General features: G+C 40.9%; 1 protein-coding gene across 1 annotated transcript; it reads right to left on the bottom strand.

The window, feature by feature from the left end:
* Positions 1 to 303: 303 nt before the first annotated feature.
* RGMB (repulsive guidance molecule BMP co-receptor b) lies at positions 304 to 26,218 on the bottom strand. The gene is made up of 4 exons (XM_021697490.2): positions 26,154 to 26,218; positions 25,007 to 25,272; positions 19,047 to 19,555; positions 304 to 3,700 (listed from the first exon to the last, which is right to left on the bottom strand). The coding sequence occupies exons 2-4, from the start codon at positions 25,152 to 25,154 to the stop codon at positions 3,032 to 3,034; spliced, it is 1,326 nt and encodes a 441-aa protein (XP_021553165.2). The 5' UTR covers positions 25,155 to 25,272; positions 26,154 to 26,218; the 3' UTR covers positions 304 to 3,031.
* Positions 26,219 to 60,948: the final 34,730 nt, after the last annotated feature.

Here is a 60,948-nt window from a genome sequence, read left to right as displayed (position 1 = left end):
CCACAGTGCAGTTCCCATGTCTACAAGTCACCAAAACTATTACTGGAGACAGACCTTTGGGATGATACCAGTGGACCAGTTTCACAGCCACTGACTTATTTGAAATTGCTTTAAACTTAAAAATGAAAAACTACAAGAAAGATGTAGTTTAGAAAATAAGTGAGTTTATGGGCAGGTTGTACAATGTGGTGTTAGTAATCGCCAAGGATTTGGCACAAACACACCCTCGCTCGCTTTCTTCGGCTCCTGTCTTCTGCAGTTCTTCCAGCAGGTGTCACTATAATCACAGAACAAACATTCCACAGCATGGTATGTAACTTTATTTTTCTAGCATAATAATTTAAAGTATTTACACACCGCACACTCACTGTTTTACACAGATACTTATTCATATACCTATGAACCACATCTAAAGGTTTCTTTGCAAAGACTCGACACACTGGGAATTTCCAAGCATAACAAAGAGAAGAAAAGGACAAAAAAAAAATGTTCTGAGTCTTTTAAAGACAGCCATGTGGAGCATCTGTGAAAACCAGTGTTTTCCCCCAAGTTTAAAGCTCCCCCAGGAGACCTTTGAATAGCTACAGCCTATCCACATGTTGGTATAACCCGAAACTCTGTGGGCTAAGGAGGATTTAAAGAACCAAAATGTACAAGTAGTATTCTCTCTACAAGTCCTAGAAAAGAAACAGAAAAACCACCTGGTCCTTCTCTAGAGAAGCATCTGTATTTGACGGTTATCTGTGGGGACTGTAAATGTGGTACAGGGACACTGATTGTAAAGGGACAATAGCCAAATACACTGGTACACATACTAGTGATACAGAACGCTTTTAAGTGGCCTTCCCACCTCTATGATGCGGCCACACAGCCTAGTGTCTTTCCCCAACTATTAGTCGAGGTGGTGGTTTTGCTTTCGCTGAAAAGGACAAAGGTTCTATTAACCATATACACTCTAAAGCCAGATACTGTAGAAATTTCTACTGCTTTTACTTCACTTTTATACTGTTTACACAAGAATAGTGGTTATAAGTACTCTATTTTTCCTCCTTTGTTCTACTCAATTACATAACGAAGTTACTAGCTAACTCTAGCTTCTGAACCTGGCACATGGTTCCATAGGTGAACAAAAACAGCCTCAGTTCAGAGCCAATGGCAGGTAGGCTCCAGTCCAGTTTTTATAAAAGGTTAACCGGTTTAGGTTTCAATTCTCTGGTGTTGCATCTTTATCAATTAAGCAGCAGGATGCCTTTGTGATCTTCCCAGACTTGCCAAGATGATTCTGTCACACACCAGAAAACGAGAGGAGGGTTGCCACCTATAGACGAACCCACAACTCCATCCTGTGATCGGATGATGGCTCAGTTCACTAAGAAATAGAATTTCACAAAACGAAATCCTTTTTTCCTGCCAGTCGGGGCCTCTGGCAGTGAGCCTAATCAATGGGACTTGGCAAAAGGCAGAAATGACCTGGCCGTCTAAAACTGAGCACAGTCTGGATCCAAATTGCTGTGGTATTTAAAGTTCATTGACTTTTCCTTGCACTTAGGTGAGGTACAAATTGTATCCTTTCTCCTTGGTACCAAACATTTACATAGATACAAGAGAAATTTACCTACCCTAGAACTCACTTCCTCATGGTGCTTGCATTTTGTTGGTGGTGCTTTCCTTTTGCAAGGGGATGCCAACAGTGAAAGGGACGAGGCAAGGAGAGACTTTATAGAAATTTTACCACGTGACATGAGCAACTGACAAAATAATACTCCAGATGTTACAAGGGAGAGTGTCTGATGAGAGAGAGAGAGAGCGCCTGGGGAGCAACACTGCTTAGTGAGAATGTCTGGATTAACCAGCACCCAATTAGTCGCATACTGGGTCAGGCCAGGAAAGCGTTCCTGTCGAGGCCAGGAAAGCGTTCCTGTCGTCTAACACCCTGTTCATTCCATCATGCATACAGATACATCAGCGACTGTGAGGAATACCATGGTGTGGAGGGCAAGGAAGAGCAGCAAACTTTGTGACGGGAACTGGGCCTTGATATGAAGCAAGAATCCAACAAACCCTAATCTCTGGGATCATAAGGTGAGATTAAGGCGGGTTTACTGGGGGGTAGAGACAGGGAACAGTGTGTTTCTGAGTGCCAGCAGCCAAGGACCAGAAGGCTAAGAACTTGGGCTTGCACAATTAGAAGAGCAACGTGTGACAGTTTCAACAGGGACATGGGATGAGGGAAAGTCTGAGAGCTCCTCGGGTCTAGCAACACGCCTGGTATTTATCCGTGAAATTGCCACCTCTAGACCCTTCTGACCTATCGAAACAGCAGTTTTGTCTGGCTCAACCCCACATACGGTAAGTGCTCAGCTAAAACGATCCTAGTTTATAAAACCGTGGTAATAGTCTCCCTGCCCTCTGACAAAGTGACAGCTGTGGAGGAGGAGGGCGAGGGTGCCGTCGAGCTGCATTGTTTCACAAGAGCCCAAGCGCCTGTCGGCGGGGGAGCTCGCGGTCTGTCCACCTTGAGTGAGGGCAGGAGGCCGCTAAGGACAGCCCCTGGCTCATAGGAAGGACGCAGCTGCCCCCGGGGTGGCAGATCCGTAGCCAGGGGCCAAGGCAGGATCGAGCGGCCAGGAACAGCTCCACACACCGTCCCTGGTCCTCGTCGAAGGGAGCGCTGTGTCTGGTGTCTGGGTATATGTACTATACGTACTGACCAGGTACACACATAAATATTTAATATATAAAAAATAAAGTGCTTTCTAACAGGTCCCCAGGCAGGGACGTTATAAAATATTTCACAAAACGGCAAAACAAAATCAATACAATCAAAGAACACTACATCCAACATCCACGAAGACAGTCAAACACAATATGTACACTCTGGTGGGGGCCCCCGGACACACACCCTGTCATATACATGGTATATACATATATATATATATATATATACTCTCTTACTCAATATATTATGACAATATATATTTTAAAATTCTGTTATAGACAAGAAATAAAAAAAAAAGAACACAAGACGCCCCTACAAAAACACAATGAGGATCAAGCATGGGAGTCCGAGAGTGACAGCCCCGGGGCCGCCTCCGTGGGGCGCCCCCTGGCTGCCGCTGGGGAAAATGTGCCAGCGCTCGCGGCGCGGGTGCAGAGCCTCCACGTCCCCCAAGGCACTGTGCGCAGCGGCCGTGAAGTTGGTGTCCCCAGTGGTGAGCAGGTCGAAGACGCAGGACTGGAAATAGATATCCTTCACGGGCATCCTCTCGTGGCACTGAGCACTGGCAGTCTCCAGGGTGTAGCCCGGCCAGGCCGGTGCCAGAGACGTGCGAGGCGCGCTGGGCCCCAGGATGGCAGACACCTGGCCCTGCCCATCATCGATGCGCTCGCTCAGGGGGCAGCCGTTGACACACAGCTGCAGGTCCTGGCTTTCCTCGTAGGACATGGCCAGGGCCTCGGGCATGCGGATGGCGAGCGTCAGGTAGCGGCCCAGCTGCCGCACGAACACCGTGGTCCCGATGTAGCGGGCGTGCATCTCCACGGAGCGGCCACTCTCCCTCTCCACGATCAGCAGGCTCCTGGGGTCGCCAGCCCCGCCGCTGGTGCTGCCATCCACAAAGGCCGCCGGCAGGTCATCGGTCACAGCTTGGTACACTTTCTGCTCTGTACACTCCTGGTGAGCTTTGAAGATGATGGTTATCTGTGGGCAGGAACACATGCAAATTTAAGCAGGCGGGCAGGGACACAGCCGGTGCTCCCCTCCAGTCTGGAGCCCATCACTAACCGCAGCCCACGGGCTTGGCCTCACCAATGAAAAGTGTCCCTGTTAAGGAAAAAGAAAAAGTCCTCTAGGTTTAGAATAAAAATTTGCTGCAAATCTAGGGAATGTCCATCAAGAAACATTCTCTTTCCTAAAACAGAACTATGTATGCCGTTGGGGTACAGATAACTTTTACCGATAAGCTGGTGTCTTGTCTTCTTCCCCAGACAGATGAGTGGTGGTCAAGCTCCGAGAGAAAAAGACTCCAAGTCCTGTAGAAACGTTGGGGCGTAATTAATAATACACCCATCGGAACTTTGATTTCTAAGAAGATTCTTCACCTACAAACATTGCTTCACTCCCCGGCGTTTGTAAGAGAGTCGAGGAGGGGGCCATCCCACCCACAGCCACCAATCACATGCCTCAGCCAAGATTTCTCTAAGTCTCTTCATCAAATGTCTCACATGACTGGCTAATCCCTGCAACTGGGAAATCACTTGGCAAATACAGCTCCCAGGCACTGGCAGAGAATAAATACCCTCAACCTAGTTACAGCAAATGTTTTCCCCAAACAGCACCACGGCCCTTGAACTTCTCAAGTTTTTTTTTTTCCTCGAGCCAACTCTCAATTCTCCAAATTAAGCAGCAAAAACGGATACTACAGAAGCTTTCCTTGACTAAACCCATTTTCCTTCCTTATTTAGAACAATTAGAAGACACTGAACCTTCATCTCCAACATACTCCACATCCTCCGGTACGCGTGGTACAAGGGAAGAGGACTATGAAGACAGACGGGGCCTTCTGGGTCACACAAGGTGGGAAGAAAGACAACATTTTGAGATTGGTGTTACTGTCAGGAACTGAAGTGATGGCTTATTTTTCTTTCTTTCTTAAAGAAAAAAAAAATTATCAGTCAAGAAGGTAGGCAGGCCACTCTACAAACTTCCCTGGAAGTTTTCCTCCTACCTCCTGCAAGGGAACTGATCCAGACAATAGACCCTTGTTACAAAGGCCAGAAAATGCCCTGCCTGTCCCCTCCCCAGCCCTCTCTACAAGTCCTCACCACCACCCTCAAGTTTGTGTCTGTAGTTTTTTTTCCTCAACCGGGCCAGCATTTACTCACACTATTTAACTCCACATGTTCCCACTGGTGTTACTTGACTGGAATTTTCCAGCCATTTCATTTTACTTCAGCCAGTTTATAAAGCTAGATCTGAACCAGCTGCACGGGAGCAACTGGTTTAGTTCATATCCGTTGTTTGCAGCTTCAACTAAAAGCCAGACAATGTACCATGAAAATGCTGGGTTTTCGCCATTCCTAATTACCCTGACCCACAATTTCATTTCACTACCAGCCGTCTCACATTTCAACACCTTCTTAACAACCCAAAGGAGGTGGACCAGAGATGACTGCAGGAAATTTGTTGTGCATCCAACCATAGGACCTTCCAGAGTGGATTTTGAGCGAGATATCTAATGGGACTATAAAATAGATTTATTTGGTGGCTCTAAAGACAGTTTGACACGTGCTTTTTTTTAGGGCAAGCTAGGATCCCTTGGAGGTGAAAAGATTAATTCAAGTACATTCTGCACCTGAAAGACTTGAAAGCGAACACAGATGGCTCCAATAAGGGTGAGTAAGACTTCTCATACAATCGTCTTCCTTTTCAACTGGAGCATTCACACTCAAAGACTGTCTTTCTATCCTAACAAACCTCAAATTAAAATAAATTCACATTACTTGCAAGAATTAAGTACTTTTTTGTTCATCTTAGGAAAAAGAGACAACAGATGATTCCAAACAAGTTCCCAAACGGGCAAGCGAGGGTCGATATGAACACGAGTAGAATAGCTCCACGTGCCTTACCAAGCCTAGTGCTTTCATGAAGCACACCAGTTCCAACCCCGGAGTCATTCCAATGCCCCCTGCATTACTGTCCTCTGCCAGACCGTGCTGCTAAACTAACTCCCATCCCTCTAGAAGACCAAATAACACTCCCAGCTTGACTTTGGCAGCAGGGTCTACACCGACCCAAGATCCCAGTTTGCTTAACAGATTTTTGTCCAGCTTAACAGATTTTTGTCCAGCTTTCTAGGAGTCATTTTCTCTCTGAGACAGTGAAGCTGGCATTTCTTTTTGTCTCTCTTCTGGGTGAAAATTCTCACGCAGAGCAAATAAATGTACAGAATTAGCCCTTGCATCAAAATACTGAGGGTGAGGATGAATCAATCTCAAACCACAGAGAGGGGTTTCCTGAGTGGTCCTCTGTAGTTGGAGTATGTAGTGAAGAGGTATCTAGGGATACAATGTAGGTACGGAAAACACTAGGCAACAGTTGTACCTGACTTAACATTCTGTAATGTTAATTTCATTCCTCATACAATTACAACTCAAGCTCTTAAAAAAGGCATTCAGCCAGGTACGTCCAGAAATTCATTTTCAGAAAAACAGAATTTGTTCATTCTTAAGTCTTAAAAAAATCAAAACTTAGAATTTTTGGAAATTCTAAATGTTTTCTCTTTATGCTCTGATAGCAAAAGAGGATATTCAAAACTATATTCTAATGCTTTCAAACAGATAATTTAAAAACACCAGCCATGCTGTTTACTTTCCCCTTCTGTGAACTGATCCGTATGCTGTAATAACTCAATTTGGCACATCTATTCTAAGCCACACCATTTATTATTGATGGACGGCATTTCTGTGCATTTAAAACATCAATGCCTTTTGTTAAACCTTTCCCACCAAGTCCCTCTCAACCCCTACCTCAGACAAACTAGTTCTCCTCATTCATTTTTAATGTTTCACTCCCTGAGATATTTACCATCCACAAGGTCTATTCGGAAGACAGAGCAGCTACAAATCAATCTTTCTACATGTGATATAAGGATTTAAAGTTTGCTGTGAAAAATCAAAGTTTTTAGACGCACCTGCCTCTCCTTTCCACCATGCAAAGAAAATGCATTAAAAAAGAAAACGAGGTAGCCAAGGAAGGAAAACCAAGGCACTGCTTTGCCAAGAGACAGACACAGCTTCCCTAGGCTCGACAGCTTTGCAAAGTGCTGGGCATAGGTTTTCAAACAGCAGAATTCCCTGAAGGCTGTACGCTTAACTACTTGTGCTTCTTGTATTTTGGAAGAAACAATTATCAGGGTTTAGTCAGGCTATTTGGCGCTGCAGGTGCAGGACCTCCCCAGGGTCGATAGGAACCTGAGGAATCACCAGAATCCTCAAATTCCAGAACTGGACTCCCAGATCAAGGGACTCTTAGCTCTTGGATTAAAATGGGCCAACAAAAGCAAGCTAAAATAGTCACAGGAATTAGGCTGGAACAGAGAGAAACACAATTTTGATAAGTACCTGGTTAAAATTCTGCTTGTGGTAAAGGAAGCTAAAATTAATTCTATTTCATATAATTAGCTGACATGTCTACTGCATCAGATCCTCTGGGTGCAGTTATAGGTTGGAAAAAAAAAAACAGGCACCTCTGGGAGGCTGAGAGAATACTGCTCACAGACCCTTTTACTCTTACACAGGTCAGTGGCATCCAGCCTCTACAGTAAGTCCCAAAGTGTGAGCAAAAATCAACCACTCCAGTAAGGGTACATGCTTCAAAGGAAAAAATTCACATGCTCTATCGCTAGGTCTAGAACATCTCGTCTTTACTTCTGATGGTCAATTTTCTCTCATATCAGGAATAAAATAAAGATGTCTACTTTTGCCACAGCAATCAGACAAGAAAAAGGAATCATTCTAAATTGGTAACGAATAGGTACAACCCTCACTATTTGCAGATGACACTGATAAGACCTCACCAAAAACCCTATTAGAATAAATCAATCCACTAAAGTTACAGGATACAAAATTAATATACAGAGATCTGTTGCCTTTTTATACACTAAGAAGCTATTAAAGAGTAATTAAGAAAACCATCCCATTTATAATTGCACCAAAATGAATAAAATACCTAGGGATACCTTTAACCGACCAGGTGACACACCTCTACTCTGAAAACTATAAAACAATGACGAAAGAAATTTAAGACAAATAAATAAGTAGACGTACAAATATTGAAGATATACCATGCTCATGGCCTGGAAGAATACTGTTAAAATGTCCACACTACCCAAAGCAATCTACAAATTAAACGCAATCTCCATCAAAATACCAACAGCATTTTTCACAGAACTGCAACAAATAATCCTAAAGTTTGTATGAAATCACCAAAGACCCTGGATAGCTAAAGCAATCTTAAGAAGAACAAAGCTGAAGGCATCACGATCCCTGATTTCAAGCTATAGTACAAAGGTGAAGTAATCAAAACAGTACAGTAGTGGTACAAAAAGAGACACACAGATAAAGAGAACAGAAGAGACAGCCCGGAAAGAAACTCATGCTTATATGGTCCATTAATCTATGACAAAAGAGAACAAGAACATACAGTGGAGAAAAGAGTCTCTCCAATAAATGGTGTTGGGAAAAGTAGACCACTTTCTTACACCATAAATATAAAATCAAAATGGATTAAAGACCTAAATGTGAGACTGGAAACCATAAAACTCTTAGAAGAAAACGTAGGCAGGAATCTCTTGAATATTGGACTTAACATTTTTCTCCATATGTCTCCTCAGGCAAGGAAAACAAAAGCAAAAATAAACTACTGGGACTACATCAAACTAAAAAGGTTTTGTATAGTGAAGGAAACCAACAAACAAAAAGGCAATCTACTGAATGGGAGAAGATATTTGCAAATGATGTACCTGGTAATAGAATTATTTTAAAAATATATAAAAGACCCCAAAATAAATCCAATTTAAAATGGGCAGAGGAAAGTTTTTAAAAATACAGATTCAAAAGGGGTATGTGCACCCCGATGTTTACAGCAGCATTATCAACAACAGCCAAACTATAGAACTAGCCCAAGTGTCCACCGACCAATGAATGGATAAAGACGATGTGCTATGTATGTATACATTGGATTATTACTCAGCCAACAAAAAGAATGAAATCTTGCCATCTGCAGCAATGTGGATGGAGCTGGAATGTGTTATGCTAAGCAAAATCAGTCAGTCAGGGGAAGACAAATATCCTATGATTTCACTCATTCGTGGAATTTAAGAAAAACAGATGAACGTCTGGGAAGGGGGAGAAAAGAGAAGAGGCAAACCCTAAGAGACTCTTAACAATAGGGGACCTGAATGAGGGTTGAGGGAGGGAGGTGGGGGTGGGGGATGGGTTAAATGGGTGATGGGTATTAAGGGCACTTGTGATGAGCACTGGGTATTATATGTAAGTGATGAATCACTGAATTCTACTCCTTAAACCAGTATTACACTCTATGTTAACTAACTAGAATTTAAATAAGAATTGGAAAAAAAAAATGGGCAGAGGACCTGAATAGGCATTTTTCCAGAGAAGACCTACAGATGGCCAACAGACACGTGAAAAGATGTTCAATATCACTAATCATCTGGTAAATGCAAATGAAAACCACAATGAGAGATTACCTCACACCAGTCAGAATGGCTAGTATCAAAAAGACAAGAAATAACAAGTACTGGTGAGGATGTAGAGAAAAGGAAGCCCTGGTGCACTGCTGGTGGGAATGTGAACTGGTGCAGCCACTTTCCAGAGCCGCTGTGGAAAAGAGCATGGAAGTTCCTCAAAAAATTAAAAATAGAAATATCATACAACCCAGTAATTCCAGTGCTGAGTCTTTATCCAAAGAAAATAAAAATTAATTTGAAGAGATACATGCATCCCTACGTTTATTGCAGCATTATTTACAATCAACAAAATATGGAAGCAACCTAAGTGTCTATTGAAAGTAGAATGGATAAAGATGTGTATACACACACACACACACACACACACACACACACACACAAGGTGTTGCCATTTGCAAGAACATGGATGGATGTAGAAGGTGTTGGACTAAGTAAGTCAGAGAGAGAGATACCATATGATTTCACTTGTATGTGGAATCTAGACAAACAAACTCAAAATACAGAGGCCAAACTGGTGGCTGGGGGATGGGGGCCGGGGGGTGGGAGGATGGGGGAAGAGATAAAGGGGATTAAGAGGTACAAACTTCCAGTTATAAAGTAACTCCTGGAGATGAAAAGTACAACAAAGGGGATATAGTCAGTAAGACTGTAATAACATTGTATGGTTACAGATAGTGACTACACTTAACTGTGGTGAGCATTTTATAACATATGCAATTGTTGAATCACTATGTTGTACACCTGAAACTAATATAACACTGACAGAGGATACTTGAATTGAAAAACAAAACAAAACAAAACCATATTTATATATACAGTATTTAGGGCAAAGGCTGAGATGGTTACTAACTGAAGTATAATTTTACAATTACGACATAACCTATACATCAAGTATCCACCTACAGGAAGGCTGAACTTCAGACCTAGAAAAGTGTATTTTGTTAGACGCTAACAGAAAGATAGTACACGTATTAAAGGGAGGGCAGCAGATGAAAAATCTTACCCTAGACTCCTCTTAGGGCTGTAATGAGTGCTTAAGGGCCTGATACTTTCAAAAGAGGTCTCAAAATAGGTTTCTCTACCCTCAGAATCTCTTTGCACAGAGCTCTGTTCTAGGAGCACTTCCAGGATTCCAGAGAAATGGAATGGATCAGCTTTATTTAGTCTTCAGTGTTGCCCCAGGTAATACATGCAGGAACAAGGGCTGCCTTGGCTGCTGGAGGGCTTCTTGGCAACAGACACAGAAAGAAGAAACCAAAGCAGAGGCGAAGGACACCCACGGCTGAGGCTCCTAGGGTGGTCCAGAGGAGAAGCATGAAGCTCAGTGGCTGGAAAGAATATGCAAGAGTGAAAGGGAAGCAGGCCCCGGATGATACATGAAAGAGGCACAAAAATATCGACTTCCAAAGAGTAATTTCTGTAGACAGAAGACAAGAAAGGCTGGAAGTATAAATAGGCTCCGAGACAGTGAAACTTGCCAGCTTCCTTGTACAGACCAGAGCCATGCTTGCGCTGGGCATGCGGAGGAAAGGCCTCGAGTCCTCGAGTCTTAGCCACTCAGAGGACTCAACATGGAACATGTCTGTTTGCTCTGTTCAGACTTCGCATTATAAGGAGGCCAGCACGTGTAGGGACTCACGATGCTTCTAGATGGGAAGTTAGGTATGTGTGGACAGTATTACAGGCCTCAGCTGCCACTGGGCTTCTGACCAGAGGCCAGAAGTATTTTGAAAGGTGAGAGCCAGGGCTGGAGGCAGTAACCCTAGGGGCCGGAATCTGCCCCAACAGGTCTTGCCTTCAGGGATCCCCTGTGGGGGAGGGGGCAGGGCCACAGATCCTGAGGCCCTAGAGCAGGACCTCTGGCAAACAGCTCTAGGCCTTGGGTCAGCATAGCTGTTGCCCGAAGCAATGGGGATTAGGAAATCACAGCCTCCGGTCACTTTCAATCGCCTCTCAAAACTGAAAAAAGTAAAAGGGCTTGAAGGTCTTTACAGTACACTCACACCCTACCACTTCTAGGTTCAATTTCAAGTTCCCAGGGCTATTAAAAAAAAAAAAAGCCCATTCAGGAAAGAGGAGGTTAGAGGCAACAACCCTCTACTTCAAGCCAGTTAGCTGAAATGCTACAAAACAATATCCTCGGTCTTCATCGGCCTCAGGCAGCGAGAGAGGAAGAGAGCAGGGGCACACAAGCGCAGAGGGCAACGCATGGACGCACTCTCACACGCCTTTCGGTGTAGACATTAAACCCGGACCCCCTATATTTCAGGAGCCGATGCAGAGCAGGGGAGAATTTAGTGTTTAAATGTTGTCCTACCAATCTACCCACAGTACACAGACTGTTCTAACACTCAAACAACCCCACCAGAATTAGCCAAACATTCTTTTGGCTTCCACTCTTAAAATAACCAGCTAACATGGACACAAAGAACTCCTCTCGCCACAGACCCAGTTTCGCCGAAAGCTCTTCCTACAAGCAACAGTGCCGTGTTTTCACAGTTCAAGTCTGTACCTTAGATGCGTGTTGCTGTTCTTGTTAGTTATCACTGACAAGTTGAGCAGTTTAAAAAGTCCTTCCGTTACCCCACCCACGAGAACACAAAATTCAAAACAGTGGAAGAGCAAGTTCTACTGCAGTGCGAACAAATCTGGACAGAATGGGGAAGGTAGATTCTGCATTGTTCACTACTGTAGGTAACTTCCTGGGGCCACATGCCGCGCTGGCAGAAACTGTTTGGTTAGCATTAACTGAAGCCAACAGAAAAGTACCAACCATCCAATGTTTCCTTCTCGCCCCTTCCTCTCAGAATGTTAACTCAAAGAAAATTTAACAGGGCACAGACAGACACTGGGAAACGTGACAGTAAAAGAAGCTGTAACACTCAGCTGTGCATCAGACTTGGCCTGTGCCGCTCGGTTCAACCATGCAGGAGCCTGGCTCTGTTTTAAAGAACCCCCCCCCTGGCAGGCGCCGCGATGGAAACCTGCCTGGCTTGGGCAGGAGATGGGTTATGTTCATTTACAAATGCGGGATATTCTCAAAGTCTCCTCCTCCTTCTAAACCACAGCTGGGACAGAGGGAGTGGCACAGTGAAGGACGATTCAAAATACAGGACTTAGGAGATATGCGGATATAAACTTTACACAATTTTAGATGGTTTCTACTAACATCTTTAAGTCTCTTCATTCTAGAGAATTAAGATGGTACAAGACTCATTACCCAGGGTATTTAAATGCACACGGACAATACGATGACGTAGCCTGTACAGAAAGTACAGCATAGCGGCGTCTGGGTGGTTCAGCTGGTTAAGCATCTGCCTGAGGCTCGGCTCAGGTCACGGTCCCAGGGTCCTGGGATCGAGCTCCACGTTGGGCTCCTTGCTCAGTAGGGGGTCTGCTCTCTCTCTGCCCCCGCCCCTGCACCCCGCTCATGCACGCACGCTCACTGCCCCCCCCTCAAGTAAATAAAATCTTAAAAAAAAAAAAAGTACAGCATGAACAATAACCAAGGTAGGCCCATTTATCTTACAAAATGATCTTTCATGCTTCGGGATATACCATACAGGCAAATAATTTCTCCTCCATTTTCTGCCCGCCCCCCAATTACTTGGAAATCCTTTTACCTCCACAGAAAATTTGCTGAACCTGTATGAAACAAAGTTAGGTAGTTCCTGAGCCTAAAATCTTATACCCAATACAAACATGGAAATGGAAAAGGATAAAATAAGAACATTACCACCTAGATTTATAGCTGACTTCTGCTCTTCTAAAAACTATTCTTTACTGTTTCAATATTGTTTCTACAATAAGTAAATTCAGGGAGGAGAAGGTCATTGATGACATGCTTTCATGGTTTTTAAAAATGAGATAGGACCCAGAAAAATGAATTTAAGAATTGGAGACTCTGACAGTCAAATTCTAGAAAGCTTTTGGTATTAAAGACCAACAACCTTTTAAAAGTGGCAGCCAGGGTTCCAGACCCTGCTGGAAATAAGGAAATCTAGGTGTAAGCCAGGGTTCTAGACCCTATGGGAATAAGGAGATCCAGGTGTAAGTGAGGGGCCACCATGACTGTCGTAGGTGGAAAGGGAGACCATGCCAAATCCCAGGAGTAAAAACAGTGACCTGTGACAGCGACCAGGTGGAGAGATAATGCCCAGGGTACATCAGCCCATCTCTCTGGCCCCTTCTTGACCCCTGTGACAACTTGCTAAGTAGAAACACCCGAACCAGCTTACAAATGTTCTAGAAACACCTAGAACCAGCCTACCAATGTTCTAGAAAGAAACCTCGAATGGCTAGTTTTACACACAAGCCCCACAATGCTCCACCGACTGCTGCAGGTTTGTTATGTGCTTAGATTGAGACAGAGACTGAAATCACCTCTGCATCTCCCTCACCGCCCCCCCACCCCCAAAGGAGGCCATATGATGTGTGGCAGTGCTGCGTTAATCATACGTTTTTATCAGAGAAATGATTACACTGAGCAGGAAGCTACAACTGCAAACTTCTTCCCCATCTGTTCCCCAATATGCCTCAATCAGTATTTTTTTTGGTAAACATTTTTGCAAAAAATGAGGACCAAGACAAGGAACAATTATAAAGAGATGGCAAGAATTTCCTGCGTAACAGGTAATCCCAACAAAAGAAAGAGCAATTTTAGCCTTTAAAAGTTAGTTACAGGGGCGCCTGGGTGGCTCAGTTGATTAAGCGACTGCCTTCGGCTCAGGTCATGATCCTGGAGTCCCTGGATCGAGTCCTGCATCGGGCTCCCTGCTCGGCGGGGAGTCTGCTTTGCCCTCTGACCCTATCCCCTCTCATGTGTTCTCTCTCATTCTCTCTCTCTCAAATAAATAAATAAAGTCTTAAAAAAAAAAAAGTTAGTTACAATATATCCGCCAGAAAGTTTGTGATCTCTGGAAAGAAAGGGCTCTATATTCTCAAAGAAAATGTCACTGTCCCCTCCTAACAATGCAACATGCAAGAACAGTGTCCATATATTCAAAATACAATCCTGCCATCAAAGTACGAGGCATCTTCTTGAGTCGATAAAAATAAGAACGATCACCATTGTGTAGCTCAGATGATCTCCACAAAGATACTAAAAACATAATAGGGGACAAAAACTTGGCCACAAAGAAAATGCGCTAGGCCTGGGGTCCAAAAAGGGTGGTTTCTCCAACCTTGATCCAGAGATTGCTTAAAATGACAGTGAACAATCTTTGAAATGCAGGCACGTCAGGCTCTGCTTTTGTAACCAACAGAGAAAGGGTCCAGAACACTGGTTTACCTGCCCATATACTATATGGAATAACATCTACATGCAAAAGGGCATCAGAAGAGAGGAGAGGACCCAAGTCAGGTTCTAGGACCCCATAAGGGAGTACGATGTATCACGAGGAAACACCTTGGGTTACACAGTTTGAAGGAGACAGAAAGCAAGAATGAACCGAACAATCTAAAGTCTTCCTACATCTCTAGTATCATCAACCAGTCCAAGTTTTCAGGCATTTCCCAGAAAGTAGCTGGAATCTGGATTTTAGGGATAATTACGGACTTCAAAAAATAGATAACTGCTGGGCCTGCCCTCTTCCCATGCTTTGGAGAGGCGCTGGTGCTCCTGCCCATGGGATTACCAGGAGCTGGAAGCCCAGAGCCATAGCAGAGCGCACAAGGCACGTCAGAGCGCTCACCCACCTGGCCTGCAGTCACCTGGCTTGGGCAAGACAAACAACACACCTCTTTCCCAAATGCAAACACTTTAAGGTAAACCACCTTTTCTCACTGAAGGAGGAAGCATGGAAAATTCTGTAGCCGATCTATAAAGGAACCTGCTGTCAACCCCCATCTCCCCTCCTACTCATAATTTTGTTTTACTGAGATTGAAGGACAGGATGACAAAGCTGGAGTGATGGAAAAGGACATGATTACATTAAAACAAATAGAAAAATAAACCAAAGGTATCCAAAGTACTTGTAAAAAAAATAAGTTTAAAAAATATTCCCATTGTTTAGGTGTACAATAAATGCATTCCTGAAATTTTTTGGAAAAGGAATCACTTTAAATGTACCCGAGAGACTGGCAATCTTAATACAGGCTGCTAGGAATATATGAATATATCTGTAAAGTACAGAATCTTCCCAGAAAATTCACTCCAGAATCACTTTCTGTAATCATGGCATATAAGTCCACTTAAAGAGAAATACACAGATACACAGAGTGAAGTCAAGAGGAGATGAAGGGGCTGGCAAACAGAATGTGCAAGAGGTGGTACAGAAGATAATTATCTGCACAGGTGATCTAGCCTATTTACCTGAGGCCCAGGGGAGCTAGGTACACGTGTCCTCTTTGGAACCTAAATAGCTTCCTCCTCCCCTAAAAACAAAACCTGCTTCTCTTTCCTATTTAGCCAACTCTGCCAGTTCTAAGCTTGTCCCTCTCATCTCTCTTCTCCAGAGCCTGTAGGCCTGAAGCCGCTGCTCACAACCAAAGGTGGGGAAGATGGCCCAGAGCTGGTGTGGATCTCAGCCGAGGCATGGAGGTGTGCCAGAAAGCCCCGCAGCCCCTGGGGTGGAAATAAAAAGCTAGCCCTGGCCTCCCCTTTAGGAACACACCTACCTGGCGAAGTAGCAACCGCACAAGACTCCTCTGAAGAGAGGGAGCCAAACAGGCTGGTGGAGAGCCTAACAGCACGAGTGGCCTTGAGGAAGCATACCTGTATGCACTGTGACCAACTGGAAAACCACACTAAGTTCCCCAGGGAAGGGGGGACAGAAAGCAGACGGGCGGGAGCTAAGGCCACATTGCTGAGTGCTGCAGGTCTAGCCGCCCTGAACTCACTGCTTGCTATGTGGACAAAGGAAAAGGCTTAGCTGAGAAATGGCCCCTTGAATACAGACGACTTCACTTTCTTTCATTCCGTTTAGACTCCCCCCCCCCCCCCCAACACCTTTTGTCTTTTTGTGATGAGAGAAAGGTACTCAGGGGCAGCTAGGGATCACAAAGAGGACCTTGAAGAGGGCTCACTCAAGAAGCCACGTTCCCAGGACTGAGGAACTGTCTTAAGGACCTCACTGCTCCTGCCAACCAGGACCAGTGATTTAGTTCGGCGCTGAAGGTAGTGAAATGAATGAGTGCTCTCAGACAATTTTAGCAGCACAGTTGGCCAACCTCTACCACAGCACTGGTCAGCTTTTCAATCTAGTGACACTGAGCACATGGGTCATTAAAAATGCTTGGCCCCAAGGATGATACAGTATCTGCCGAGTGCAATGCTAAGTTACCAAGTAGCTGGTCTATGTATGTGTTTGAGGGCTCAGTCAAGCGGAGGCTCATACAAAAAAAACCTTCTCAAAGATTTTTTTAAAAAGTACTGCAGTACACTTAAAAATTCTAAGCAATGAAAAAACGATGGTAATAAAAATAAAAATGCTCTGAGGCAAAAGTACATATTAAATAAGTTCCCAAAAAATCTGATTTTTTTTTTTTTTTTTTGTAAGGTTTCATTTTGGCCCTGGGTAGGTAAAAGGAAATTACACTGCAAAATTTTAGGCCTTTAGTTATGTTTCACCAGCATAGGTCATACCAGCACTGAGATAAGTCTTCAGCAGTAACCTTCCAGATGCTTTTGGCAGCTTTGGAGAGAGTTGCAAAAAAAAAAAAAAAAAGGACAAAAACCTCACAACTACCAGAGGTCATGAAGCCACAGAGTCATCTGCTCCTGAACAGCGTGGTCACCAGATGTGGGAACTACTTTCCAACAGTGCACTTCAAGACCGAGTATTCTCACTGTCTGCTGGAATTTAAGTCAGAGGACAACTTGCCTCCCATATCCGTTTTGCAAAGGGTGAAACTTTTGATCCTTATCAAACTTGTAGGGGAGGGGCGGAAACAAAGCTGCACTTCTTACTCATTTGCTAAAAACGATGAATGATGATAGACCTGATCACAACCCAGATGGACTGACCTAAAGTATTTCAGTGTCAATTGTTCCATTCATATAATATCTATACTCAAAAGGTAACTGGTGGTCCCCAAATAATTCCACCATGATCAGTAAAAAGTACAGAATTTTGAAAAGCTGATTAACAAGCAGAAGTGACACGTGACTGGATGGAAGGCATGGAAAATTAAATTTGGGGCTTGTGAAAAGAACCAATATTTTCCCATGCACAAAGCACCTGCTAATCTCCAGAGTACTGCTGACAGCCATCCAAGCCCTCAGTTATCTACACCGTCAATTATGACTTTCTCCATTCCCAATGGAACTGCCTTCTTGAATTTTCAGTCTCACGTTTTCCCGAAGACTATTCCCAGGTTTTATGCCCTAGGACGTTGCAGTAATGACGGATTTTTGGCCATCGTTTGTCTTGTAACTTCATAATTGTGTAACTTTCTACCATAACTTACAGCCAACACATATTTTAATATACAGATAGGAAAAATTATTTAAATACTTATAAAAACCAGAGGAGGGAAGGTTTATTTGAGATGTAGGATTTGGAAAGGCAAGCCTGGGCTTTTATTGGGAGTTGAAGTGTAAACATTTTTGAGTTCCCCTAAGATGTCTGGACTAATGTAACAGACTTCTTTGTTCAGAGCAATGACTTCTAATCTTAGATTTGTGACACCCCTGGGTGTCTCCAGATATCTCCGGAGGCGCTGTAAAATTACCTCCTCAAAATGCCAAGTAAAATAATTTAAATTCACTTAAAAAATAGGCCATACATGTTTGGAAGCAAGGGAGGGTGTCTTGGAATCAAAAGAACATCATAAATATTACAAAAGTTTGATCCTTTTCAATTACATTTTAGTCTAAAGCACCTGATGAATAAAGGAAATGGAGCAAGATGAGACAATCTGTGTGATTTTTGTGATTAGGGGAGACTGGGAAAGAGCTAGTTACTTGGGACAGTCTTTTTTCTGACCTCTACATTTACTTACTAATGCCTGAATTAGGACTCACTGGCAAATGGGAACCTCGTTCCTAGCCCTTCACCTACTTGCACTGACATCAGTGCCTTAAAGTTGGTTTAAGTGATCTCTATTAAGTATGTGTTTCTTTAAAACAACAAACAAACAAGAACACAGACAGGCGGGCAGCTAGGCAGGGTAAGCTTAACTTAATTTTGTCAGTTTTCCCCTCAGCGTCTTCATTCAGTTGTTATCCTGAGATTACATACATCACTGCTCTACAATATCCAATTCTAAAATGGCTTAGTCACAACAAGGTTAAGAACGAAAACACAATTGTGGGTTTGCAACTAGGAAGCTGGCTTACAGCCATTATATTTTACTACAGTTTCCAAATTTCCAATAAATTACGTTTCCTGATGGGCTGTTGCCCCAGGTTTCAGAACTTTCTTTACTCCGAACACTCACTTGAGTTATCCAAAAAATCGGAGTATCTATTTAGAAATCAAGGTGACAAGTCACCCTCAAAAAAGACATCAGAGATTAAAAAAAAGTATACATAAGTATACATTTTTCCATTAAACGGGCCTGTCTTTTCATAAAACCTCAGCTTGTGTTTTAATTTTTCATATCACTGCTTAAACTTAGACCTACATTTTACATAAGCCCTAGGATTCCAGTGAGAAATTCTTTACTAAATAATTTTCATTTACTCCTCCATTCACCCTGTTAATTGCTTGTCAAGAACAAGAAAAAGTTCCTTTTAAACTAGGTCTTTTGTATCATACTTCAGAAATCATCTGAAGAAAAAAATTGCCTGCAGAATCCAACAGTTCTCAGTCAGAAGGAAAAAAGTGTACTTGCCTTATTTGTAGCGGTAGCACTGGATCCAGGGACCACAGGCACATTCGTCACTTGAACCGAAAGATAGTTATTATCTATGAGCGGCCAGGCTCCTTCCACTTTGCACGTCTGAAAGTGATCCTTGAAAGTTCTGAGGTGAGGATCTCCGAACAAGCCACAAAAAAGGTAACTGGGAGGGTTCAGATCCCCGCCCCTGTGTTCTCTGGCTCCTGCGTGGCTGTGATAGTTACAAGGGTCGTGGGTCACTTCAGGGTTGGTCGAGGATGTGGGTCCATCCTTAGAACAGTTCCTCTGGCTCATGAGGTCACTGATCCCCAACACAGCAGAATGGTACACCAGGTTCCCGCGGCAGGCTTTCGAAGTCCGCTGAGTGCAGCCAGCATAAGCGCGCAGGGCCTTGCAAAACTCCGAGTCAAAGCCGTCGACGGCAGAGTTCAGGTGTGAAGTCAGAGACACAAAGTCCGTGGTGCACTTCTGGATTCGACACTGGGCCGGCTGCTGGCAGTCACCTGTGAGCAAGAAGAGAAGACCCAACGTTTTCTGAATGCTCCGTAACTGCCTGAGCCACCATGAGAAAAGGACATTCCCCTTTGGGAACTGTTTGTTTGATTTCACATCCTCGATTTTCAGAAGGCTTTCAGAAATAGGGTTGCATTGGGCACCTGGGTGGCTCAGATGGTTAAGCGTCTGCCTTCGGCTCAGGTCATGATCCCAGGGTCCTGGGATCGAGTCCCGCATCGGGCTCCCTGCTAGGTGGGGAGCCTGCTTCTCCCTCTGCCTCTCTCTCTCTGTCTCTAATGAATAAATAAATAAAATCTTTAAAAAAAAAAAAAAAAGAAATAGGGTTGCATTGTGCTTCTGTGTCTCTCACAAATTAAGCCACTGGGAGAAAAACTGCCCGCAATTAGTTACCTTAAAACTTGAAATCATGAAAATCATGAGCCGCTGTGAGTGCACATGAGTCTAGCCCAGTATTCTTATGTTAAAATTACCAGGGAATGGCTAAATGGAGTATCTTATCAACTTTGCTATTGTTTAGATTCTGAGAAAGATTCCTTTGCTCCGACTCCAAGGCCAAGCCAAAGATGGGAACTTTGTTTTGATTTTGAAAAGGGCGTTAAGTCATTTGCTTTGGAAAGCATGGGGTCGGTGCAGAAAACCGCGATTAAGGTTCCACACCTTAGGTAGGGACCCCTAAATTACAGCATGGTTAGCTAAAACACCTTTACCTGATTCTGGTACAGCTACAGGATAATAAAAAATCCAGGTGCTAAGTTATTCTGCATTTCTTTAGGGGTGTTTATTAACTGTATATAAATTGACAATCTCCTGGATGCTACAAAATGTAACTGTTCTCTTAAAAAAATAAAGTGACTCATTTATTTGATCAAGCTGTGTATTTACTTCTCCCTTAATATCCACTACCACTGGATCCCAGATCCCAAGCAGCCCATCAGGAAAGGTACAATGAATCAAAAAAGGACCCCAAATTGAAATCATGCTACACGGACAGAGGATTCCATCGACTGTTTTATCAGAAAGAGAACCGGGGAACTACAGCACACAGAATTCTTAGAGTATATACAAATGACTTTGTTCCTTAAGTCGACAGTTCAGATACACCTAATGATTTAAGCAAAGCTAAAATGAAAAAACAAAAAACAAAAAACAACTATTACTGCCTCACTTTTTAAAGTCAATTTTCAAATGATGTTTTGCCACTAGCTTCTCATATAAAAAAATTAAGGGGTGCCTGGGTGGCTCAGTTGGTTGAGCACCCAACTCTTGATTTGGGCTCAGGTCATGGTCTCATCATCTTGGGATTGAGCCTCATGCTGGGCTCAGTGTGGAGTCTGCTAGTCCCTCTTCCTCTGCTCCTCCTGCACAACCCCCGCCCCCCCCCGCTGGCCCCCGCATGTGCAGTCTCTCTCTCAAATAAAAAAATAAATAAAGTCTTTTTTTTTAATTAAAAACCTCTCAAAGCATAAAAAGATGCAAGAATGGCCAATACTAGGTCAGCTGTGTGTGCCAATCAGTTTTATATTCTGGTCCATAAAGTGGGAATGCTGGAATTACTGGAAAAGAAAATACTTTTCCTAATCATCCACCTCAGGTTTTATAGAAACTTACTTTAACACATACTTTGTGTTATTTAAACATTCTTTTTAGGTCTCTACACTGGAGAACGTTTCAAAACTTTCAAGTCTTAGATTCCTCAGCTGAGAAATGAGGTTGTTTCTGTGATCTTTTCCAGGCATAAAAGATTTTATAATTCCTATTCTAGGTGAGGGGGGAAAAAAATCAGAGTATTATTAAATACATAATTATTTTAAGATGTGGACATAAACTTCAGAATAATATCAAGATTTAGGACTTCATCTGAAGAAGACTTAAAACTTTAGAAAAATACTTTAATCTTTTCAGTATTAAAATGCTTTTAAACCTTAATGGAATAACCCATAATCTCTGTTTCTGGCTTGAGTTCAGCAGAAAAGACCGGAGGATGACAACCTCTCAAGCCACCTCCCCCACTATTTTTACATTTCAAAGACCAAGAAGAGAAAAATGTAGTCTAGATTGGGTACTCTGACCTGGGGGGAGGAATACACACACACACACTCTCAACATTTTGGGGCTATGGACTTAGAGCTATCACTAAATCACACTTAAAAAAAAAAATAATCACAAAAACACCTTCGTGTGTTTGGCCTACCTCACGTTGGCTCATTCTAGAGTTGACAAAAGCAGCTCCTATATTTACAGAATTCCTCTCTCCAAATTAGATCAAGTCATTTTCGACTGTTTCACTCAAAAAACCAAAAGCCAACCAACAACCTCAAAGGCATTAAAGCCATTTTACAGATGGGAAAAATCAAGACAAAGGGCTACTAAAGGCCTTGTTGTGGCTGGATCATAAACAGCTAGAACGAAGCCCAGGATAAAGTGCCTTTCTTCAAATCTCCTTTTCCTTCCTCAGCTCAAATCTCTAAATTCCTGATTCTCACAATAGCTGATAGCTTAAAAGAAGACTTAACTATTGTATCAATTATTTTCTTTTTAAATGAAATTCACAGCAAGCAGAAAGCAAGGAAATGAAAACTGGGCCAAGATCAGTCAGTAATGAACAGCTCCTAGACTACGAATAAATGACAGCACAAGAACTTTCCGCTGAACCTGCAATGCCTATTTGTTCTTTTTATGGTCTATAAAATCTATCCGAGCATACATTTACTTATAATTATTTTAAATAGTCATAAAATATCCAAAGTAAGAAGAGCATGAGATGCAGAAGAGAATCAGAATATAGATTCCCATCTCCTTTTTCCTTGTCCTCCCCCGCCCTTTTTCCTAGCAGGCAGGTGCTGATTCTTTTGATAAATGTCACATCAAAAAGAACTCCTTGGGTTCTTTTGTGTGGGATGAGGTTTCTAACAGCCTTTTCAAAGAGAGACGATGGGAAAAGAGGAGGGCTAACTAGAGAGTGCATCTGGGTCAGCAGTTTCAGCCCCATCACAGGCTCCTGTATAATGACTAATTTGCAGCATACAGAATACACCCAGAAATATCCAGGCTTCATGAATTTATAATGCCAGTGCACACTTTGCCTGTTACAGGCGGTAAAGTAAGCTTCCTGTCAAGATGCCAAGACAATGCAGAGCAGAAACAATCTCAAGGATGTAGCCAACAAAGCCATGAAGAGTATGAGTAAGCAAGTAACTCCCATATTCCATCTCCATTCAGGAATTGTACAGGTTTGCTTGGCGGGGGGGAGGGGGGGCGAGGGGGAGTATGAAAGGACTTTTTTCATTTCCTAGGGCAGAAAACAAAATCTGCAGTTACAGATGTCTCCATTTTTCAAGTCAGATGATCCACGATTGGTGTGATAGTGTTTTCATTCCAGTTAATGAAAGTGCTAAAGGATTTGTGGGTCTACAGCCTTCGTTAATGATTCAAAGACCTCACCATTCAAGACCATTTCCTTGATGCCAGGACTGCATGTGTGAATTTGCAGCACAATCACCAGTTTATAATAAAAGAAATAAGATATGCTGAAGCTGAATTAAGTGAAATGCAGGGCCATATGGGGTGCTGAGGCAAATTATATGGATCCAGGCATAAAACATATGGTAGCCCATCTGCAAAGAGCACCACGCTAGGCTCTGAGGACAAACAATCCTTGCATTTCAATAGCAACACTCTTCAAAGAAATCTTTCAAAAGGAGCCCTTTTTTTCTGTAACCAAATTAATCATTCCACCCCAACAAGCTGTTCACAGATACCACTCACCATGGAAACTCTAGGTAGAATCCAATGGTGACTTTAGTGAAGACACAGGAAGATATGGAGAAGAGTTTCACATCCCAAGTTCTTGAAATAAGGCACCTTACATTAAACATTAAAACAACTTTTTCATAACTGGCCAGAAAAGAAATCTTCAAGGACCACATTCCAATCTTGTCTTAGTACCCTCTGACAACGAAGGGAAACAATATCCAAGCAGTCATGAGTGGCACACAGTCCTACCTAATACTTCAATTTCCCTTTCAAGAAACATACACTTTGACATTATGAAGACAAATTCTTCACACAAAACACTCCTGAATGTATCTTTTGACACATCATTAAAAATTTCCATGTGACCATAAGCAGGTTACCATTACTTTCTAAGATTCTAAAGTCACTCATTTAAAGCCTTAATCACTGTAAAACTTAATGTTACACCCTGTTTCCCCAAGTGTTAAAACGCAGCTGTTCCATCACAATGCAAAGTTACGAAAAGTAAATTAAGTCTCCTCAAATGCCACATTTTTTCCCCATTACTTAAAAACCTCCCACATTTTTAGCAAGGCTGGTATGACTTAATAAATAAATACTACTCCACACAGGAGGGTGGCATTACAGTTCAGGATTCTCCAGATCAGAGAGCGTTGAGACTGCTGTCATAAAATACAGGAAAAAAAGGTCTCTAAGAAAAATTTATCTAATGCTCTAGCTGTTCTCAAATAAGAGTTTATCTTTCAATCTGGCATTAAATAAATTCTTTAGGCAAACTCCTAGACGTGGTACTTACTTAGAAAGACCGTCCTAGAAATTCCCCCTCCCCGCGCTTTGAGATGCAACTGACATAGATCATTGTATTAATGCAACTTATTTCACAAGAAAAATAAGTATCACCTGCTAGAAGGCTCATCTGCAGGCCTACTTCGCTAAGAACAGATAACTCACTCCTGCTTCCATAGAGGAAGCGCCGGCCTCCGGAAAGCCTTGTGAGATGTCAACCCCTCCTGGAACCCGCAAACACGCGGCGAGCCACAAAGCACCGGTTTCAAGCTGAATTAAAAGCAGCTTTCGCAAATACGAAAGAAATCCCTGTTTAGAGACGTTTAAGTTACTTCGAGATTAACCCCCAGGTTTTCAAATTCCGGTGAAAATCTTTACATCTGGGGCGATTTCTTCCCCTCATCGCCACCCCAACTCTAGAGAAGCAGCACAAGGCTCCTTGTCTCCCCTCGAAGGGGGCAGCGGCGGCGGAAACCTGATCCCAGCCTGACTTTCAGAAAACACCAATGCAGTGAGCAATAAAGCACCCGGAACATTTGTCTCGGGGGCGCAGGCCCCGTCGCCCCCGCCCTCTAAATCTTTGATAAGCGGCTGCCGGGAAGGAGATTTATCAACGGTCCCAGCCGAAGGCGGGGAAACTGGAGTGGGGCGGAGGAAGGAGAAAGAGGGAGGGGAAGAGGCCGCTCCACTGCGCCGTGGGCGCTCCGCACCACCCGCGGGTGTGTTCTGCCGCTGCGCCGCGAGCCCGGCAAAGGTGCAGGTCTGGAGCCCGTGAGGCCTCTCCTGTCTCACCACGCCACGCCGCCCTGCTGCCCCAGCGTGTGCCTTCGGGACCGGGGGTGTTTGGGAACAAAGCACTCGGCCCTGGGGCTGGCTCCCCTCGCGCGCGCGCCTCATACCTGCGTGGAGCAGCCCGAGGCTGAGCAGCAGCAGCAGCAGCAACGCCAGGGGCGGCGGGCAGAGCTGGGGGCGGCGGCGCTGCTCAGCCCCGGCGGCAGCAGCGGAGGCGGCGGCAGCGGCGCAGGAAGGTGCTGCTCTCAAGCCCATGCCCGTCCATGCAGGTCTCGTGGGCTCCGGCGAGGGCGGCGGCGCGGGCGCCGTGTCGGGTTCGTGGCTGTGGCTGCGGCATGGACCGTGGGACGCACCTCGCTTCCTCTTCTTCCTCCTTCAGGCCCGCGTCGGATACGGGCCGCCGCCACCGCCGCAGCGAAAAGCGCGCCGCGGGCGGAGCGAGGCGGCGGCGGCGGCGGCAAAGGGGCGCAGCGGCATCGCGGCGGCCGGAGGCGGCGGGCGGGGCAGAGCGGGCGGGAGAGAAGACACAAAGACGGTGAGCTTAGTGCCGAGCCTGGCCCCAAAAGCGCGGGCGCCCCGGTCCCAGCCAGCGTGGGCTCAGCGGGCGTGGACCCACTGGAGGCGCGCCCAGCCCTAGCAAGCAGCCGCCGGCAGCCCGGATATCTCTGTGCCGCAGCCCCGCGGTCAATCAATCTCAGCCCCGCACTGCCGCTCCGCCCTCCCTGCGTGCGCCAATCCACGTCGTCCCCACCCACGGCCGAACCCCTCCCTCCCACCCCATTGGCCGTAAACGCGGGTCCTCTGGGCCCAGCCCGCCACTCGCAGGCCCAAAGCGCCCGCCCCCGGCACCTCCTCCCGCCCTCGGCACCTCCTCCCGCCCTCGGCTTGCTCATTGTAATTCGAGTTCCGCGTCCGCCGGCTGCGAGTCCTGTCCGCGGTGCCCAGGCCCAGCCTCCCTCCTGCTCCCTCCTGCTCCCTCCTCTTCTCTCCCCTCACCCCTTTCCGCGATCTGTTTCCTTGTGCCCTACAGAAACTGGTGACGGCAACTCTCTTTTGCCGGCGTTACAAAAGAACCGGCTTTTTTCTCTTTACTTAATGTTGATTGGGTTCAACTTCCCCCTAAGGTTTTTTGGTGTGTGTGTGTGTGTGTTAAATCACCCCCACTCTGTTCCTCCCGCGTGTGTGTTTTAAATCACCCCCACTCTGTCCCTCCCGCTCCAGCTCCGGCTCCTGAGAGGAAGTGGGCGCTTTTACCGAACGCCGTGCGGCAGGTCCCTTCGCAGCCAATCACATCTGCGGAACCGCGTTCCGAGCCTTTTCCGGACGTTTGGTAAAGCTAGCACCCAGCGGCGTTGGAAGTCCGAATGTGACCTGCGGTCCGGAACAGATCCGATGGGCTGGGAAGGTACCCACCAGCTCCCGGCGGAATTCGCTGGCAGCTGTTAGAGGCTCTGGCATTATTGTTCCTCTGACATTTCCCTTCCTGAAAGGAGCGGGGAGGAGTCTGAGAGTGGGCGAACTTCAACGTGTTCGGTTACAATGTAATTAGATTAATGGGGATAGTGAGTTTTTAAAGCAGTGTAGAGTAATTATGCCATCATTTCTTGTTGCTCGGTGGCTTTTCCACAAATTTTCGTAGTCTATTAGTATATTAATTCAATGGCAGGTCACTTTCTACTTTTGTCACTTGGATGGATCCAAAGATGAGGGGAAAAAACCCAATTGTGTGCCAGAAAAGAGGTTGCCAGGTGTTGTTATAGGAAAGCATGCTGTGAGGTTGATGATAGGTTCCAATTTGTTATCAGTAGGTGTGAAGTGGTATCTAATCTCAAGAATGGCTTCAAAGGCTAGGAGCTACTTTGACTACTCTTGCCTTTGCCATTCCTCCAAGGGGCTCAGGGCTGCCTTTTTAAATTCACTTATAGCCAAATTGCAGTTTGCAGCTGTACCCGTTCACTACTCATAATCTCTAATTAGTAATTTCGTATCAACCGCGGACACGTTAATACTCCACACGTTACAATGTGCTAATCAATGGACCAGGATAATTGAGGGCAAACCTTCGATCACTCCAGCTTACTCATTAGACACATTATGAACTGTACAAACCACTAGGTCCCTAATGAAGGATGCCTATCTATTTTTACTGTAACTTTTCATTACTCATCTATTACATACTATGATGACTCAAGTGGTAAACACACCTTTCCCTGCCCAAGATATAATCCAAACCTTGTGTATATCCATAATATGCTTAATAATAGCTTCAGAGTTGCCTGGAGAAAGGACTTTTTGCAGGCGGAGTTATCTGATACGATTTTTAGATAGTATTGTGGAGTAAATACTATGAGACCAAAAATTTACTCTCTTGAAATGGCTACATAAATCAATGAACTAAAGTTAGTGAAATACTGGTAAACATCTTTTAAAAGTAACCAACTCTGAGTCAAAGTATTTTGCTAACAAAGACTAACAGTAAGATGTTTTTCCTTAACCCAAGATTTAATTCGACCCCTATGAAAGAAGCATGCCACTTTATTGATCATACTTCAAACACATAACCAAAAGTTAAGGATCAAATTCAGTTTAGTTGGGGTCTTTTCGCTGTCATTACTTTCTCTGATTTCTCCCCCTGCCACTTCTCCCCGACCTCTGTATCCTGTTTCTTAAACACACAGTGCTCTAAATTATTTTATCAATAGAGGGCGTCCTTGAGTCACTGCAAATTCTGGTATCGAAATGCAACGGTTCTTTAGAGGGAAAACTTCATTTTTTTCTAAGGTGCTTTATTGCTCATCTGTTGTAAAATTTGACAAGCTCAAGATTTATAAGGCTAACAATTCATTTTTTATTACCACATAAGTGTTCAGTTCAGCCGGCTAGAGTAAAATGTTAATTTTCACAATTAAACCGCAAGGTGGTTCCTGTTTTCAAGTCTTTAGGTCAGTTGACAGACTCGCAGGGTAAATTTGGACTGTTAGCAAGATCCCGAATGGGCTTGGAAAGCAAGAGCTTGGAATGGTTGCCTGTAGCGCATCCATTCCTCCAGCTCCAATGCTGCAAGTTGAGGAGGATTTTAAGATTCTATAAAGAAAAATCTAGGGATTTCCCCCCATAAAATCAATGACTTATAAAAGTTTTACATCTTAATCTGAAAAAAAAAATCATGGACAGCTCACGAACCCACCCTACTTCTTGCCACTTGTACTCTTTCTCTTCATCTTTGTTTTCAGGAAGGAAAGATGAGACCAGAACAGCACAATTAGAGGACACGGCAAAGCATCCCATGGTATGAACGTGCAAGTGAATAGAATTAAAACACATGCCAGCAACATGAATGGATTCTAAATAAGAATTAGAGGTTTCTTTTCCTGAACCTATACATGCGGTCTTAACCATTCACCTCTTGATTTATCTCCATTTCCAGAAATCTAACACGAGGGTCTCACCTAGGACAGAGGAGCTAGGAAGCAGACCGCGGTAGGGATTTGTGCAACCCGTTCTAGAGTAAGGGCCCCCCTCCCTGCTCCCCAGTCCAGGGTGTCCGCAAAGCGGGGGCTGAAATAGCCCGGAGTCCGACAGCCCAGCAGCAAGCAGCTAGTGGATTGTACTTACATCATTCTTAACCCTTCCGATCCTGAAGGGGGCTTGACGGGATCAGGGGGCCCCCGAGTTCTGGAGCACGCAGGACCTGGGTGTGAGAGAAGACCCCAGAGCCTGGCGTGAGCGCTGCGCCCCCGGAAGGAGGGGTTCCGGGGCGTGAGTGGGGCTCATCACCCGAGCGTACACAGCCGGCCCCCACGATCCCTGCGGGCTCTGCAGCGGATCACACCGCTCAAAGCGGCAGGTGCAAAAAGCATTTGGGAGCCGCTTGCCAGCGCGCGGAGGTAATGCGCTTCCTGTCCATTTATCTCAGGAAACCAGCGCAGCCTTCTCTTCCAAACAAAATTAACCTCTCATTAGCCAGCCACTCACTCCCGAGAAGGCCTTAAAAGCTTTACCAGCTCGCTAATGTATTTAGACTTTTCTTCCAGGCCAAGCAGCCGCGGTGGTGACTGTCATCAGCCCTGGGGGTTCCTCTGGGTTCCCCTGGGAGCCAACCGCTTACCGCACCCCCCCTCCCCCAGCCTCAAGTCTGGGAAACTCTGACCAATCTGGATCCCAGTTTGGGGTACTCTGCAGACCCGATACGCCCGAAGGGACTTCATGCCACAAGTAGCCAAAACAAGTTCCCACTAGTTTCAAGAGCGCCACTCATATCAAATACTCAGCTCTCCTACCCTCAACAAATGGGGAAGGGTACCCTGGAGGTACTTCTGTGGCCAGCTGTCCCTGGGTCATAGGCGCTGACTGTCCTTTACAGCGCCAGCCCTGTACGAAACGGGTGCGGGAAGCAATGATCAGGGGTATGGGGAGTAGTGGAAGCTAGGATCTAGCCATTCCAGGAGTGGAGAATCAAATGTGGTTCTAGGTCTGCTAGAGTGGCCTTTTGGAGAATTGGGGTTTTCTCACCCTGGCCCCCCGCCGCCCTGAGGCTGGCAGATTTATACCACACAGGTGGACCAAGACCTAAACAAAATAGTCCGGGCCTCTGCCTGCCGCTCGCCCCCCACGTCCCCCTGGCCCACCGCAAACTTCGACAAAATAAACAACTCACCACAGGCATTCCCTTGTCTGCAGCGCGACGCTTGCCAGCTGGGAAAATAAGCCGCAAGCCACGCGGCGGGGGCGCAGAGGGAGGGCAGCGCGGCGCCCGCCTCTCTCCCCCAGATGGGGGCAGCGATACCCGGCGGCAGGACGGAGGCTCCGCCTTGGGGGCCGCGCTCTCGCCTCCCTGCCTGCTGAGTGAGCGCCGGGCGAGGGGCTGCGCCCTTTCAGCCAGCGCGATCTCTCGGCCACCTAGGGAAGGGGGCGGGAGGCAAATCCTTCAATTCCCTCCCGTTTTCTCGAAGTGTCTTTCTCTCGCGTCAGGTCTCAAAGAAGGCCAAACCTAGGGGCCTTCACCCCACCCCTCCAGCGCCACGCCGCCTCCTGTCGGCACTACCCGGACCTTTGCAGCGCCGCGGAGGAGTGGCTGGTAGCTGCGCCCCAGAATCCCAGCCTCCAAGTCCCGGCTCAGCTCTCTCCATTCTCACCGCCTCCTCACCCCCAAGTTCCGCACAAAGACGCCTTTCATGCGCCAGCGCCACCCTCCGCGCCGCCCTCCACCCCGCCGTGTTGCCTTTGCCCACCGTGGCACCAACCAGCGGTCTTGGGGCAGGCCGGCAGCGGACACGTGCAGGCTGTTCCCACTCCGCGCCTCGGCACAGGCACGGATGCAGTCCCCCGCCCTCCTTTCCACGATTTTCACCAACTGTGCACCAGCAGCCACAAAATGCACCCCTTCTTCTACAGAAATGATATGTGAGGGTCTTCCGAGTGTGTATAAATGGTGGGTGTTTGTGGCGGGGCCAGGGCGGGGGGTGGCGTAGTGGCGGGCATGGTCTCTGGACTTTCGCTGAAATAAGGAGTCCAGCGATCTTTCCTGTCCACCCAAGGTGCCAATGTGGATGTTTACAGCTTACAAAAGCCCAGGATAACGATTTGCGAATTGTGAGGGGGGAGAGAATTGAAAAAGACGTCTAAGATTCAGGTGAGGAAATGTGTTCTAAAGAGCAAGCCCACGAAATGTTCGAGGAACGACAGTCACTTGAATCAGAGTGGAAGGTGTGGAGAGCAAGAGGGAAGGGATTAACTTTCTTTGCCTAGGCTGATCTTCCAAAGTTGAAAGTAAGCATCATAGGTATTCAGCGGGAGCTGTTTTGTGCGTTCAGTGCCTGGGACGAGCAGGGTGCTTTATTTTTTATTTTATTTTATTTTTTGTCCGGGGAAAGGTTCCAACATCTTGATTTAGGTATTCCACTTTTTTTTTTTTTTTTGGCCTCCTTAGAAATATCTTTGACCCTCTCCAGCTTTTCTCCTATTCTCCTGTCCCCACTCTTTCTTATAATTTCCTGATCTAACGCTAGAGGCCGCATAGGGCAGCGTAAGGAGGACAAAGTGGAAATCCGGAGAGGACGATCTTGACCTGACTTTCTGAGTGGGACTCTTGGGCAACTGATTTAATGTCTTTGAACCTAGGGGTCACTATCAAGAAAGAGTATGTTAGGGGCAGTGGTCTGGTTCCTTCTGGTTCTGAAATTAGGTGACAAGGGAAGCCTCCTCACACCTTCTATAGATTCCCTTTTAAGGTGTTTTCTCACTTTGCTTTATCCTCTCCAAGGGCCAAATTGGAAAAAATAAATATTAGGGATATTTTAAGGTAAATGTAAGATACATTGAAAAATCCTCTTCTTGATACTTAGAATTAAAAAAAAAAACAAAAACGCAAACCAAAACAAAAGCCCCTCAGCTCCTGGTTTGTAGAAACAAGGAATTTCAATGTCCCTACTTGCTTCGCCTTTGACAAGCCACACCAGCAATCAGCAGGGCAGAGCTTTGATTTAGAATCTAAAGGCCAGTCTTATGTTTTTCTTTTTCTTCTTCCTTCTACCAACACAAAGACAAGCTGACACATAAAGTAGTGGTGAACAAGAGTTCAAAGCAAGCTTAGTGATCTATTTCCTAACACAGACCCTGTCCTTCCCCTCTCTCCTGCTAAAGTGGCCCTGGGCAGCACAGAAATAGTAGGCACAAGCTGCCAGAATCCCCTTACCCTCCCCTTCCCAGAAATATTGGGCAGTGGAACCTGGATGCTAACTTGTCAATCATCATGTAAATGCATTCATTAAATCAATACATTTACCTTTTCCTTAGCCTCATGATATTTCCAGGATTTTTGATTCACTATTCACTTTGGAACCCTGAGCCTTAGTTTTCCCTCTGGGCAACCTTGGCTGTTTTCTGTGGAATCTTTTCTGAAACCAAGACAAAAAAGGGTGAATTTTCATAATGAATTCTTAAACTATAAATCTCTTGCTTCTTCAATTTCAACAAGAATTTCAGAATTGCTTAGCTTTCATAGCAATGCACACTTTAAAAAATTATCCATCAGAGAGAACTCTTGAGTATACTTTCATTGGGGAAAAAAAGATTCTTTAAACAGTAGTGGTGGAAAAATATTTTGAGATTATCTAATTTGGTTGCTTTGATTTGTATTAGTCACCCCCCCTCCCCAGTCCCATTCATACATGCTAAAAACTGTTAAGTTTCTAATTGGGCCTTGGATGTTCCATTAGTAAAAGGACATAGCTTATTTTTTCTCCCCAAATTCTTTATCTTGCTCAATGCTCTACTACTTTTTTTCTCTTATCTCACTTTAATCTTTCTTTTTTTTCCTCATACCAACCAATATAAACCAAAGATGGGAATAGAAAAGGGACAAGAAATCACTTTTCAGTAAAATCGACTTAGCATTTGTCTGTTGACTTAAGAAACCTGATGATGCAATGTGTATTTGCACCATCTTCTGAATTTCCACTTAAGTGTGATAGAACTTCAGCTTTTAAAATATTCAGCTAATGTATACATCCAACTCTCCAGTTGTTAAGATCATACATAGTTTGCTTACTTTTGATGTTTCTAAATTTTTCCTTTTGCAATTTGGGGGAGTCATCTCAATTATCTAGTAACATATGAATCTGTTTTCTAGTATTTCTTGTTTTGGTTTTCCTGTGTATTTTGTTGAAATTCGTCTCTAGTTTCAGACTGACTCTCAATTTGACAATTCCTTTATGTACTTATAATGTTTGAGAATTATTATTATTGCTAATAAATTATACCTATTTTAAATATTAATAGTACTTATAATAAGATTGGTAAGAAATAGAATATTTATAAAATAATGCTAGGAGAAATGCTACTTTCTACATGTGATTAATAAAAATAGTTTATTTAGTTAAATATTATTGAAGTTCATGAAGACCTGTTTTGTTTGAGAGAATCATTGTTTAAATTGGGTAACAACATAAAAGGATCCAAGACCTACTTCTATTTTTAAAAGGATGAGAATTTGCTGTGCTTTTTCCCTCTATACGAAGATGTAAGACCGCTGTCTTGAACCATCAACTCATACGACAGTTAAGGTAAAGAATTCTGGTAAATTGCAGATTTTAAAAATGAAACCTCTGGACACAGAGCTATTGAACAAAGAAAACAAATAAACAAAAGAATATCAGAACATGAAAACTATTTCATTCTGTAAACTATGTGAGTCTAATTTTCTAGAGAAATCCTACAGTACTAAAGTATCCCTACATATGTATACAATAAAGTAGGTAAATGAATGCATATTAAATTCATTTTATTTAATAAAAATTAAATAAAGTCAATATTCATGAACAAATACGATAAAAAATGGACCATAATCTCCTTGAAGTGCCAGGACAAAAGCCATTATTTTTTTGTCTGCTTGCTATTAGAAAATCTTTTGTCATGAACCTTTTAGCCACTCAGTACAGGGTTAAAGAGTAGAACATGAAACTGCAGGGACTGGCCTTTTCCCTATTGTATTTGTTGATTATTTCAATTGCAGTCATTATACACACACACAGACTATCTTTTCTAGATCTTGTAAGTTTTACGAGGCAAAGTATATATCCACTCTTACATTACATTTGCTCTATAAAAAATAAACTTCCTGAAGTTGGAAAATTATCTTTTTAGAGAGGTAAATAACTGCAAAGTTATTCTTTTGTGAACCAGTTTAGACCTACTGTGGTAATTTATAGTTTCTTTTAGAGGCAAAATCTCTATCCAGACACTAACTTATATACACAGTGGCAAGAACAGTATAAGAACATTATGGAATAAAAGGAAAAAAAAAAACAAGGTTAAAAAAAAAAAAAAGAACATTATGGAATGGAATATACTACAATCCTTGAAATTCCATGAAATCTAAGATATATAGGAAATTGGCTACCCTCTATTCTAATAGTCAACATAACAATTAAGAATTTTAATTGCTGTGTTCTAATATAATAGATGATTATGTTTATACTTTATCAATGTTAAGAGAGAATTCCAAAAATATACATTTTAACTCAATTTAATAAATTGGAACAATAATGGGACCAAAAGAATCTGTTCAAATAATCACGAGTACAAAAATAGTAAGTCTTCTCTTCCTTCTCTTCTCATATTTTATCATCCCATCATTTCAAATTGTCCAAGCCATATAAAGAGGCTCAGGTAGTGTTTGTGCCAGAAGCAAAGCTAGACTCAAGCCCGAGAATGAATCCGGGGATGAAAACAGTATGTTTATCAGAAGCTTGAGTGAAATAAATCTGGCTGAATTCAGGAGTGGGGGTTGTTTCAAAAGAAGAGGATAGTTTAGGAGTAGGAAAGAATCCTCAGAGGTCAGGGTCTTGCTGTTGAGTAGTTAATGTGCTCTTCAGCTGTCCCAGTTGGGACTGTCCATCAACAAAGAATGTGAGGAATGGATGAGTGATGCAGGAATCTATGTGAACCAGATGAAGCTTCCCTTTCCCCTGTACTCTGGGGGTGGAGTCCGTGGGGGAGAGGAGATGCATGCCCCAGGACCGCCCCCCCTCCCCTGGTTAGCAATCAGCATCCGGGATACTTGCTCCTCCTTAAAGAAAGGATCTGATACTGACTAGATACAAATTCTTTTTAATTCTTTTATTAAGCAACTGATTTTTGAGCACTCACTAATGAGCCTACCAATCTTCTAAGTCCTGGGGATACTGCTGTAAACAATTCAGACAGGCCCTTAAGAATGTGCATTCTGGTGATGGTGGAGAATAAAGAGATAAACAAGTTAACAAACAAAATAGCTTTAATCATGCTATAGAGTTTAAGGAATAGGGTGCTATGATAGAGAGTAAGAAGGCCGAGAAGAAGCCATCATTAATGGAAGGGACTTTCTGAGATACCACCCCTGTAATGAAGGCCTGTAATGAAAAGGGACAAAGGGTTCCAGGCAGAGATCAAAGTCTCAAGGTCTGACCAATCTGGGAGTGTTCAAGGAACAGAAAAACCTATGACAGAAAGTACCTAAACCTGGGAGAATGTTTAGCAATTTAAGCAGAGTTCTTTAATTCCCAGTTGGCATTTGAATGAGGGAGACTTCTTTGTTGGTCCCAAACCTCAGGAAGATAAAAAATGAAGGCAGCATATATTTAATTGCGAGTAGGAGCAACACCTGGTATCTGACTCCCTGGAGATCTATCTGCACCCTTACAACCTCTCTGAAGCACAGATTATTGTTCTCAGTTTCTAGATGAGGGAATTTAAGTTAAAAGATTTAAAAACATGCCCAAATATACATAATAAGTGGTTGGTACAGGGTTTGAACTGAGTCTTTCTGATTCTAAGCTCCAGTTGTTTCCTTCAGACTTAATTGTTCTAGATTACTTACTGGACAGTCTTGTTAGAATGCACACAGATTCATCCTCAAGTTTTTGAGCCACTGACAAATAAAATCAGTGTAATTAATAGGTGAATTGAAAATGAACTGGTTGGGAAAAAACCCTTAAGACATTTTTAGAGGGGCACCTGGGTGGCTCAGTTGGTTAAGCATCTGACTCTCGGTTTTGGCTCAGGTCATGATTTCCCGATCGTGGGAGCGAGCCCCACATCCCGCTCTGAGCTCAGCATGTAGTCTGTTTCAGATTCTCTCTCCCTCTCCCTCCCTCCTGCTCACTCACTCTCTCTCTCAAATAAATAAATAAAAGCTTTCTTTTTAAATAATTATTTTTAGAAATTTTAAATAAAACCTGTGGTCCTCTTCTAGCCCACTCAAGAATCTCTCCTCAATGGTGCAGAGAGCTGAAGAGTCTCTGATTTCCCCAACTCACATTCTGCTACTCTTTACAGATCTTATCAAGACCTGAATGAACATTCTTGACTTGATTGAATGCCCAGTAGCCTAGGGCTTGATCTTGGCAGTACAGGTTTTGATACACACTCCTTCAACAGGTGGCCTGTAAGTTTCTAATGAATTCACAAACAGAATTATCTTATGGACATACTCTTACTGTTTCACAATTTAGCTTATGCCATTTCCTTATTATTTAGGGCTGTGTGACTATGATAATGCATATGAAGTGTCCATGGTGCCAGATACACAGTAATACTAGTGTTTCCTACCACATTCAGAGCCTGGAAAGAGAACTACGGGTAATGATGTGGAAAAAGTCCAACAGAATCATAATGGAAAATAATCCAGGTCATCAGTGCATAGCTTCATTACTGTACTCGTTATTACTACAGAGAGATAGCTAGTATTGCAATTCCACTTACTCATTCAATCAGTCGAGTTAGTTATCTGGCCAATCAGTCTTTCAACAAATATTTATTGAACTACCTACTATGTACCAAAACTCCTCTGGGTACTACGGATATATCAATGAAAGAGAAAAGAGTTAGGAACTAAGAAATATATCAATGAATAAAACATAAAAATGCTTCTCCCTCCTAGAGAGAGAGAGACAATAAACACAAACATGAAGACATTCTAGAGTGTATTTAGAGGAGTAAAGTTCTCTGGAAACGTAGAACATGATAGTGGGATGTGGAATCCTGGTTCGTATGCCCAATTTTTTAAAGGGTGGTTAAGGTGGGCTTTGCTGAGAAAGTGACACTTGAACAAATACTTGGAGGAGTTGACTGAATGACTTACGTATCTTATCTGAAGGAAGGGAGCTCAAGGCAGAGGCAATGGCCAGGGCAAAGATTCTGAGGCAGGAGCATGCTTGGCATATTCAAGAAAGAGAAAAGAGGCCAGTTTTGTTTGCCAGAATGGAGTGAGCAGGGGAGAGTAGGTTATGATGTCAGAGATATTATGGGGGCCTGGATTACAGAGAACTTCTAGGCCACTGTAAGAATTCTGACTGAATTTAGGAACCTGTGGAAAACCTTTGAACATGACATGATCTAAATTTCACAAGTTTGCTTGGCAAGGGTGGAAGCTGAGAGTCCAGTCGGATGGTTATTTCAATAATCTATGTAAGAGATGATAGTGGCTCAGATCAATGGTAGTGAAGAAGTTGTTCAGCAGTGGCTAGATTCTGGATATGTTTTGATGTTCAAATCAAAAGGATTTCTTGATAGATCAGATGGGGATGTTTGAGGGAAAGAGAGGAACCAGAGATGACCCTAAGGCTTGTGGCCTGAGCCACTATCAAGATGGACTACCATCAATTGAGCTAAGAGTTGGAACAAGTTTCTGGTGTGTGAAAAACAAAATGCACCAGGCAATTAAGGAGATGATTTTATTCAGTCTGTTGCAATAGGGAGAAAGATCATTAATAACAAGGACCATCTCAAGAAGAAAGAAAGGAGCTTTGAGGGAGAGGCAGGTAGGCAAGGGAGTCATCAGGTTGTCTAATGGAAGTCATGAGAAGGATGGAGAGGGCTCTTACCTGAGTCCTCGAGGAAGGGTGGAGATGGGTTATCTTGGAATATTTGAGTGCAGGGTGGTGCTTTGGTTATCCATTTCTTTGAATGCAAAAGGGTGGGAGCAGAGGGCTCAGGTAAAGTTAAATTTTGTCTAGGGGGAAAAGCAAGAATTCAGTTTTGGATTTATTAGGTTTAAGATTATTGTTAGACTTCCTAGTGAAAATCTCTTTAATATTTTCTTGTCTGACATCAAGATATTTGCTGTATCTAGCCCTAAATTCTCACATTGCCTGTAAAAATATGTGATTGAATAATCAATTTTATTTCAGAAATCAGAGGAAGTCTCTGAATTATCTTTTTTCTTATGTAAGCATTTTCATCTTTAACAGCATTCATATTACTAAATGATCTATTTTAATGAAATTGGAGCCAAGTTTTCCTTCATCTGACACTTCAGATATTCCGGGTCTCAGTGACAGGATTCATGAATGACGAAGGACTGCTGGGAGCTCGTCAGGATTGATTTCATATTCACACCTCTCACATGTATCGTATGTTCTCTCCCCTGTGGGCACTTAGGAGTCCAGTGAATTAGAAAAAACCATACCTTTCTTTAGTAAGGTCTCCTAAAGATACATGAAAATCTTTTTGATGACTATACACAATAAAATACACAAAATGGCGCATTTGGTTATAGTGTTAGAGCTTACTTTCACCAAATATCTTAACCTCATGGAGTGCCTCACATTTTATATGAAATTCTGGGCAGCCAACATTTGATCAAAGTAGTTAGAGAAGTAACAAGAAATGTAGGCCTTTTGAGAAAGACACTAGAAATCGTAGACTTCAAATTATATGTATGAGGAATGAGAAGAGAGTGAGGATATAAAGGTTTTAGGTAGGAAAGAACACATTATGTTTAGAAATCTTAAAAGTTAAAAAGGACAAAAAGAGCGAGAGCAAACTATAGCCCAAACTTGTGGAATGTAATAAAATATTTTAAATAAGCTTTGTTTGCAAGTTTGGGAATCTGATTTAGACCATTCCCTTTATTTTGGGTAAAAGACGACTTGGTTTTAAAATAATCCATAGTTGGGAGGTAGACTAGTATTTCCTGTTTTTCACTTTAGAAGCATTATTGTAACTAAATTCAATCTTTTTAAAAAAGAGATTTATGTATTTATTTATTTTAGAGAGAGAGAAAGAGGGAGCACAAGCAGGAGGGTCAGGGAGAGGGAGAGAGAATCTCAAGCAGATTCTGCACTGTGCGTAGGGCCGGTTGTGGGGGTCGATCCCACAACCCTGAGATCATGACCTGAGCTGAAACCAAGAGTGGGATGCTTAAAGAACTGCACCACTTAGGTGCCCCCATAACTAAATTTTCTTAATTAACAAAGGCAATGAGACTCAGAAACCTGTGCAAGCTCTTACTAATCTATTTTCTCACTTATTCTCACAACAGACCTATAAACGTAGGTAGTATTATTTTCTGCATTCTACAGATCAGGAAATTGAGAAGGTGAGGTAACTTACCAAGTCATGCTCTTTTCTGTGAACAGTAGGAAGTTGAAGAGGTAGGATTCAAGCCCACGTCTCTCTCTGTCTATAAAGTCTCTTAACCATCACACCAAGTACTACTTTCCATGTATATATTATTCAAGAGTTCTATCATTTTCACTTTGCCTTTTTTTTTCTGGACTAACAAATTCCTGTAACCTTCATATTGAAGGTATTTCTTTCCTAACCTTCTACTAATTCTTCTCTTCTCTTCAAAATGTTACAATCAGTGTCTCTTTTATTATATAATTCTCCTAGAATGAACTTCACTTGGTACTAAACAGAGCAATGCAAATAAAATTCACTCAATTGTGTTAAATACTATACTTAATGTAGGATAAATGTATTATAGAATTTTTGTGTTGGTAACACATTATTAGCATCTTTCATTTTTCTTATGCTCTTTTGTGTGCTGTTCTCATTAGCGTTTTGTAGTACCCACTGTTTTCTGTGCGAACCACGTCACTGTTTTCCTTTATCGAATGAATCATTTTTCTTGTTTTTAACCTGTTTCTCCAACTTCTCAGGCTCATATTCCACTTTAATTCTAATTTTTTAAAACTGTAATTCTTCTAATCATTTATAAGCTTGATTACTATTAATATCTTCACTCCGAGCTCTTAATGAAAGTTTTAATTAATACTAGCTTCTAAAGGACTTTGTGAAACTCCAGGTAGTGTTTTCTCTCAATCAGGATATTTTACATTTATAATTACTCTCTGGGCTTGTTTTTTTTTCTGAAATGGCTTTTCTTTTTCTTTTTTAAGCAACGTTGTCTCCAGTAGTTCAATTTCAGTTTCTCCCATCTCTTGTCACAGAAGAAATTATACACCCTACATATTGGCTTGAATAGTAATTCATAGGTAGAGCTATTTTGGCTGCAGGGGCTTTTGGTCATTTTGCCTTAGCTGCCAAAATGCTAAAACCTCCAAGGTTTTCCTGTAAGGGCTAACTTTAGAAACATATCGGACTGTGTGCACCAGCAATACTCAGAACCTGCTGACTTCAACGATGCAGTTCCAGCCTGAATCCTGGAGCTGGTCAACACTGTGTAATCCATGAAATGAGTCAATAATGAAATCAGAAGCTGGTTGCATGCTATAGCTCAAATTTATGAGAAGGAGATAATTCAAAATTTAGCATGTCATTGAATTCATCCCCCCAAATTTACCTTTTTAACATTTATTACAAAGAATCTGAGCCTTGGTATATCCTTTGGTTCTTTTGTACTTCTTTGCAAGGCACTCCATGTTAACTTACTGATTTTCTTAAACTGTTAAGACTGATGGCAAGCAAAATGTCAATCAAATGCCACTTTCTAATGTGAAACTTCTAGTTCATGTTTGGGTTTCTGCCAGAATAGATTTACTATGAGTAAGTCCTCAAGTCAATCTTTCTCTTCTCTTTTCTTAAAAATAATAAAATGCAATTTGAAGAGAACATTCCTTCCTTCCTTCCTTCCTTCCTTCCTTCCTCCTTCCTTCCTTCCTTCTTTTGTGATTCTTCAGAGACTATTTCTTATCAGAAGCCTTAAAAAACAATTTGACATTTTATTTCTTTCTTTCTTTATTTTTAAAAAAGATTATATTTATTTATTTGCGAGAGAGAGAAAGAGAGCGCACAAGCAGGGGGAGAAGCAGACTCCGCACTAAGCAGGGGACTCCAGAATCATGACCTGAGCTGAAGGCAGACACTTAACCAACTGAGCCACCCAGGCGCCCCTGCTTTGACATTTTAAATCAAGTAGGAAAAGGACCTCTGTTAGGTACCTTTTATTACTGTCCTTTGTTCAGAAAATATCAGGTAGTTGATAGAACACTTAGAGATTTCCAATCATCTACCTCTCATGTCTGGTTTGACAATATGCAGTTTGCATCTTCATACTATAATTTAGAGCTGTAAGAATCCATGCTATTTTGAGATGAATTGTTCCATAATTGTTTTAGGGTTTTTTATTTTTTATTTTTATTTTTTAAAATTTTATTTATTTATTAGAGAGAGAGAGAAAGAGAGAGAGTATGAGCAGGGGGAGGGGCAGAGGGAGAGGGAGAGGGAGAAACAGACTTCCGGCTGAGCAAGGAGCCCGATGTGGGACTCAATTCCAGGACGCTGAGATCATGATCTGAGCCGAAGGCAGATGCTTAACCAACTGAGCAATCCAGGCCCCCCTTTTTAGCGTTTTTTAATAAAAGACCTTGATTATATCATAACACTGAATTTTTAACTGATTCATAGAAGAGTGCTAAGCTTGGTAATTTTTTTAAACTACATTATAGACAGTTAATCATCTATTATTTTGTAGTTTCTGGACATCACCAATGACTTTATTTATTGAGTAAATAAGTATTAATATAGGGAAAAACAAACTTCCTGGTTTATTAAACATATTTTACAAATAAAACTATTTAAATAATCATTCTTAGGATGATAAACAGCAAAAGGAAATGAATGATGTCACATCAGAAATATATATATAACAGATGAAGTGTAATATATCTGTCAACTTTTTGGTATGCAGATGAGCCTGAAGGAAATATATTATTCGGAAAAATGCTTACTGAGAAACACTTGGTGCTGGAAGAGCAATTCACTTTACTTTCTATTTATGGTACTCAACTCTCTACTTTTTCTTTTCTCTCTTTTTTTTTTAAAGATTTTATTTATTTATTTGAGACAGAGAGAATGAGAGAGACAGAGAGCACATGAGAGGGGATAGGGTCAGAGGACGAAGCAGACTCCCTGCCGAGCAGGGAGCCCGATGCGGGACTCGATCCAGGGACTCCAGGATCATGACCTGAGCCGAAGGCAGTCGCTTAACCAACTAAGCCACCCAGGCGCCCAACTCTCTACTTTTTAGTAGCATATATTTTTATTAGCCTGTATTATGCAGCATGTTCACAAGCAAGAGACACAAAGATGCACTGAAACCAACAGACAAGAAAGTGGATAGGCAGATAATACAGTGAAAACAAAAGAATTCAGAATATTCGAGATCTTACTAGGTAGAGAGACTGGTTACATGCTGTAGCTAAAATCTATGAGAAGGAGATAATTCAAAATTTAACATAAACTTTTCTTAATGAAACTTATCGGGGCTGGCTTCTATGTTCCAGATTAATTTCCCTCTCACCAAAGCACATTTTCTGGCTTGTCATTGTCATATTTTTCCTTCCTGGAATAAGCTGCCTTTTAGGTAGCATTTTCCCGTTGAGACCATACGTAACCATGTGCCTAGATGGAATTCAGGGGAGAATGAAAAGAGATGAGAATTTTTCTGCATAAGGCAAGTCAAAACTAGAAAGTCTGTGCTCTCAAGAGCAGAACCCACAGTTCATGTGTTTCCTCCTTGCTAGATAGCAGAAATGGATCCAAAGTGTCATCCCTGAACAAGCAGCATCAGCATCGACAGGGAACTTGTCAAAAATGTAAATTCTCAGGTCTTACCATGGACTTACTGAATCAGAATCTCTGAGCACGGGGTCCAGCAACCCCTGTATTTTAACAAACCCTCCCAGGGATTCTGGTGCATGCTATGAGAACTTTTGGGCTACCTCTTGCTACTCACAGTGTGGTTCTTAACCCAGCAGCAAAGGTATACCTGGAAGCTATTAAGAAATACAGACCTCAGACCCATGAAATCAGAGTATACATTTTAACTAGATCTTCAGATGATTCCTCTGCTCATTAAAGTTTGGGAAGCACAGCGCTAGCCATTCTGCTCCAGCGTTCAGCCTTGGGTACACAGTGAAACCACCTGGGGATGTTTAAGACTACCTTCAGAGATCCTGATTTAATTGGTCTGGGATGTTGTCTGGATACCTGGGATTTTCTTCAAAGCTGCCCAGGTAATTCTAATGGGCAGGCAAGGTTGAGAACTACTGCTTTGAGCCCTCAAACAGAGTTTATTTACTAATAAGCTTCTTAATATGATTTCCAACATTGTAGGAGATCTTAATCTTTAGCTAAATTAATAGAAGAAGATCTCCGGTAAGAGAGGTGATTATTTCACCTTATTCTGAATGATCAGATCACACTCAAAGCGCTGCCTTCAGCTGTGGGCTCCCTTCTGGAGAAGAATGTAGAAAAACTAGAACATGTTTAGAGGGGTGGGACCAAGAGAAGCAATGCAAATCATTCCTGTGAGAAATGGTTACAGGAATTTGTAAGTTTAGGCAGCGAGAAGGTTCTTTTAATTATAAATCAGATGTTATTACACTCATGCCTGTCGCTTGCCATTGCATTTGGAAAGAAGTCTAAGCCTTTTACCAAGTCCCTACATGATCTGGTACTTCCTACCTCTCCACCTTATCTCATAACCCCTGCTCCTCCCATTTCTCACTCTCTCCAGCCACAGTTGCTTCCTTTATATTCCTTGATCATTTTGAGAGTTTTCTTATTTAAGAGTGAATTCACATGCTGTTCCTTCCGCTTACAGTGCTTTCTCCTTAGGTTTCCCCGTGGGTGGAGCTTCAACTTTCAAGTCTACTCAGACTTGAAAGAGGTGATTATTTCACCTTATTCTGAATGATCAGATCACACTCAAAGCGCTGCCTTCAGCTGTGGGCTCCCTTCTGGAGAAGAATGTAGAAAAACTAGAACATGCCTTCCCTATGGACTCAGTCTCTTCCAGTACCTTCCTGTAACAGAAGCCTACTTCAGTTCTTCCTGATACCTGTTGTGCTCTGTAATTATCTTGTTTACTTAATTATTTTCTTGTTTATTATCTTCCTCACTAAAATGTGAGTTTGATCAGGACAGAGACCTTCTTAATCTTATTTATTACTATATTACCAGTGTCTAGAGCAGTGCCCAGCACAAAGTAGGGGGTAAATAATGATTCATTGATTGAATGAAAAAATGAAGGAACAGAGAAGATTTTGGGTACTATGATAGTTATTTTTAAATATTTTGAGAATTATAACTGGAAAGATGTTTAGATTTGTATGGCTTCAAGGGCTATCCCTAAAACCAAAATGTTAACATTGTAGGGGAACTAATAGAAAGAAATTTGCAAAACTGAAAGGAGCAATAAGCAGCCAGAGGGAGAGGTTGTCATAAGTGTGTGGGTACAAGTTTCAACTGAATGGCATTTGATAGAGTTGTCACTGAGGTGACTTGAGCATCCGGAAGGTCATGGGTTTCAAGGATCCCTGACATCTTATTCAAGCTCATGATTCTAGGAGAATGAGAATGGAGGAGGGCTGCTATGGACAGAGGTACTGTCCATATTGAGAAGACAGAGTACATGCTGTATTGCAGTGGAGAAAGGCAGAAACATTTTAAAACTCAGGCACAAGACCTGAAAAGGACTAGAAGGCAGCCCGATTTTTTTGTGTGTGTGTTAGAGCAAACAGCTCTATGCTCATCACCACTGTGTCATTGTACAATATCACAATTAATATTTTCATAGTAACATATTTTCCTTTTTAAAAAGTGTGACATGTTCCTTGTCATTTTTCACCTTGTAAAAATATTGTAAATGTTGTGTATTTTATTCACCATTTATCTGTACTATTTTGATGGTTTTTGACTATACATCTTATAAATAATTATTTATGAAACAAACCTTATATGAATATCCTTGTAGTAAAATTTAAGACTATGCCATAAAGACAAATTGGCTAGTAATGCAAATGTTAACTTAAAGGGTATTCAAATATTCAAGACTTTAATAATTGTTATTTATCATGATAAACTTGAGTCAATATTCTTTGTATAAGGAGTCAGGCAAATAAGTGATTTATTTTGGAAAGAATTCCACCCAAGATAGTTAAAATAAAAGAGTTTCGGTATATAAAATTATGAAGTCAACTTTCACAAAAAACATCAGCCATCTGGAAATTTCTATTCACCAAGGGTCCCAAACCCAAGATGCTACACTCTATGTCCAAATTTGTGTACCTGAATTTATATTATTATTTGAATATATTTATATTATTTGAATAGAAATGGTTAATGCTAGAGATGATCTACATAAAGTCTCATTGACTTTATTGGCACTGTCCACCCTGTCAGTAGAAATGCATTGTCATAATTAAACTTTGCTTTTTTCTAGTAATGAAAAAAAGATTAGTGGGCTAAGATATTTCACTCACTGATCTGTACGGTATGTATGTATCGAATACATGTTTTGATGTCTGCTTCATTCTGATATTTAGATTTTTTTTTCCTGATACTTAGGTTTATTCCTGATATTTCCAGTCAGCAAATCTCATCAGAAAGGTTCAGTGGAAATTCCATAGGAAGGCCTGGGACCTTAAGTAATTAGTGAGACAATGATACCAACTAATTATTAAGGTAATTTCTAGAAGGTAGTTCTACCCTACATTGGATATTCAGTGTTTCTTTTTTGTTGTTACCATATGCTTTGTTATCATTAAGTTGTTTATCAATGAGCTCAATGCTTGCAACTAATTTGGGCAATTAATTACTGGAATAGCTGATGGTAGCCCTAACTGAGAATTAGAGTCTGGCTAATCAACGTGTTCACAGCAGTTAAATTATAGTTTACCATTGCTACTGCCAGTTACATTGTTAGAAATTTGGAGGAGGATTTCTTAACCAGCTGATAACATGCTCTTTGCTTTTTTTCTGCACCCTAATGAAATCATCGGTGGTCTCTCTGAGTCCCCCTATCTTCTAGGTTACATTTAATTATCTGTGTTCTTCACTCTATGTAGTCCTTTGCCAAAATATGTTTGTTTCTACTTTCTCTTCTAAATTTGGTCTTCTTTTTTTCCTGTAACTGTAGTTCTCCATCATATTCTCTTTACCACTTGCTTGAATTATCAACTTATACAAAACTTATTGGGAATGAAATTGAAAAACTAATAATTATTGAGGATTTTCTGTAAGCTAAGCATCATAGGAACATGTTTCAAACATTTGCTTTTCAGCACAGTCATGAAAGTTGTACTATTATTCCTATTTTACATATGGGGAACCTGAGATGCCAAGATATTTTATACTGTGGTTAAGTAGCTAGTTGGAACCTAGTTGGACTTGCTTTACAGCTCTCTCCATAGCACCATACTCACTCTCTCTACAATTACTTTGAGTACCTACTATGTTCCAGAAATTAAACTGTGTGGGCTCTATGAATATGAAATGGATAAGACATAATCCCTTGCCTGGGAGAGCTCATATTCCAGAAGGGAAACAGGCCTGCACACAAATAAGACAATTCTGGAACATAAGTTCAAGTATTTGGAAAAAGGTAGAATGAGCAGACTCATAGAAAATAAGGAGGATGGTTGTGAGGACCAGGAATCATTCATAGATGAGGGAACCAAAGAGGAAGGGGTGTATCAGTAAGAACTGACAAGAGCAGAGAAAATTAAAGATTGTGTGTAATATGGGGGAAAAATCCTATGGTTCCCCTTCCTTTGCTGAAAGCTATGTGTCAAAATAACACTGTGGGGCAGACACATGGTCCAGCTGGATTCAGGGGCTCAACCAATGCCAGCCAGAGCTGGGGTTTCTCTTTCTCTCATGTCTGCATTGTTTTGGTTGACTTTGATCCTAAGAGGGCCTTCCCCTTGTGATCAGCAGCAGCTGTTAATCTTTTTGGTCTGGTCTTCAAATCCCATATGCAAAAGAGTGAGTACCTCTAACCCCTGATTCTTAAAATTATTTTTGTCTCTAATTGGGTCAGGTGCCCATCACTGAACTAATTGTTATTGCCCAGGGTGATGTGCCATGCCAACCGGCTTCAGTCCCTGTTGCACACTATCCCTAAGCTATCTGTGGAGGCTCACCTGGAACCCATGTGCTGAGAGGGAGGGGAACTACATCAGGGCACTCTTACCAGGAGAAACATGAGTAGGCGCTGGAGGGTAAAAACAGCCCTTTACCAAAGACATTGTTCTCCATACATGTTGGCTTTTCTCATGTTCCCTTTTCATTTCAGATCCAGTTAAAGGCACCAATGCCTTCTTAATTCAATTCCATTTAACAATCAATCACTGAGTACCTGTTTTATGCCTGGCCTTGTGTTAGTCCCTGGAAAAACAGCTGAAAAAGACACGGATCCTACTTTCAAGCAGTTCAGAGGCAAGAAAACAATCTCTCTTATCTCTAAATAACTAACTTATATTTTCTTGTATTTTGTTGACATAATTTAATCTTCTGGCCTCATCAGTATTGTCTGCCTTGGATAGCAGGGTTATGGAAGACAGGAACCTGCTCTTTTTAGCTTGTTTTGTACTAGTTCTTGGCTTTCCAGACAACTGCTTTTCATTGAAGAGTATTTCAGCGGACATTACTTTCCCAAGGGCAAAGAGGACGTTGGGAATTCATGAAGTTTATCTCTTTAGCTTCAAGCAATGTCACACACATTGGTGACAGGTCAAAGTAATGGGAAGGAACTCAACAACCTTCATCATGAACTGCATTACTATTTTAACTACTTTGTTCTTTAAAGTATCTACTTAAAAAAAATCTGTCATACAAATTTTCAGATTTTACATATTTTTGTGATGCAGATTATTTTGTCTTAAAAATTTTTTAAAAAGCATAGATGCAGAAAAAGCATTTGACAAAGTACAGCATCCTTTTTTGATTAAAACTTTTTACAGTGTAGGGATCGAGGGAACATACCTCAATATCATAACAGCCACATATGAAAAGCCCATGGCGAATATTATTCTCAATGGGGAAATTCATGCAAACCAATGAAAATGAAAAACATATCGGTTCAGAATGTATGGGATACTGCAAAGGCGGTCCTTAAAGGGAAGTACATAGCCATTCAAGCCTCTCTCAAAAAATTAGAAAAATCTCAAATGCACAAGCTAACCTTACACCTAAAGGATCTGGAGAAAAAAAAGCAAATAAAGCCTAAACCAAGCAGGAGAAGATAAATAATAAAGAGTAGAGCAGAAATCAATGAAATAGAAACTAGAAGAACAGTAGAACGGATCAACGAAACTCGAAGCTGTCTCTGAAAGAATTAATAAAATCAATAAACCTTTTTTTTTTAAAGATTTTATTTATTTATTTTGAGAGAGAGAGACTGAGATAGAGAGAGCATGAGAGGGGGGAGGGTCAGAGGGAGGAGCAGACTCCCCGCCGAGCAGGGAGCCCGATGCGGGACTCGATCCCAGGACTCCAGGACCATGACCTGAGCCGAAGGCAGTCGCCCAACCAACTGAGCCACCCAGGCGCCCCAAAATCAATAAACCTTTGGCCGACTTATCCAAAAGAAAAGAGAAAGGACCCAAATTAATAAAATCATGAATGAAAGGGGAGAAATCATGACCAATACCAAGGAAATAGAGACAATTACTTGAACTTATTACCAGCAGCTATATGCCAACAAACTAGGCAATCTGGAAGAAAGAAACTATGCATTCCTGGACAGTTATAAACTACCAAGACTGAAACAGAAAGAAATAGACAATTTGAATAGACCAATAACCAGCAAGGAAATGGAAACAGTAATCAAAAACCTCCCAAAAAGTAAGAGTCCAGGGCTAGATGGCTTCCCAGGGGAACTCTACCAAACATTTAAAGAAGAAATTATACCTATTCTACTGAAGCTGTTCCAAAAACATAGAAATGGAAGGGAAACTTCCAAACTTGTTCTATGAGTCCTGATCCCAAAACCAGACAAAGACACCATCAAAAAGGAGAATTACAGACCAATATCCCTGATGAACATGGATGCCAAAATACTCAACAAGATACTAGCCAATAGGATCAAACATTCCATGCTCATGGATTGGAAGAATAAACATTGTGAAAATGTCTATGTTGCCCAGAGCAATCTACACTTTCAATGTAATCCCTATCAAAATACCATCGACATTTTTCACAGAGCTGGAGCAAACAATCCTAAAATTTGTATGGAACCAGAAAAGACCCTGAATTGCCAGGGGAATGTTGAAAAAGAAAACCAAAGCTGGGGACATCACAATGCCTAACTTCAAGCTATATCACAAAGCTGTGATCATCAAGATAGCATGGTATTGGCACAAAAACAGACACAGATCAATGGAACAGAATAGAGACCTCAGAAATGGACCCTCAACTCTATGCTCAACTAATCTTTGACAAAGCAGGAAAGAATATCCAATGGAAAAAAGACAGTCTCTTTAACCAGTGGTGGGATAATTGGACAGCCACATGCAGAAGAATGAAACTGGACCATTATCTTACACAATACCAAATATAGACTCAAAATGGATGAAAGACCTCAATATAAGACAGGAATCCATCTAACTCCTAGAGGGGAATACAGGTAGTAACCTCTGTGACCTCAGCCACAGCAACTTCTTGCTAGACACGTCTCTAAAGGCAAGGGAAACAAAGGCAAAAATGAACTATTGAGACTTTATCAAGATAAAAAGCTTTTGCACAGCAAAGGAAACTGTCAATAAAACCAAAAGACAACTGACAGAATGGGAGAAATATTTGCAAATGACATATCAGATAAAGGGCTAATATCCAAAATCTATAAAGAACTTCTCAAACTCAAAACCCAAAGAACAAATAATCCAATCAAGAAATGGATGGAAGACATGAACAGAAATTTCTGCAAAGAAGACATCTAAATGGCCAACAGATATATGAAAAAAATGCTCCACATCACTTGGCATCAGGGAAACACAAATCCAAACCAAAATGAGATACCACCTCACACCAGTCAGAATGGCTAAATTTAACAAGTCAGGAAATGACAGATGTTGGCAAGGATGAGGAGAAAGGGGAACCCTCCTACACTGTTGGTGGGAATGCAAGCTGGTGCAGCCACTCTGGAAAACAGTATGGAGGTTCCTCAAAAAGTTGAAAATAGAGCTACCCTATGTCCCAACAATTGTACTACTAGTTATTTACCCAGAAGATACAAATGTAGTGATCCAAAGGAGCATGTGCATCCCAATGTTTATAGCAGCAATGTCCACAACAGCCAAACTAAAGAAAGAGTGCAGATGTCCATCAACAGATGAATGGATAAAGAAGAGGTGGTATATATATACAATGGAATATTACACATCCATCAAAAAATGAAATCTTGCCATTTGCAATGATGTGGATGGAACTAGAGGGTATTGTGCTAAGTGAAATAAGTCAATCAGAGAAAGACAATTATCATATGATCTCTCTCATATATGGAATTATGAAACAAAACAGAGTAACATAGTGGAAGGGAAGGAAAAATAAAACAAGACAAAATCAGAGAGGGAGACAAACCGTAAGAGACTCTTAATCATAGGAAATAAACTGAGGGTTGCTGGGGGGGAGAGGGATAGGGGGATGGGGTAACTGGGTGATGGACATTTAGGAGGGTTCATGATGTAATAAGCACTGGGTATTATAGAAACCTGATGAATTAAGAACTCTATCTCTGAAACTAATAAAACACTATATGTTAATTAATTGAATTTAAATAAAAAAAGCTGGAAAAACTAAAAAAAATACAAAAACAAAACCAACTAAAAAAAGCTTCCATCAAAGCAAATACCTTGTGACATGACCTCCTGATGAAATGCAATCATATATATATATATATATATATATATATATATATATATGATTCATGGAACACTGAATCATGGAACACTACATCTAAAACTAATGATGTAATGTATGGGGATTAACATAACAATAAAAAAATTAAAAAAAAATTAAATTAAAAAAAAAAGTTTTTGTTGGGATCCCTGGGTGGCTCAGTTGGTTAAGCTGCTGCCTTTGGCTTAGGGCATGATCTCAGGTCCTGGGATCAAGTCCCTTATCTGGCTTCCTGCTCAGCAGGGAACCTGCTTCTCCCTCTCCCTCTATATATATATATATATATATATTTGTTTTTTTTTTTTTTAAAGAGACTTCAGGAGACACTTGAGAGCCAATGACTTTGCTTTAATGTTGGTAACCTGTTCACTTATGAAATAGTTAAGAATGTGACTTATTTACTATATGACTTAAATAATGCAAGTTCTCAAAGGAAATGTATTTTCTGTTTATCTTAATTATTATTTGTAGTTCCCTGGATCCAGATCTTTGAAATTAGTTCCTTCTTTCCTTCTCTCTAATGTTCATCATGACTTTTATAGTTCCTTATCCTCCCCCCTCATTTATCCCCTGATTGATCCATTTCCTTTTGTGTAGGCCTCTGTGCCTGATGATAACTGATTTTTTGTGGGGCATGTTTTGTTTCTCCTTTTTTCTTCTCATTTTGTGTCTGTTATTATCTATATGTATAAATATACATACACACATGCATACTTACATACATATATATGTATGTTAGTATATATTTGTCTATTAAGTTTTATCTAGTTAAAACAAAAGCATTGAGTTTAATAAGACAAGCACGAATACCACCATTTCACCAAGAGGGAACAGACTTTAACTGATTGATCTGTAGTCTCTTAATTAGTCAGTTCCCTGGGAAGCAGTAGAAAAAAGTTCTTGATGTATGTTCCTCTGGAAAACAGTATGGAGGTTCCTCAAAAAGTTGAAAATAGAGCTACCATATGATCCAGCAATTGCACTACTGGGTATTTACCCCAAAGATACAAAAGTAGGGATCTGAAAGGGTATGTGCACCCCGATGTTTATAGCAGCAATGTCCACAATAGCCAAACTGTGGAAAGAGCCAAGATGTCCATCAACAGATGAATGGATAAAGAAGAAGTGGTATATATATACAATGGAATATTATGCAGCCATCAAAAGGAATGAGATCTTGCCATTTGCAACGACGTGGATGGAACTGGAGGGTATTATGCTGAGCGAAATAAGTCAAACAGAGAAAGACATGTATCATATGACCTCACTGATATGAGGAATTCTTGATCTCAGGAAACAAACTGAGGGTTGCTGGAGTGGGGGTGGGGGGGAGGGATGGGGTGACTGGGTGATGGACACTGGGGAGGGTATGTGCTCTGGTAAGCGCTGCGAATTGTGCAAGACTTGAATCTCAGATCTGTACCTCTGAAACAAATAATGCAATATATGTTAAGAAAGAAAAAAAAAAAGAAGAATGTAGCAGGAGGGGAAGAACGAAGGGGGGGAAATCAGAGGGGGAGACGAACCATGAGAGACGATGGACTCTGAAAAACAAACTGAGGGTTCTAGAGGGGAGGGGGGTGGGAGGATGGGTTAGCCTGGTGGTGGGTATTGAGGAGGGCACATTCTGCATGGAGCACTGGGTGTTATGCACAAACAATGAATCATGGAACACTACATCTAAAACTAATGATGTAATGTATGGGGATTAACATAACAATAAAAAAATTTAAAAAAAATTAAATTAAAAAAAAAAGTTTTTGTTGGGATCCCTGGGTGGCTCAGTTGGTTAAGCTGCTGCCTTTGGCTTAGGGCATGATCTCAGGTCCTGGGATCAAGTCCCTTATCTGGCTTCCTGCTCAGCAGGGAACCTGCTTCTCCCTCTCCCTCTGCCTGCCGCTCCCCCTGCTTGTGCTCTCTCTCTGACAAATAAATGAATAAAATCTTTAAAAAAAATGTTTTTGCTTTTTATGTTTACACCTATGCTATTAGGTACATACAATTCATGAATATTATTTCTTCTTGGTGGATTATTTCTTCTATTATTGTATAGATTTCTTCCTCTTGGCTAACGACCTTTGACCTTATTTTGACTGATGATATTGTTACTCAAGCTTTTTACAAGACTAGTATTTTTTTTCAAAATTTTATTTAAATTCAAATTAGTTCACATGTAGTGTAGTATTAGTTTCTGGGTAGAATTTAATGATTCATCAGGTGCATGTAACACCCAATTCTCATTACATCAAGCACCCTCCTTAATGCCCATCACCCAATTACCCATCCCCTCACCTACCTCCCCTCCAACAATCCTCAGTTTGTTCTTTGTTTTAGTTTGGTTTTTTGAAAGCAGATTATAACTTGGAATTAAAGAACAATCAATTGATAATTGCTATAATTAGAAATATTGCAGTTTTTTTGGTGGCAATTCATGTATTGGGCTTATTTCTACTACCTTAACTTGGTGTTTTGTGGTTATTGTTCTTTTTCTTTTTACCTTCCTTGCTTTCTTTTAAATTGATGAAATTTTCTTTTTTTAATCATTCAAAAGCTATAACTTCTGTTTTTATTGTTTTAGTGGTTACTCTTAAAATATAAAGATACATTTTTAATTATAACTTCTCCTAAACAGGGCTTTCATTATTCAGTATTTCTATTCTTTTCCTAAACATGAAAAGGTATTAATATGCTCTAAGTATGCATTGGGAATCCTTCTGCAATCTTATTACTATTTAGATTTTTATTTTTACCATTTTAATCCTACAGATTTTGTATTTTTATTTTAATATTATTAAAATAGCTGACATTTTAGCAACTTCTGTAGTTTGTATTTCTTTTTCTTATGTATATCCTTTAATAGTTCTTTTAGTGCAGGTGCATGGATGGTAAGCTTTCAGAGTCTTGAATGTCCAAAAAATTTTTTTGTTACTTTCACTACTAAACGTTGGTTTAAACTGTGTAAAAAATTCTAAATTGATATTTTATTTTTTCTGTCTAGTTGGTATAGCAAGACTAAGAGGGGTATTAAAATTTCCAACTAAGATGGTGCAATTTTCTATTTCTCCTTTCCATTCTGTCAATTTTTGCTCTATATATTTTGAAGGACTGTTATTGTGTCTTTCTAATGAATTAAGCCCTTTATCATCACAAAATTTCCTTTCCTCTTTAGCTATTGTAATAGTCTTTTTCTTGTTTTCTCTTTTATCTGATACTATAGACACTTTAGCCTTCTTAGGCATACTGTTTGCATGGTACATCTTTTTCCATTCATTTACTTTCATTTTCCACTTTTACATCTTACTTTTTATCTTTATTTTTTAGTATAATGTGCATGCTTTTAGAGTGCCTATGATTTTTTAATCCATTCTGAAAATCCCTGCCGTTTTTTAGTACCTTAACAATTAATGAAATTACTGTTATGGTAGATTTAGGTTTGCCATTTTGTTACTTGTTTTTTGTTGGTTCCTTCTGCTTTTTTTGTTTGTATGTTTCTCTGTCCCTCCTTTTCTGCCTTAAATGGGATCTTTTGAATATTTTTAGAATTCCATCTTAATTTATCTATTTTTCACATTTGTAATTTTGCATTATTTCTTTTAATGGATGCTCTATAATTACATCCTTAATTTTTCACAATCTCCTCAGAGTTAATATTATACCACTTCACATGAAATGAAGAAAGCTTTCAATACTATAGGTTTATTTACCCCTGTTGTTTATGCTACAGTTGCCATGTATATTTCATTATACTTTTGAAACCAACAAGACATTGCTGTAATTTTTGTTTTAAATAATCCTGAGTTTTAAAGATATTAAAAGGAAATACTACTCTTACATTTACCCAGATATTTACCATTTCTTATATTCTTCATTCCTATCTGAAGATTTAAGTTTCTATCTGCTATCATTTCTCTTCTACCTGAAAAACTTCTTTTACTATTTCTTGTAGTACAGGCCTGCTGGTAATATCTTTTTGGTTTTCTTTTCTTTTATGTAAAAATGTCCTTATTTTGCCTTCATATTTGGGGACATTTTCACTAGATATGGTATACTGAGTTGACAGTTATGTTTTCCCCTGCAGCTTTTAAAGATGTTGTTTCACCATCTTCTGGCTGTCAGAAGCTTTAGTAAGTTAATGACAGTTCTAATTTTTCTTGCCCTACATGTAATGTGTCAATTTCCTCTGGCTACTTTCAAGATTTACTTGTCATCTTTGGTTTTCAGCAGTTTGAGTATCATGTACTCATATATAGTTTTCTTCATAGTAGCCCTGCTTGGGGATCTTTGAGACTTCTGAACCTATAATTTTAAATTTTTACCAAACTTGGTAAATTTTCAGTAATTTTTATTCAAATATTTTTTTTCTGTTTTATTTTCTTGTCTGTTGCTGTGACTGCACTTCTGTATATATGTGTGAGGCCTTTTCATATTGTCTAACAGGTCCCTGAAGTTCTATTTTTTTTTCAATGTTGTGTTTTTGTTTATGTTTTTTCAATTTTGTGTCTTTTGTTCTTCATATTGAATTATTTCTGTTGACCTAACTTCAAGTTCTTTGACTTGCTTCTGTCATCTTCATTCTGCTATTAAATCCATCCAAATGTATTTTTAAAAATTTTAGATATAGTATTTTTCAGTTCTAGAATTTCCTTTTAATATATTTCTCTGCTGAAATTTAATTATTATGTACATATTTTCTTTTATGTACTTGAGCATAGTTATAGTAGCTGCTTTAAAATCCTTGTCTGCTACTTCCAGTTTATGATCATCAAGGACAGGTCACTGTTTATTATACTTTTCTCTTGATAATGGATCATATTTTCCTGGTTGAGTAATTTTGGATTTTATCCTAGATATTGTGAAATGTTATGTTGTGGAAACTCTGTTATATTCCTCCAAAGAGTGTTGACTTTTGTATTTTAGCACACATTAATTTGGTTGGATTCAAAATACAAACTGACTACTGGGAAGCAGCTAAACTTTTATTTGGGTTCTTTAATCTTTAGTGGAGTCTGTGCAATGCATGCATGGTTCAGGAATTACACAGAGATTTGTGCAGAGTATATACAAAATTTGGGAATTTCCTTGTCTGGTTTCTTTTTCACAGACTTATCCTCCTCTCAACTCTCCACTGTTTGTGATTTCTTTGAACTCTATCCTTTGGTTCTTCAGTTGAAAAAGATTGTGTTTTTTCCTACTGGAATCTTAGCCACCTTGTACAGCATCAACTTCTACTTGCTTTTGGGCTAAAAGTTGTTAAAAAATGGGTATCTCAAGACTTACTTTGGTTCTCTCTCTGGTGCCTTCAGATTGTTGCTTTTTGTATTTTATTCAGAGTTTATAGTCGTTATTTGCAAGAAAATAAGGTGTGGTAGGAGCTTACATACCCACATAATCTTTTTAAATATCAACTTGATCTTATATCCTTTCTGCCTATATTGGTTTCATGATGTCTTGTTATTTCTAAATGGATGTTGTACCTTCATCTCTTTTTGAAATCCTCCATACATAATTTCAAGCTCATTTTTATGTTTTATAAAATAAATTCCACCTCCAGGGTAATCTATTCTCCTCATGGTTTTTGTTGTTTTCAGCTTCTCTCTCTCTCTCTCGCTGTCTTTTAGAACTTGCAGGCTTATTTTGAATGCTTTTGTTTGTTTTTTTTTTGTTTTCTTTATCCCCCTGTACTATCGACTGTTTTATGGTTGCTTCCACTTAGTTCTCTGGGCCCCCAGTCAAAAACTAGTAAACTACTCCACTGATATGTAGGAGTATGGAAGACCCAGTAAGTAGTTTAGCTTAGCTTCTAGCACCAAGGTTGTCTTTTTCCTTAGGCTCACTGTTACTGATAAAGCTAAAGTCCCCATCAGCAAGTCTGCTTCCTTTTACATGTGAGAGAACTTACATAAGGCCCTGATGTTAAGCAGTGACACTACCATCTTGCATGAAACACTTTCAGCATCCCTTCCTCCACAGGAGTCAAATTTCTGGTGGCAATTGCTCCCTTCTGACATGGATGGCAAAACACTTGACACTTCAGACCCTATCTATTCTTTGGATAGTATGGATATTATCTTTTTTTTTTTTAAAGATTTTATTTATTTATTTATTTGACAGAGACAGAGACAGCGAGAGCAGGAACACAAGCAGGGGGAGTGGGAGAGGGAGAAGCAGGCTTCCCGCTGAGCCGGGAGCCCGATGTGGTACTCAATCCCAGGATCCTGGGATCATGACCTGAGCCGAAGGCAGTCGCTTAACCAACTGAGCCACCCAGGTGCCCTGGATATTATCTTTTACATGACTTTGAATGCATTTTTTTTTTTTGGTTTCTCTTAGTATTTCACCATTATTAGGGGCACCTGGGTGGCTTAGTTGGTTAAGCACCTGACTCTTGATTTTGGCTCAGGTCATGATCGAAGGTTTGTATGTTTGAGCCCCATGTTGGGTTCCATACTGGGCATGGAGCCTGCTTAAGATTCTCTCTCTCCCTCTCCCTTTACCCCTCCCCCCTCTTAAAAAATAGTTCACTCATTATTGCTATGTGTTTTGAGTAGATGGTGTTTACAAAGCATGATCCTACTGCACAAGTTTGACCCTGAAATCAATACAAGTTCTTCTATCCTCTCTACTACATACCACAAGTCTCTATATATTCTTTTGCTTGTTCCTTTCTATGTCTATCAGAAAATACATTAAGTTTTCCTTTCCATTGTTTTGCTTATGCCAGATGATGTAGTCGTCTTGCTTGTATGAAGCCAGGCCTCCTAACATTAGAATTAAGATGAAGAAGGTGAAGTTAGTGAGTATTTACATGTAAGGTAGGATATCAAGGGGAAGAAGGGATAGTATTTGTGAAGAGGACACATTAGAATTTGGGGGTTAAGATAACAGTCTGTGGAGTCCAAGTGCATGGGCTACAATCCTGGCTCCACCGCGTACTGGCTCTATGGTACTGAAAAGGTACTAACCTCTCTAAGTCTCATATTCAACAGCTGGCAACAGAATTCCTATTAGGGAGAGAACTTTTACTTTGGGTTCAGGAAAAGACCTTGGTAGGCCATTGGTATAGATGGTGACACTCTTAAGGTGTGGCTTCTATTGCTCCAGGACAAAATAATGGGATAGTAAACTTCTCTATAGGAGACAATAAAATATATTTTTTTGCTCCTGAGGGGAAATAGATATGGAGTATGGTGTGACACTAAGGAATGATGGAGGAAGACTAAGCTCTGAAAGTTCTCCAGTGGTGCTATGGCTAAAGGATATCTCAAGAATAAGAAAGCATATGTCTTACTGAAAAGTTGCTTGTTTTCCTAAACTGTGATCCTGTCTTGTTCCACAGCTCCCAAACTTGAGCAATGTCACTAACCTCATCAATGGCTTGTATGAGATTTTTGTGTATTATAATTTTTAATGGAAATGGCCTGGTAAGGCAGTCCATAGACGGAATGGAATCCTCAGAACCAGTGGAATGAGCCCCAGGGGTGAACAAGAAAACATATACTTGGGTATTTATAGAAATCCCAGGGAGGCTTCAGATTTCAATTAGGAGACCCCAAGTTAACAAATGGTCAAAAAATGAGGTAGGGATAGAAGGTAAAGCTAGCAGAGCTCTTGGTTGAGTGGGAAGAGGTTAAAGATCAACTGAAGGCATCTTGTACCCATCATCTGATCATTCATGGACTAATTCTGACCACAAGTACTTACTGAAGATTCTCATTATTTGCAGTAGGGATGTACTCTCAAGTTGCCACAAACACTGAATTAATGAATAGTGAACAAAGGGACAACAAAGTTAGGTCCCTGTGAGCCTCTGATCACAACACTGATCAATGTTATGATTGACCAATACATACCTTCTTTTATGTGTGTTTCTGTTTAGAGAAACCTTATTTAACATACATTGTTGATGCATTAACATTGAACTCATGGCCCACCAGCTCTATAACTCACTCCTTAAAGAAATTTATCTCACACATATACTTTCTGTGTGAATCACATCAAGTCTTCCTGTGCTTAGAAACACTAGACAGAACTGTATCACTTTACTTGGGGGCTATTTTAAACAGCAAAATGACCAACAGAAAGCACAAAAATGTGAAACACATATGGCACTAAATAGACCACAGAAAGAACACTTGTTTATAGTATGAGAGCTGAAACAAGAAGGCAGAGTGTCACCTTGTTCAACTTCAGTTAGGAATGTGGCCATCAGATGATTCAGTTTTTTGCTGCTCTGCACATGTCTCTGAGTGACCTCAACAGCACAGCAAGTCTTGATTTTGGGGTTACAAATAAATTTTAGTGACTAGGCAAATTAGCAAGTACAGATTCCATAAATAATGAAGATTGCCTGCATTTTAATTTTGACAGGTGTCAACATGTGCTTAGGACTTGGCAGTCACAGTAAAATCTTCAGTTGTATTCCTAATATTCCAAATGAGAATAAAAAGATAGAACATGATCTTCAATTATATACTCCTATTTAAAATCCAGTTAGATAAAATAGGACCAGTTCAGCAACTCTGCTTCTTTCAGAGGTTTTGCTTTTGTGAAAAAATGTGCATCTCCTCCAGAAAATTAATGAAATAACCTAAAAATTTAAAACTCTTAAATTTACAGATGTATGAGTTCTTTCTAAGTAAAAACTGTAGAAAAATTTGGAGTAATTCAATACATTAAAATTAGTTTTACTCTCTATTCCCAAAAGTCTCAATTGCTTTTTAAAATTGAGCACTTAAAAACATTTATGAAACTACAGTAATTACTAACAGTATCTATAAAAATCTTCAGTTGCTGAAGATTATTCCCTTGCACCCTCATTTTCAAAGTAAGTCAAACAGTTATCTAATGTCACAATTCAGACCACATTGACTGGATCAGAAATATAACATTCAAATAAAAAAATAACAATTTAAAGACATTAGTGATAAAAATATAGTATTAGGTATCTGCCTTCAGAGAAAGAATTATATTTTTAAAACTTTGGCCACCAGAGTCTATCAGCTGTTCTGGCACCTCTTTTTCTTCTTCCCTTTTATTATTCTTGGGCAGCCAAGATTCATCCAATATAAAAATTATTTGCAGCAATGGGGAACACTGTTGTTTTTTAAAAAGTATCTGTATGGGGTGTTCATTAGGGTAAGCTGTAAGGAAGGATATAATGAAGCCTCTGTTTAAATGATGTCAGCATAAGAGTAAGACAATTGAATAGGGTTAGAAATGAAGCTCCTAGGTCCTGCCACATGTTCTGTTATTAGAAGGTGGCAGTAAATCAAAGAAATTTTAATCCGAATAATGCTTTAAAAGGCTCAGAATTATAGGCACCTAATTAGTGATCAGAATTTCTCTATCAGGTGTGCAGAGGGGGAGAACTTGATGGAATGATAGTTGGTAGATGACTTGTGTCTTTCCGTTAGAGGGTACTTGCTCACTTTCTGTAGGGTTCGCACCTTGATTCTTTTGTCTAATGGAGCCATAATCTCTTGCTTGGTTTTCCTTTTCTCCTAGGAAAGGATATCTTTAATTTTGTAGTGCCAGGATTTGGTAAGCACTCTGTGACCAGATAATAGGTTTATATTAACTGAACATTTTGGGAGCTTGATTTTACAAGTGTGGTCCCACTAGCACCATGCGTAACCTGAATAAACTACATGTGCACCACCTAATATTCTTGTCTGCACATCGGAAGAAATGTAAGCAATAAGTGTTTGTTGATATTACCCAAACTAAAATGGACACAATATATAGATTAAAAACCCCAAACCTTGTTTATTTTTTAATTTATTTACCACTATTTGGATTATTAGATACTAGAGTAGGTGACCAATGAAGGGCATTAGCTATTTGAAGAGGTTAGATACTAATTGATTTAGACTTTTCTGCCTATTGGGAGACAGAATCACACACTTCCTGGTGATGGGTATTAAAGAGGGCACGTTCTGCACGGAGCACTGGGTGTTATATGCAAATAATGAATCATGGAATGCTACATCAAAAACTTGTGATGTAATGTATGGTGATTAACATAACATAATAAATAAATAAATAAATAAATAAATAAATAAATAAATAAAATGAATCTTTGGAGGCTCCTTTCAGCAATATGACTCTATGATCCCATTTTACAGATGGAGATGGAAATATATTTATGGAGACACATGTGACATATCTGAGAAATGACGTATCTATGAGAAATGATACTACGTGACATATCTTAATCAGAAATAGAAACTGATATAAAATATACAAAGACAAAAATTGTTAAATCCTTTACCTTATTATTTACCTAACTCCTCTGTTTCTAGCCTAGGAAGTGGGGTTTTTTTTATTTTTAAGGATTCTGGCTGGAGACTATCAAAACTAACTGACCCAAGCACCCTAGGATCTGTTAACCAATAGTAAAATACAAGCTCTGACTTGGTTAGAAATCTCTTAAAACATTAATCACACTCATATCACTCGACTAAATGGTCTACCTTCCTGTTTTATTTCAATCACCATGCAGTTGTCAATGAAGAGAAAGCATCTTGTGGTAGAGTTTATTTTTTACTTGCCTGACTTAATGCATCCTGTTTTCTCCTTGAAAGATAAATGCAGAAATTTGCACTGATTTAAAGGAATAGAGAAACCTCCAGGCAAGATTCTA

Source organism: Neomonachus schauinslandi, chromosome 7 (assembly GCF_002201575.2).
Source record: "Neomonachus schauinslandi chromosome 7, ASM220157v2, whole genome shotgun sequence".
NCBI lineage: Eukaryota > Metazoa > Chordata > Mammalia > Carnivora > Phocidae > Neomonachus > Neomonachus schauinslandi.
Note: the sequence above shows the minus strand (reverse complement) of the source record. Positions and strands in the feature narration are given on the sequence as shown.

Bases quoted from the DNA above. Each gene is read 5' to 3' on its own strand.
- RGMB (XM_021697490.2), bottom strand. From the start codon at position 25,154: ATGGGCTTGAGAGCAGCACCTTCCTGCGCCGCTGCCGCCGCCTCCGCT. The intron at 19,556-25,006 runs GTATGAGGCGCG...TCTTGCTCACAG, and splicing joins CCTCGGGCTGCTCCACGCAG to GTGACTGCCAGCAGCCGGCC. The intron at 3,701-19,046 runs GCAAGTACACTT...TCCTGCCCACAG, and splicing joins GTGCTACCGCTACAAATAAG to ATAACCATCATCTTCAAAGC.